Genomic DNA, 72,089 nt, shown 5'->3' with positions numbered 1-72,089 from the left:
CAGCATGTTCTCTTCATTGGGGATAAAAATATTTAAATTCAGTCAGTTTTATTTTTAACACATAATTCACTTGCGTAATTCAGAGGACTCTCGTTTTCTACAGAAATATCTCTGGACACGAGTTCAGAGGTCGGATTACCAGTGGTTCCTCTTCCAGAGAAACATGAGTAAATTAGTGTTAATAGGTTTGTTCCATTGAATCTTTAGGGAAGCAGCACTAGTCACCTGCTATGTGACACATCGCTGTGAGGAAGCGAAAAGTGAATGAAACTAGAACTGACACTATTCACCCAGTGAATGTCACAGCATTGATGCACGAGGTACAGTACCGCACCTGGCATGCCCCAAAAAACTCTTGCTTTCTCACACTCTCACACAGACAACTATAACTCTCACCTTTTCTCGTCTGAGAACACAAACTTGCGGAGCTTGAGGTCTCCCAAAACGATGCCAACCTGGTGGCAGTGATTCACTGCAGACACCACTTGGTAGAAAAACTTGGAGGCCAGGTCTTCAGGAAGCCTCTTGCTGCTCTTTACATAGGTGTGCATGTCACCAAAATCCTTCTCTTGAAACACATATGCTTTGCTCTCCCCAAGAACTATGTCTTTGATCTGTGCAATGTTCTTATGATTTGACAGCATGCTGTAGGCTCTTATTTTCTCCTGGTAATTACCCATATCAAACACCTGCAGATGGAAAAAACGAAAAAAGAGTACAGTATAGTATTATAAGTCAACCACTGTACAACTCCGACCGGATAAAGTCCGTTCACTGGAGCTGTATGGAGGTGATGCTCTAAGATTGAAGCACAAACTATGAAAAATTCAATGTCTTTTAAAGTAATAATCAAATACAGCCTTTTGTGTGTCATGTCAGCCCCATATTTCTCATGCAGTTGTAGATGCATTTGCAAATACTTGATACAGATCCACAAATTTGATTTGAATTTATAGATATAAATAAGATGGCATCCATGTAATCTGCACATGAATTCTGATATCCCTTCCCTACTGAAAGTCTATGTTTATCAGTTTTGAATGTAAAAATGTATATAGATTTTTTTTTATATCTCTGAGATCACTGTTTTTTTCTGTTTTGTTAGCACATTTCTATATAATATAGGCCTATCCTATTTATACAAGAAATATAAATTATATAAATAAAAATATAATAATCATTTGTTTAAGTTAAGTATTATTATTATTGATGAAACTTTAAAATCACTGCGTTCTATGTTGTGCTGGGTCTCGGAGGCATTAAACGTGTTAGTTGACTGAAGTGGATCATATTTATGTAGGTCATGTACATTATAGTATATGCATTGGTTTACCTTGCAGAGCAGTTCCTCTCCTGTGTCCATGTCCAAAGCGCTGTGTACCCCTGGTCGGTCAGTCAGGGGCACTAGCAGGAACTGGCCGATACGAGCGGGACACTGGTGGGCTGAGGTGTGGATCAGAGGCGCTCCGTTTACCGGGGATCCCGGTGAGGAACCCAGGAGACCCGCATCAGCCGAAGACTCGCTGAGCCGCGGACATCTGATCACGGGCTCGTCTATGTCAAAGCGCTTGTGTCCGTGTCTCCCCGGTACCGGTTTCTGAAGCCACTGAACGCTCATTCTTACAAACTGCAGTAGTTGAAACTGATATAACCGGGCTGATTTCAAGCAAGCATATTCCAGGAGAGCACCTGTGCACTACGCTGCAGAAAGGGGAAAAAATCCTACTTACTTTCTCGTCAATGCATGTGAAATGCAAGTGTCTGTGGTTTGCAGCTTCGCTTATCCATTGATTTCACTTTTTTTTTTTTTTTTTGCATTAGCTAGTCCGTTTGATCTTTTTGAACAACATTGAAGCCCAAGATATAGCCTGCTGTATGAGGCAGCTATGTGGTGTGAAATATTCCCGGTGTAGATCTGAGCCAAAGAGAAGGGCTGTCTGACTCACTGAACTACTGATGCTGTTTTCTGAGCTCTACTTTCAGCTGATATCCGATTCGGACGAATCGGTTCTTTTCAATGATTCGATTGAATCGATTCGGAAGATTCCTTTAACCATTCCACTGAATGGAAGAACATTGGCAGTTTGGTGTTTGAATCCAAAACCAACACGGTCGATACATCCCAAACCAAACACAGCTATAATTGGCTTAACTAAAACGTGGTTTACTTCGTACGTGAGTGACGCACTCAATATCGCGATTGTAGGTATTTTAGCAGAACCCTTGAGTGATGACTCAAAAGAATCATTGAATCGCTTTTATTGAAGCACTTCGCCCGAACGAAGCGATTCGCTAAAATGAATCGGACTTCCCAAAGCTGGAACTCCGCCCGGTTCAGACTCTCTCTAGTGACACATTCATTGCAGTCTCGACGATTGAGCAATCGCCACATGCCATTCACCTTCCAGATGAATAGTAAAGCGCTGGTTTAATCTCTTTTCCTTCCCCCCTAGCAGTCAAATCTGCACGCAATGCATTATAAATAACGCTTATGTAAAACTGCTGCCTTTGTATTATTTTCAAATGTTAACAGTTTACTCCAAATGTTTGTCATTGTGAAATCCAAGGAAGTTGCATTCATATTTTTCATTCTTCATCAAAACACATGGCCCGGCAATGATTAACTTATTTCGACATTCAGGGCTCAGGGGTTTATGTTGTGTTCATTAATTCTGCTGCACTATATGCCTATTTTCTTAGTAAAATGTTTAAGATGTTTAAGATATCATCTTCCTACAAATATGTCAACCACCACAATTACATATTTATTCCCCTTGACATAAAAAAAAAATTCTGTCTAAGGAATAAGTGGGTTTGTACTTCATATTTGCAGTTCATATTTGTTAATGTGCTGATGAGTCATCGCCATAAAGAGAAAGACATGGGAGTGGTGGTGGTGCCCTTTGTAGAATAGCAATAGATCTTACTAGGAAAGAGATGTTTGTTTAATGTAACCAGAAGGGTAATGCACAAAGAGCTGAAAACATATGGCTATGACGCACAAAATAAATTTGTGTCTCACCGTGTCATTCGGCCTATAGTGTATAACAGTATAGCCTGACAGCGACTCCCACATTGTATTTGAAACATCAATTGTGTGACAAAATAAAATCTCCTAATTGGCTGCATATGGCTATCCCACACAGACAGTTAAGTAAGTCGCTATTGAAAACTTTCTCCCTGTTTCATTGGTTGTGACCGCTCTTAATTTGGACGGGTGTAATTAAACGAGCACCTGTTTCGCTAGACAGAAAAAGAGAGCCCTGTTTAGAATAGACTCAAGGGAATGTGAGCTGTTTTTCATGCTTAAAATATCAGAGCTTTATCATGTTGTGCTTTTTGACTGTTAATGAGAAATAAATTAGTGTTTTTGTGGGCTAGTGATCAAAGTCTAAAATATGTGTCGATTAAAAGTATAGTTTCACAAAAGAAGTGTGGAATATTTCAGTATGCTTCATTCCTGTCCTGCGTGCCTGAATCCATGACTGTGTATAAAAGATGGTGCAGCTGCGGCCTGCAGGTTTGGAGTTCAGATGTGGTCGGATTGAGGATTTAACATTAAAGACGGATTACTTTTAGCAGCCACTTTTTCTTTGACTGTAAAATATCTCTCTGATGACTCAGTATCTGATGTGTGTGTTTGTCATGCTGTTAAGCAGGAACAGAACAGGTTTTTTCTTCTTCCTCTCCCTTTAGAGTAAAACACCCTACTCTCCATGGGAAATATCTACTTCTCCTTTGTTATGACATAAACAGGTGTCACTGAGACCACACTGGACGCTATTTGTGTTGTGTTTGCATGTGCATTCAGAGAACATGGCTATTTGAGGTCATTCTTGTTTGAGAGCCCTAACAGAGCTCTTTTCCACTGTAATTAGCTGACTCATTGCCAGTAGCAAAGACAAAGCCAACTAATCATTCTGTACACAGAACAACTCAGCCAGAAACAGGTATGTTCTCCTTAGACAGTCTGCACATACACCAGCTGCTTTGGAAGAAAATAAAAATACTGGCGAATCTGGCCTTGAGAGGAATGATACATCATAAGTGTGGCTGAATTTTAACTATGAATATGAAATAGGGAAGTTTTGTGTACTATACACAGCCCAAAAGGTGTAAAGTAAGTTATAGGTTTACCACACAAGAAGCATTTCAGTCACAAGGATAAACTATTTCTGGTAGCCCATTTCTGCCTCTGAGTAAAAATGAGAAAAGGTAAAAAATAAGAAATAAAGATAAACTTGTGAGATTTAAAGGGATATCTTTCTGAAAAAGAAAGGAGGTGGGTAACACTGTATTTTAAGGTGTCCTTGTTACACGTTCAAGTTTATTTATTTGAATAGCACTTTACATGTACTAACTATTATAATGAGAATCAGTTACAATGTTACAATGTTACAAATTCAATACATTTAATATGCTAAATTGCAACTTCTTCATTACAGATGTGAAATTATAATATATTTAAATACATGGCAAAAGTTTCATTTGACATGACATTAAAAGTATATTTTAGTTTAACATAAATGTGTAATTTTACATTTGGTAATACATTTCAACTGTATTTCAAAAACAATAATTAATTATGCAATTGCATTTAAAAAAAGATGCACAGTACATAAGTGGGTAAAAAAAAAACTGATTGCATTTTGTGTAAATTTAAATCATAATAAATGTTCATTTACTGCTTATAACATGCAGCTAAGTATCCAAAAGTATAATAACCCACAGAGACATTTCTCAAAACATGTTTGTACAGAAAAACGAAAGATATACAGATTTGGAACAACATTGGAATGACAAATGATCCTTCCTCCTAAGGTTACACTATAGAGAAAGAAAGTAGCATTCGTGAGAAACGAAACTGTAGTAGTAAGACAAAGTCACAATTACCTTTTATTATTATTTCTTGAATGCAGAAACATGTTTATATATGGCATGTCAGGAAGGTCTGGGGCTACCATGAGCAGATTGTGAAACAAACAGCCCCACGGTAATTCAATCAGGAGTCTTTCCTCTTCAGCGGCTGTGGTTTGGTCACAGATGTGTGCAGGGACTTTTGAAGTGTTGCCTAGACATCTACTGCTAGGCTCGTAAAATCTCAAGAGGCAAGATTTTGAAATCCTCACGGTTTACAAGACATAATACATTCAGAACCACTAAAACGCTCTTGTAAACATTCCATGGTTTAACCAGCATCACATTTCAAACAGGCCAAGTTGAACCATTATTAAGCTTCCACGCAGCTTCTGTATTTCTACTGTGAACTTTTCCCATGTGCTGTAGTGATGCCGTCTTTTTTTACGCCATGCTCCTCAGGATCCAGTTACCCAAGAAAATACCAAGTATTTGATGTGGTAAGTGTTATCATCAACAATCAATTGTGATGAGGAAGAGCTCATCCTGTCAGCCTGAGGAAATAAAGTGCGATGTGGTGGCTAAGGGTAGTTCCCCACATCACCCTCCTTCAGTCGAGAAAATAAAAGTACAGTCATTCTGAGACGCTGCTTACAACCGTATGACCTTAAGAAAGAGGTTTGGAATGTGCAGCTGTATTGAGATTCTCATATGACGCCTAAGTGAGAGGTTAAATGGTGAGAGCGACGTCTGCCGCAATATTGCATTGAGTTCTGCTAATAGTTTCTTGCAGGTTCAAAAAGCATTGAGTAGCTGGGTTTAATTCCATTTGGAAAAGAAACAGAGGAGGGGAACCTCTTAAAAATGCATTAATGCCACTCAGCGCAGGCCTACAGTTTACACTCGTCTTGAGTCCGTTAGCGTGAATCCTTCTAAACCTTTCAGTCATCAGGAGTGAGTCAACTGTTCTTAAATTTTCAAAGGGAGGGAGAGCTTAGCATTTCAAAAAGAATTGAATTGCAACACATTAACAGGATTTCAATGGCCTTCAGCATTGTACTGCAACAGTGGAGATTCACACCAATAATACCGTGTATAATAAGGATAAATAAATAATTTCACAGGCATTATGGCAGGATGCCAGGGAAGACCAGGAAGAAAGTGTTGTGGTAGAACAATGTGAGTGTCTATTCGCTGTTTTTAGCCAGATTATCCACAGTAGTGCTTGAGCGAAGGAATAACGCTATTAACGTTTTGCATTTTGATATTAATTGCTGTCTGAGTCATGATTAATCAAATATGCCATGGAAAATGTTTTTATAAATCCACATATTTAAAATGAGGAGGCAAAAATGTCCCCATGAATCCATCCAACAAATGGAGAAATAATAACAATTCTTTTATTCTGTATGGATGTATAAAATTTAACGTGAATCATTTAGTCATTTATAATATTACAAACAATTTCTATACCAAATAAATGCTATTCTTTTAGTTTTATCCATCATAGAATTCTGGGGAAAAAATGTATCACTGTTCAACATTGATGATAATGACTAATGTTTCTGAGCACCAAATGATAAGTATATTAGAGTGTTTTACATAGTAATAATATTTCATAAAATACTGTGTTTAATGTTTTTGATTAAAAAAAATGATGAGCATAAGTTACTTAAAATCTATTATTAATCTATTAATATTATTAATCTATTATATATATATATATATATATATATATATATATATATATATATATATATATATATATATATAAAAAAAATATATATATATATATATATATATAATTATTTTAGAACAGTAGTGTACACTACCAGTCAAAAGTTTTTGAACGGTAAGATTTTTGATTTTTTATATATTTCCTCTTCTCACCAACCCTGCATTTATTTGATCCAAAGTACAGCAAGTAAAATTTTGAAATCTTTGAAATATCAGTTTTCTATTTGACTATCTTTTAAAATGTATTTTAATCCTGTTATTTCAAAGCAGAATTTTTAGATTTATTTTAAACAGTAAAAATATTTCACAATATTTCTGCTTTTGCTGTATTTTGGATCAAATAAATGCAGGCTTGGTGAGCAGAAGAGAAGTATATAGTAGCAATATGCCCAAAGTAAAATGCACTGGAAAATGTTTTCCAGGGTTGGAGTGAATATTGCTCTTAAACATTGATTTCTGACACTGGATCAGTGTCAAGGGATTCCCAACAAACCCTGGAGTCAAGTGTCACTTTAGTAAAGACTTGTTAACATCAGTTCTAAAGTGCATTTACCCCAGCAGCACTTGCTCAACTTGAGTAGAAAAGAAGTGCCCCTATCAGCTTTGTTTAAAGGTGTGCAGGGGTTATGCAACCGCTATTTCCATAAACGTGGACTCGTGAGAGCTCTGTTCGGGATCAGCGACTGGTTCGTACTTGTTGAGGTCATATAGATTGGGTATGAAGTGAGTGCTGAGAGGAAGGTTTTCTGTTAGCATGTAAGTGGAGGTAATTAAGAGCAGGAAACATGCATTATTAATGCTAATGAGTTACAATAATAGACTGCGGCGTGATCTGTCGTGCCCACCACCCTGGGTCGTCGGCATGTTGATGTACCCGCTGTTGTTCCCTGGACCTGTCAGAACTCTCACTCACCAATTCGAGAGCTCTCGATCTCAGCTGAGTCGTGATAAGCTCGGGACACAAGGCTGTACATGCCATATGAGGAGTAAAGACCAAAACGAGCTGCATTTGCTTTGTCTCTACTCCAAAGCTGATGATGAGATTAGTTTTACTATAAACAAGATGACGAAAGCTTTCCGATGGCTCTTGCTGACACAAAAAACAAACTCATTATGTAAATTGCCTCTCTGACTGCAACACGCTTGCTACAGAGTGCCAAAATTTCCCACAATGGGGAAATGAAATGAAATGAGGCTACGAATCAAACCTTTATGGGAACTGAACTAGCCGGGACAAAGGCGAGCATAGCCCTATATGGATAATGAGACTCTCTGTCTCTCCATACTGAGAAGAACAAAACAAACTAGATTGAATATCAGCTGTGCAGTCCAAAGGAGAATTGGCATACAGTATGTGCAGTCTGGAGCTGGGACGAGGCCTGTGTGTTTTTGAACACACTGTACTTGATAGATGGGAACAGAGAAAAGGCTCATCAGGAGCGTCTGTGCGCCAGCACTGCATAGTTTGACAAGTTACTGAACTTAGTATAAACCCTATATTTCTTCTGCGTTCTTAACGATTCAGTATGCCAGTGCAATTTATTTTGTGTGCTCAAAGCAATTCAATGCCTTTTATGAACATATCTCTGTGTTTGTTTTATTATGCATAATCTATTGGTTAAATAATTACTTTTAAATGACTTTAAATAGATCAAACGTGACAGGATTGTAATTTATATTCTCACAATCCCGTCTCTTTTTCAACATTGACGATAACATAATAACAAATGTGTCTTGAGCAGTAAATCAGCATATTGACTTCTGAAGGATCTTTTGATATTGAAGGCTGGAGTAATGGTGACTCAGTGCCTTTTATGAATATCTCAGTGTTTGTATTATTATTATACGCACCATTTCTTGGTAAAGCAAAGCAAACACTGATGTATCAGTGTCATGATGGGTCATTCTGGGTTCAGGAGTTAACTGCGCAGACATTCTTCAGGTTTTGTCTTCACACTCAGTCTGTTCCCACCTCACACAAAAGCTCTTAACACAGTCCAGATGCCTTTGGAACAGAGTCAGAGAAGGAAAATTATCCTCTTGGTTTTCAGGAGTAAATATTTTCATCAGTTTGGAAGGTAAATGGAAACAGCCGGAGCTGGCCGAGGAGGAGAGACATTCCCCTGCTGCTTCTCTGACACTTGCTTGGTGAGAGAAGAAGGCAATGTAACATGCCAGCCAGCTCCTGCAATGCTCGTGATGGAAGAAAGTGAGTTAACGTAATAGACCACCGTGCTCGTGTCTTGGTCTGTATGAGTAACTGCAAACCTTTGGATCATATTCAGAAGACGTAAAGATTTATTGGTTTTACGTTCTGCCTGAACTCTGTAATTAGACTTTCACTCCCTCAAGCAAACTAACCAAAGTTGTGGTGCAACTTATCAACAAGAGCTGTTTAGTGTATTTTCTTGAGTGTATTTAGCTTCTTTTGTTAGTAGCTTGTATTAAATATTGTATTGCTTGGCGAGCTACATTTTAATCACAAGTTTAAACCAATAGAACACTTTTTTTTGGCTATGCTAAAAGACTTTGGGTAAATCCACTGCTAGTTCAGTCAATGATATACAGAGAGTAAGAAAAAGGATAAATCTTTTAACAATTTAGTTTGAGTCAAAGTCCTAAATGTGTGTGTGTGTGTGTTTCATTCTTTCAATTAACCATTTTGTATGCATAATCTTCATAACTTTAATACATTTTATTAGAAAAATTATATGGCTGTCAGCAATCAAATGAAATCTGTATTAAAAAAAAGGCATCTTTGCTCTGGCTAGGTGTGACAGAAGCAGCATCTGAAGTGGCATTGAGATGTTTAATGCTGCACAGAGGTGGCATAGATGCGCTTACTCTGCAATTATAGCTGCATAAACAAGGTCATGAGATTCATGTTTCAAATGATATATTTACAGTAGAATACAATACGAAATGATTAAAAAATGAAATGATACTTTAAATAGGTAACTAAAATCATAAATAGGTGATGAGCCAAATTTAGCTGATTCCTTCAAAAATGCTGATAATTTAGTATGTGCAACATTTCTGCTGTGGCTTAGTTAGAACTATTTTCATTGAAGAAACAAATATGAAAAAAATCATACAGAAGACATTTTTATTTGTCCAAAGCCCTAATTAATTTCTGACCTTGCGGGACAGTTTTATCATCCAGATATTTATCCTTTCGTAGAATTTTTACTTACATACAATTATATTAAAAATGTGTAAATATTAATTTGAATTACATTCTAAAATAATATTTTTTAATAATTCATATTTTTTTTATGAATTAAGATCTGGACAGTAAAATTAACATGTAATTGACCCAGTTATCTCTAAACAGGTTCATGAACTCCAAAGGTTATGCCTGCTCTTTATTGTGAAAGGGTTTGACTAATGGTATTACTAAACCTGGTCTCTTTGATGTCTGGGTCATGCAGTATCCCAAACTGAGGTATCATCTAGACTGGACATATTTGAGCTCGAGCTTATCTAACGTTTGAGCATCAGAGTCAGTGGTGTCTTCTTCGTGACCATCCAAGCAGAAGAAACCCCTAAAGGTCCCGGAGATGGGTATAGCAAACACTGGATTGATTTCCTCCAGATGTCTTTCTACATCCTGTCCTACCCAAACAAACGCTCAGCACAAAGGCTGAGGGACACAAAGCAGGGATCCTGCATGTGCTCCATTCCACTGTGTATCCTCCCTGTTCTCCTGTGTTCTTCAGGTCCGATGCCAAACACACTCAGTTACTGTCTATCTGTTACTAGATGTCTCCTGTTTATGGGATGTGTTTTTCCTCAAATATATGGCCAAAAAATTCTTTAGCTGAGCCTAACTCAGTTGGACAATTGTTCACATGTGAGAAATGTTTCTTTTTTTTCCTTTTTTTTTTGTAATTCAGTTAATCCGTGAACTCTGAAATGCTATAGGTTTAGCATACTAAAATGTAACCCGACATGAAATAAGCAATCATATGTCTATGATGTTTGGACTTGGAAGACATTTGTTCAGTGATTGCTCCCTGATTAAAGCAACATACTGAATAGTTTTTCATGCCCAAAATCCCTTCCTTGACAGCAGTACAAGCTCCACTCTTCACCACAACATAACAGAAACCTGTCTAAATCCCAGCACAACATAACATTAAACATGAACTAGTCTCAACCTCTTCTTCTTCTTTAAAACACAAAATAACAATTAATTTCAACATTTACTCCCTACATGCTTTGCTTTGCATGGAACTGGAAATCCCCTGGCCAGCTGCATTAGCGCCAAAGTAAATTATTAATGTAATTCCAACGCAAATGGTTTAAGCAAACTTTTATTTAGCAAATTTAAAGGAATAATTCATCCAAAAATGAAATGTGAAAATGTACTCACCTTCAAGGCATTCAAGATTTCTTCATCAGGACAGATTTGGAGAAATTTAACCAATGGATCATCTGCAGTGAATGGGTGCCGTCAGAATGATAATAGCTGATAAAGTTTTTTTTTTAATTCGAACTGTTGCTTCCAGCTAAAATTGTCCATGTTGTGGAGACGCTGTGTTTCGTTGTTAAAGTGAAGCTACATTTTTTGGCCTTCCAAAAGAGGACACAACTAAAAAATCAGTGGTTAGGTTGTATTAACAACACTGTTCCAGAACAGTCCAACCCAAATATTCAGGTGTGTGCTGCGCATTTTGTGGAGGACAAGGACTGTTTCTTCTGAGAGTAGCCTACAATGCTGGTTTCTATAAACTGGGGCAATTCAAACCTTGCAAGAGCAGTCTGGCGCTTCTGACTCACAGTCTGTAAGTATGTTTAAATATGTAATGTTTAAATGTAAGTTTTGAGCACTGTTGAGTAACTCTTAGAGCTTGGTGTTTGTCCTTTCTCTGATCACAAATGCAGACATGGTTTTATGTTTAATTAGTGCGATACACAACACAACATGTAAAACTACGCTATAAGTCATTATAATCAGTAATTATATCCCTATACTGGATGCAACAAATGCCTCATTTGTAATGGGTTTTATTGGTTTTGCCTCATCACGCTGGTGTCCTGATATTTTATCCTATACCTATCAGTCACACACGGCATCACAGTGTTTAGGGCCATAACATTTCTGTCACACGCTTGAGGCATTCGGCCAATCACAACGCACTGGTTAGCTTGCCAGTCAGAGTAAACCTTGCTTTCAGAGCAATGAGCTTTGTTAAAATAGATGTGTTTTAGAAAAGCGGGGCATAGAGGAGAAACAATAATATAACTTATGTGGAAAAGAATGTGTTTTTTTAACCATAAACCACATGAACACATTGCACTACACCAAATACACAAAATAGTGTTCTTTTTTAGCAATGTCGTATGACCCCTTTAACACTGTCCTTACTTCCTTTTCTGGGCCTTCTATGTGTCAGTTGTGAGGCTTTCTACGCAGAAATATCTTTATTTGTGTTCTGAAGATGAAAGAAGGTCGTATGGGTTTGTAACAACATGAGGGTGAGTAATTAATGATGAATGAGATAAAGAGGCTTCGACAGCTGTTATACCTGAAGTTACTGGTTTTCCGGTACTGTCTAAATTGACTGATTGAGTTTTGGCCTGCAACACTCTTATACATATGCTAGCTCCAGTAATACCGGAAAGAAAAAATAGTTGCTATGCAATCGCTGTTGGAACTTGGGTTATTATCTCATCACAAATGTTTATGATCACGCAACAGTTGCTGCATCTCCACAATCAATCAACCCCACGGACCCGCCGGAATATGAAGAGATAATTATTAATGTTAAGAAGCTCTTTCATTTTAAATCATTAAAGTTCGAGATTTACGGTCTGTTGACAACACCTCTGTTAGCTTTGAAGAAATGCCTCTGATGTGAAATAACATTAGGCTGGTTGCGTACACAGTTAAACATGAATATGAATGAAACTGCTTGTTATGACCTGAGATGCTCATTAAAAGGAAAAATTCCTTTGCTTGTTCACCCACTGAGTGTGTGGTCTGCTGCATTAATCACAGTGCCGGCTGAAAAGAACATTTTTACATTTCAAATTCGCCGTTTTTCAAAAGCAGCTCTGTTTATGGGAAGTTTTACTGGCTTCTGTCTGTAGTCAGACAAAGGAAGGATGCAGCCTGACTCAAAATGACAAATTAATGAGAGGAATTCCATCCTGTATGGATTGCTTTGTCTCTACAGGCCTTCAAAACATTGTTACAGAAGATTTTTCAAAAGAAGAAATGTTTTTTGTCTAAACCCCCCCCCCCCCCCCCCCAAAAAAAAAAACCATTCACATCCATGATGACCCAAGGACCAGTTTTAATTCAGACTCTCAGCTGGATCTTTATGGAAAGCTGCTTAAGTGGCAACAAGATGAAAATCTGAATTGAAATATTGACCATGATCTGAATCAGAAGATCACTTCTCAATAACACCGCTGGACGGTCAGTAAACACAGATTCCTAGTAGTCCCCGTACATCCCTCTGCCTTTGATAACAGAAAGAGACACTTGTTTATATGAGTGTGTTTGCCCTCAGATATATTGACACAAATGTACCATTTCCCGTCTTTGCTCTGTTGCCCAGTGTTTGTTCTTAATAAAGAAGGGACCCGCTCTATGGAAAGGTCAGGTTTGCTTCTACTTCTAACACCAGCTGTTCCTGTTCTGTCTGTTAGCTATGCTCAATACAGATGATTATTCAGCACCACTGGGCTTTCTGTGGGCTTCTTCCATCATTACATCCAATGTCTGTCATTTTCTATTTCTGGAATAGAAACCACTAGTGGAAATGCTTTTATCTTGCATACATTTTCTCTACAAATCTTCCTGTGTGTTAATCCATTTGAGATTCATTTGAGAATATTCCAAAAAGCATTTTGTGTATCATTGGAAGCAAGAAACATCTGATTGTCTGTATGAAGGTGTTCACATGACCGATGTCACAACATTATTAATTTCATTAGAGACTGCTGAATCTTAAGTATTTATGTGTTTTGTAACCTTTTTAATTAGGCTTCATTTTCAAAACACTAAAACATAAGAAATAATAGTAAAGACAATTATATTTTATTTAATTTAGTATGACCATATTTTACAATTATTTTTACATGTATTAATTATAATATATACACTCTAGTGTTAGTATGATATTTAATGTTTTAAAAAAAGTAACCAAAGCTGATTTTTTGTAATGAAAAGTACAGTGAAAACTGTAATATTTGTAATATTTCTAAAATATTGTTACCATTTAAATGAGCTGTTGTCCATTGTACTAAATTTTTAAATGTAATTTATTCCTCTGATAGGAAAGATGAATTTATACATCACAAAAGTCTTTACTGTCACTTTTGTTTAATTGAATGTATCCTTCATGAATAATAATATTAATTTATTTTGAAAAATATGTAAAAATAAAAATATTTACTAACTCTAAAACATAAACGCAGTGGTAGCATATATACAATATTTTGTTTCAAAATATTGGATCCCACTGTTCGACCAGAATAATGTTTTCAATTAAAACAAACTATTCAAACTAAATGTGTGTGTGTGTGTATGTATCCATCATTTTATTTGGATTATGTACAGTTTGCAGGGATTCCTGCAATGCAATACAATGACCCACACTGTTTCTTATCTGCAGCTCTTAAAGGTGTTCTAGAGATTTTGGAATGTGTAAATGAACTTTGCAGGTCTTTACAAGCCATCATCCAGTTACTCAACATGGCTTGTTGTCCACATTTACACACATTAATTCAAACAGCCGATTGTTGGTGTTGACCTTTAGAAGTTCTCATGCGATGCCTGAGATTATTCATGAAGAGACATTCCATAAATGGGAACGTGATTTTGCATAATTAGATCATAATGGGCACCGTGTGAGTCATGGGCAAACATCGGCTTCATCTGTAATGGTTTCATCTGTAAAACTTTATCAACACATTGCACAATAAGAATTCGAAACGAAATGTGCAGGAGTCAAGGAGATTAAAAGCGATGACACTAGTGGAAAAAAGAGGAGGCTCAGTATGAGGCCTCGCCCCCCTTCACAGAAGGCTGCTATTTGCTCAGGGCAAATGGGCCAGTTGCACAATCTTCTACCAATGCTGTTCAAACGGCTTCTCACAACAACCTGCTGTAAACAAAAGGCACAAAAGCAAGCAGTGCCGGTTTGCAAAATCCACCCCCCAAGCCTTCAAACAGGCCCTTTTTGCCCCTTTCTGCCACACTTACACAAGACCTTTTCAACCCCAGCCACCCTCTGATGCAAATAATAGATTAGAGCTGCAGCCTATGGAAACAGTCAAATTACGAAATAACGAAAGTTCAGTGAAAGCCATATAATTGAACATACCATTGTCTTGCATAAGACAAATCTGTAAATTGTATAAGCTTTTCTTCTGTGGAATAGACTGGATATTGATGGGGTCATTTAGTATGGGTTTACACTGGTTTTAGATGTAATCCTCTACTTCTGTAACTCCTATCCAAAGGCCGGTTTATGGGAACCATGAAACTGACTGTCTTGCGTAGAACACAAATTGAGAAATTAAGCAGAATGTGCAAGCTGCTATTTTTTTTTTAACACAGGATGATTGGGAATAACATCTCTGGAGTAAACGATGAAGAGTTTTTATTTTAGGGTGTACTCACTCTTAAGGCAAATATACACAAATGGCTGTTTTAAACAGCTCATGATGGCACTGCCGCTCTACAGTAGGGTTGCTAAGTTGGAAACATTTGCAGCGGGTATATTTTTTCCCCCTAGGGTTAAAGGTTTGACATTTTGCATAATGATATTTAATATTTTGCTCTACCCGATACCAAAGATAAAACTGTGCTAGATGATGAGATGGCATGAGCTTTTATGTGGCTGTTTCCGTTACCATGGTAACAATTTGGCGGGTCTCTCAAGGATTGTTGCAAATAAATAAAAAAGGATGTCATTTTTTAAACACATTTTCTATTGATTAAATGTATATTTATATATATATATATATATATATATATATATATATATATATATATATATATATATATATATATATATATATATATATATATAATATATATATATGTGTGTGTGTGTGTGTGTGTATACTATATATGAAAACATACTGTGCTTATGATCCCTACAATACAGTGATTTTGGTAACACTTTAAAATAAGATACTATTTGTTATTTAACTGTATTATCTAACAATGAAAAATACCGAAACCATTTATTAATTTTAGTTAATTCCAGCATTTATTAATACATTTATTAAAATCAAAGTTTTTGTCTATTAATATTATTTAATGGCCAGGAGTTAACATAAACTAACAATGAACAGTTATATTTTTATAAACTGACATTAGCAAAAATGAATAAACACTGTAATAAATATATTTCTCATTGTTAGATTAAAATTAGTAACTAATATGGCCTTAAAGTGTCACTTTATGTGATGTTGAAAATATGTGTAAGACATAACTTTAAAAATGTATTTAGGTCCTGAGATTTTACATATTTTACAAGTATTTGGGCTAGATTTGGAGCTAGTATGATTGGTCAGTGTGTTGGACTTGTTCTGCAGATCTGGAAACCCTGCCGTACAGCTATAGAAACAACCATTAAACGTCATTTGTGTGAAAACAAGAGCTTATGTACAACAACAAACATCCCTCCGTTGTGTTTCCTGTGTTGATCACGAGCCGTTTTAAATTCAAGTCAGGCATTGTGGCGACCGTAAGCATAAACAGAGGCACGTTCCTGATGATGAGGCCACCTCGCAGCCAATGGAGAGGATGTTGTGCAATCACTGAACTGAGCTAATTATCATGGGATCAAATAGTGGCTCCATGGAAACCTCTCCACTTTTTCCAAAACAAGGCGCCGTCACTGTCTCTTATCCGTTCCTTTGAAACGGCCACCGCTTGTTCGTCTCTGCCTACTCTGTTTATTTCCAACGACACATGGCCCAGCAGCCCATGTAAGGAGTTTAAGAAGCCGTATGTCACTAGATGAGGAAATCTGGGAGTTTGCTCACATGAAATAGGGCCCTGCTTATCAAACAAACAGTCTTCATGACATAAGCTTCATTAGTTTAATGGAAGTTTAATGAAAGCGCTATTAAGCCATGTGAGAATATAAACACTTCAGTGCGATATATCACATTTTTCTTCAGTGTCTCACCTGTGGAAATACACTGTTTCTGTGGATCCAGCACAAAGTTGGCACGAATGATGGAAACAGAAAATGTGCTTGGCTGATAACATGTGTGGTCATAAAGAGTTGGGACACATTCCTCTGTTGTATAAATCCTATGGGATTTTCCCAATTAGCGTGCTGTTCCCAGACATTAGTAAAACCACTGGCTCCATATTGTGGGTAATGAAGTGCTCTCATATCACAGGCTATAGCTCAATCATGCACCCAGTTTACGTTTTAGCATGTCGTATAATTCAAACAAGGAGGATTTATGCCAATGAGGTCAAGACCTACGATGGTTCTTCAAGGGTTGACAGGCCCCTGCGGGTTTGGCATCCTGCTCTATGACCTTGTGAGAATTCCCTGAACCCCTACACTCTTAAAAATAAGGTTCTTTTTTGCTATTGTTGGTTCCATGAAGAACATTTAATATAAATTGAACCTTTCCATTGGACAAATGGTTCTTTATAGTGGAAGAAGTTTCTTTAGATTATTTAAAATTGAATAAAAATTATTAAAATGTTCCTCACTGTTTTTTTTTTTTTTTTTTTTTTGCAAACCAAAAACTGCTATATGTTCTTTATGGTGGAAAGTTATTGTTTAGATGGTTCTTAAAACATTCCTCAGACTGCAAAAAAAAAAAAAAATTAATAAAAAAAAAAAATCAAGTGCTGTTCACCGAAATGTGATCCTTCTATGGTGTCACTGCGGCAAAAAAACACAACAAAACAAAAAAACAAACAAACACACACACATATATATACACTGTTAAAAATATTCCGTAAAACATAATATAAAAAACCGGCAGCTGTGGTTGCCAGAATTATACCGTAAAAAATACGGTAAAACCGTTTTTAGTTTAGCGGTTTTATATCGTAAAAAATACAGTTACACTGTTGTAGGTTTAACGGGTAACTGATATAATATTAATATACGAACTTATTGAAGCACTGAAATCTGTTTTGTACCTTTGTATTACACTGGTAACCACCAATAGCAGGTGGTGATGAGAGAGTAACGTGGTGAAACAAAGCCCATCATAAGCAGCTTTTAAATAATAAGTTACATAGAAGGTGCACGGTGTCATTCACACAAGCACTAAACACGATGATGGTGAGACTCATTAAACTTAAATATGCAAGAAAAATTAATTTAACAACATTTTATGTAACATAAAAACCTAATAAACATAACAGATGAGAAAAAAATTAAGAAACATAGTTATTTCAAAGAAAAAACATAAAATTCAAACAAAATTTGAAATGCAACGCAGAGAATTCTGGGAACGCAAGTTTACGGTTTTTCCCTGTAAATTTTACAGGAAATTACCGTTAACCAGTAAACAGATTTGTACTGTAGCATTTTCAAAGTTCTTTACTGTTAAAATCCCAGTCATTTTTTACAGTGTATATATTTAAATAAACCCTTTTGGAACCTTTCTTTTTAAGAGTACATGGAACATTTCCTCACAGATCTGCCATTGATCCAGTGGTTGAAACCATCAGAAAAGGTTTTTTATTTAGCTTATGTTTTTGCCCTCCAGACTATCTGAAGCAGTGTAGGTGTGTGTCACGTACTCACCCAGACTCGGCAGTTTCAAGTATCACTTTTAATCAACATTTTTGACTCACGTCTCCAAATTCTGTTCAGGGGGCAAAACCACTCCTTATTTGTGAAACTAGCAGAATGTATGGGTCTGGTGCTTCATACAACATGCTTCTTCAAAGAATCAGTTAGATCTTGACTCTGAACACAGAGGACACTGCTGCAGAGTTGCTGCTGACTTAAACCTGCAGCATATTTGAACACCAATAATGGAATGAACGTAGATATTTCTACAAACACACATATCCAACCATGGGGATTTAAATGTCCTCATTGCACAGCTGAGAGGGTCAGAGCCAGCATAGACAGATGCCTGTTTTCTTTTCCGCCTGCTGTAGCTTATGACCCCAAGGCTTCTCTGGCAGATTGTATCATCCTAGACTCAGATAAGCACTTGCGCAATATTATATGTGGCAGCAGTATGCTTTTGAAGGCGGATGTCGAAACCATTAACAAAAACAAGCACAGAGTGACAGAACAAACCTGGAGTGCAGGTACTTCTACTCAGAACATAGTATATGGTTAACCAGTTTTTTGCTTTCATTTGAATTCTTTTGATGGAGCGACAGTTAAATCTGTCAATAAAGAATCAAGTTCATTCTTTATAAATAAGTCTCGACTTTCAACATTTTTCAACTGTTATTCAGTCCGTTACGCATAATTCCAAAGAATTTTGAAATGGGAAAAGGCGACATAATTTGCCTTTGCTTTCTAGGAATTCAGAAGAAAGACAACAAAAGTTGTTTTTAAGCCATATGACATATGATTTTTCTTACCAAGACCTTGGGTCACTGTCTGAGGGAAACAGATGCTGAAAAGCGTGAAATGAAATCTATTTTTACAATTTATCTTTTTGCAAACAATTCATCTTTAAACTTCCCAAATCAATCTTCCAGTGAAACGTCAGATTTCTCTCTGGTGACATATGCAGGACCTTTCACATCATTTAGTCTGCTTAAACCCCATCCCTCCACAACTGATCTCAAGCTTGCATTGATTTTTAAGTGCAATGCCATCTCAGTATCCAATCAACAACCAATCATCAGAACCATGTCCTCGCCCTACATTTTTCCTTTTTCAACAAACCTCTATGAAACATCTGTCACTTCTGTTTCATTGGACTTGGTACATTACATTAAATGTGCTGAAATAAACTATTTAATTGCAATTTTTAGTTCGAGATGAATTTTTTTTATTTATTAGAAATTTGATTTTTATGGTATGTGTCATATCACGTATTTGTCATTCAAAAATTGAAAAAAGAGAAAGTGAATATTTCAGTCGTGCAGTATTGTAATTCAGAGATGATCCATGTCAAAATCACGCCACTGCAGCAGTCAAAGAGGGTTTTCGTGACAACCAGATCTCTGCATCTGCTTGATGGATGGAGAGAGTATATATACTGGGGAACATTTACCCAGAGCCTGCAGCACCTCTCTCTCTCTCTCTCTCTCTCTCTCTGACTCATGCTGTAGTTATGTTCTTTTTTTTTTTTTTTACCGCTGCGAGGCAACCATCGTGTTAATATTCGGTACAGTCAGGCGCTACAGCTCACACAAACACACACTGGTTCCCATTATGGCCTATATAAAGTATGAGTCATACGGGTGAGGAGGGAATCCTTTCCTCAGATATTGTCATCCTCAATGCCACTGATTGAATGGCCACGTTGTGCAACTGTCACGAAACGCCACGTATCCACAGACAAAGCCCTGCTACGACCATTCAGTTCACAATCCAAAGGTGCAGCCAATTACAATTTTAAATGAATTAAATATTCACAAATACTCAACACTGTGAATATTTTGTATAGATTCTTGAAATGCATGCATTAGATTTTTTGCGGACTTGGTTTTTGGTTCATAAAGTGATTCCATAAACATACATTTCAATAATGTACATAGCGTTTCAGTTTTAATTATGTGTCTTCAACACTTTTGCTTGAAGTCATAAATACACCAGCAGTACTGGTTACTGTTTCTGACTCATTTATGACTGACATAAAAAACTATGAGACACAATGATGCTGAACACAGGGTGGGTCAAATTCCAGGGGTTCACTATTGTTTGTGTGTATAACGTACAGAGAGTGTTTTGGTATGCTCACTCTGTAAACAGAAGAACAAACACACACTCAGACATCTGAGGTCATGAATATTGGCTATTATGTGAAAGCAAGAGCCCGCTTTACTGGTTCACCAAAATGCTCTAAGGCAAATTCAAACCAGACATATTAACCACAGAAACTGCTTGGCACTTTGTACACACACACACACACACACACACACACACAGACACACAGACACACAGACACATACAGAAACATATTGGTTGTTTTCAAATCATTAAAAAAGTAACTCTCTTTGAAGGTGTTTTTCAGTATATATATAATTTTATAGTATATGATTTACAAGAGAGCAAACATCTAACCTCGCACTCACCTTTACCTACCATAACTCAGCTATCATTACATCACATTTATTGATGGTGATGCAAATAGGTTTTATAATATCACTCATCTCCATTCAAATACTCTTAAATACAGTTCAGGAATGTCACGGTCTAAAAATATTTGTTGAAATGGCAAAGAAAATATTTTAATGCTCATCATCAGTCACTTCCTCCAAATCATCCTCATCTTCGTCATCTTCCTCCTCATCCTCATCTTCTTCGTCATCCCTTTTCCTCTGTCTGCTAGACGTTCTTGACTAGAAAAGGAAAAATAATCTCAGTTTTGGGATTCAACACAACTTAAGGGCCTCAAAAATTCAAATATTGTGAAAAAGTTTATTTTCAGTCATTTCAGAAGGTGAAACTTATATATTCTAGATTCATTACAAGTAAAACATTTCAAAAGTTTTTTGGGGTTTAATTCTGATGATAAGAGCTTATAGCTCATGAAAGTCTAAAATCCATATATATCTCAAACTATTTGAATATTTCTGTTTGAGTTTTATTAGATGATCATCACTACATTATAAATTCCAGGTATCTCTTGTTCTTTGAGTCCACAATAATGTGGAAGACTGCTGACTTGGCAATGGTCCAGAAGACAATCAATAGCTGGGTTTCCATCACCCTGCTTTTATGGGCACTTTGAAGTAATCACATCAGAATCGAGTGATGGAAAATCTGAATTTCGAATAAAAATGCCTTCATTTGGAAAAAAGTTTTTACGATTGATTGAGGTGTTCTTTGAATTGTGCGAAAAAGGTTTCATGCAAATAATGGGAGATGGAAATGCATTTTGCAAATATATTTCTCCAAGCGAATCAAAATGTGACTTTGAACTGGGACGGTAAATCCTGACTAACCAGTGGACCGATCTTATTCCACATACAGTCTTGTTCAAAATAATAGCAGTACAATGTGACTAACCAGAATAATCAAGGTTTTTAGTATATTTTTTATTGCTACGTGGCAAACAAGTTACCAGTAGGTTCAGTAGATTGTCAGAAAACAAACAAGACCCAGCATTCATGATATGCATGCTCTTAAGGCTGTGCAATTGGGCAATTAGTTGCAAGGGGTGTGTTCAAAAAAATAGCAGTGTCTACCTTTGACTGTACAAACTCAAAACTATTTTGTACAAACATTTTTTTTTCTGGGATTTAGCAATCCTGTGAATCACTAAACTAATATTTAGTTGTATGACCACAGTTTTTTAAAACTGCTTGACATCTGTGTGGCATGGAGTCAACCAACTTGTGGCACCTCTCAGCTGTTATTCCACTCCATGATTTTTTAACAACATTCCACAATTCATTCACATTTCTTGGTTTTGCTTCAGAAACAGCATTTTTGATATCACCCCACAAGTTCTCAATTGGATTAAGGTCTGGAGATTGGGCTGGCCACTCCATAACATTAATTTTGTTGGTTTGGAACCAAGACTTTGCCCGTTTACTAGTGTGTTTTGGGTCACTGTCTTGTTGAAACAACCATTTCAAGGGCATGTCCTCTTCAGCATAGGGCAACATGACCTCTTCAAGTATTTTAACATATGCAAACTGATCCATGATCCCTGGTATGCGATAAATAGGCCCAACACCATAGTAGGAGAAACATGCCCATATCATGATGCTTGCACCTCCATGCTTCACTGTCTTCCCTGTGTACTGTGGCTTGAATTCAGAGTTTGGGGGTCGTCTCACAAACTGCCTGTGGCCCTTGGACCCAAAAAGAACAATTTTACTCTCATCAGTCCGCAAAATGTTCCTCCATTTCTCTTTAGGCCAGTTGATGTGTTCTTTGGCAAATTGTAACCTCTTCTGCACATGCCTTTTTTTTAACAGAGGGACTTTGCGGGGGATTCTTGAAAATAGATTAGCTTCACACAGACGTCTTCTAACTGTCACAGTACTTACAGGTAACTCCAGACTGTCTTTGATCATCCTGGAGGTGATCATTGGCTGAGCCTTTGCCATTCTGGTTATTCTTCTATCCATTTTGATGGTTGTCTTCCGTTTTCTTCCACGTCTCTCTGGTTTTGCTCTCCATTTTAAGGCATTGGAGATCATTTTAGCTGAACAGCCTATCATTTTTTGCACCTCTTTATAGGTTTTCCCCTCTCTAATCAACTTTTTAATCAAAGTAAGCTGTTCTTCTGAACAATGTCTTGAACGACCCATTTTCCTCAGCTTTCAAATGCATGTTCAACAAGTGTTGGCTTCATCCTTAAATAGGGGCCACCTGATTCACACCTGTTTCTTCACAAAATTGATGACCTCAGTGATTGAATGCCACACTGCTATTTTTTTGAACACACCCCTTTCAACTAATTCAACGAATTGCCCAATTGCACAGCCTTAAGAGCGTGCATATCATGAATGCTGGGTCTCATTTGTTTTCTGAGAATCTACTGAACCTACTGGTAACTTGTTTGCAACGTAGCAATAAAAAAATATACGAAAAACCTTGATTATTCTGGTTAGTCACATTGTACTGCTATTATTTTGAACAAGACTGTATATGGTTCAGCTCATCTGCTGTTTCATGCAGATATTTTTATGTAAAGTTTCACAAAACTGAATTCAAAACATTCTGTTTTTGCTTCAAATTTCACAATTATTTAGTTTCATTTAGATTAAAAACCGCTCATGTTGTATGTATGCAGCATCTTTGTTTGGATCATGATTAAAATGCAGATGTTGCCTCTGATTTTAAATGGAAAGAGCACAGATGAAGCCTTAGTTTGTTTATACAAAGATATTTCTTTTATTTGTGTTACCTATTTATTTGATCTGGGGCTTGTTTTAAAATTTAAATTTAGTTTTGTTAAATTTAGTTTTGTACATACATTTACATTATATTTAAATTTTGTCATTTAGCAGACGATTTTATCCAAAGTGACTTACAAATGAATTGAACCGTGAGTTGAGTGAATCGTAACATCACTAGAGCTAAAGGAGCTGCAAGCTCTAATAATAAAAAAAACAAAACAAAGAAACAAAAAAATTAAAAACATTTGAAATGTTTTACTTTACATGTAATGAACATAGAATACATGAAAGTTCATGTAAGTTATGATTTTTTTTATCATTTACTTGCCATTAAGATGTAAGCTATATGCATTTCTTTCTCATGCTGAACACAAAAAAGAGATTTTGAAGAACGTGGGCAACCAAACAGTTTCTGGTCCTCACTGACTACTTTCATAGTATTTGTTTTTTTTATCATACTACTGAAGTCACTGGGGACCAGCAAATATTTGGCTATCAACAATCTACAAAAATATCTTCTTTAGTGTCACTTTAACATAAAAAAAAAACGATTTCTCCACAAAGAAATATGATATGATAACCGTCTTGAATTGAAACTATGCATTTGATACATATTAAGCCATTTTTAAACTTTAGGTACTGCCAAATAATGAAATAAGTTTTAACATTAATTATCCATCTAACAATAGAAAGTCATTTTATCTAAAATAATACAGCACTAACCTGCATTGTTCCTGATTTACTCATTGATGTACCAGTTCTATTTAGGGACAGTTTAGAATTGGCACGGACTATTTCTAATCCAGACTGGTAATCAGGGGGGTGCAGTGAGTTCCTGAACACCTGTCAAGACAAAAAAAAAAAGGGATCTGTAGACTACTCTACATATGGACCACCAGGAACCTAATGTTATCTCATCACCCCCCACATAATAAAACAATAACAGCCGAGTACAGCCGAGATACATTAAAAAGAGAAATGAGTCAACACAAACTAGTACCACATACTGTGTTGTAGCAACAGAGAACCATGTCATTTAGATTGGGAAAAACATTTACATACTCTGTCCTGCTGAGGATGAGCCAACAAACATTGTCACCTCCACTTTATTAACTCCAGTTAAATATTACAGGAAGAATATTTATGACCTATCTCTATATGCTCTAGCTGTGTCTTCATAAACCCGTCACCATGTGCCAATATATGACTATTACTAGTTTACACATCCAATTACAGGCAAAGTTCAGACAAGAACGAGGAAACGTTTCCCAGAAAATCCCTGATGAAATAATATTCATGCGATTTTCTTCCCCCGGCAAGTCAAGGAAATATGTATTAAAAAAATGTTTTTGCACGCCAAACTATGAATTCATAACTGAATGCATTAGCCAGTCTGAACATTCCACAGCTGACTGAACATGCTTTGCAAGATGCCTCTATGGTTCTTTTAGCATCAGGATAGGAGGAGGCCTTTATACCCCAGCTACCAGAGCTTTCATCATTATGACAGCAGGGGGATCGCAGGAGGAGAAAGAATATAATTTGATTAGACATTAAGACAGACAAGCTCGAACCAGCAGGACTGCCAGAGTAGCGGTGCTGCTGCAGAGCGCTCACCTCAAGGTCTCCTTCCTCATCCACATTCTGAATGTGCTGGTAGGCAGTTGTGTAAATTTCCAAAGCCTTGGCATGGAATGTCATCTCCACTGTTACAAACTCACCGAGAATTTTCTGCATCAGACACATGAGAACCTCAGTCTAAATAGCCATTTCTGTGAAGTAGCTTTGAAAGATTTCCAGCATCATTAGTATTCTTCAGTGTCATATGATCCTTCAGAAATCATTCTAACATGGTGATTTGTTGCTGAAGAGACATCTCAATTCTAATGATCCATATTGAAAACAGCTGCGCTGCTTAATAACTTCATGGAAGAGGTAATAAATAAATAAAATAAATCTTAACTGTCACTTTTAATCAATCGAATGCATCCACGTTGAATAAAACTATAAATCACAATAAAAAAGCTTTTGACATAAATGTGGGTTTCGTTTTAAACACAGTAAAGTTTTCAGGGACTCGAATTTCACATTATGTTAGATTGTGTTTGTATAACAATATATAAATATACTTTATATTATTTTTGTATAATACACAGTACAATATTAAAGCTTGTTTTATCCATTCACAAAAATAAACTGTTATTTCTTTAGTAAATAAGTCATTGTTCAGTCTGAAGGACCTTGATATCACGAATCTTCTGCTTTTCAAAATCATCTATTGTCTCCTCCAGCTGGCGAGTCGTGCGAGTGGCATCCATCGTGGCTCTCTGGAGTTCACTCTCAGCCTTTCGTGACACAGTAGACAAAGAGATGTAAAGTACAAAATGGTCTCAAGAAGCAGACATGCACGATTCGAGCCCAGCAAGACGTTTTGAACTGAGAAAAATAAGAAGACTCACATCGGGTTCAGTATAACTGACATATTAGTGACAGACTGAGTTGGACCTACTTGGTTATAACAAAATTAATTCAAAGTAGTTTCAAGATAAAATTACAGTTCGTTGCACACAAGTCCCACCTGTGACTGAGAGAGGCTGTTAAGGTAAGTATCTTTCAGATTGGTTGACATTAAAACGTCTAGTAGCGCGGTCGATGCTTGTTAAGTGTATTAAAAACTGTTAAAAACTAAACAAATTTAATTCAGAACCTTATGCAAATATGCAGCAATATGCAGACGTTTTGAGATATGCTAGTTAAAAATGTAAAAATGTTTAAAAACATCTTAACATGCAGACGTTTTTATATATCTATTCATTAATGTACTCATCTGGTGCAATAGTGTCTTAAACTATCTCTATTTGGGGGATTTCTCAGCAAAAATTAATATGTGTGGAATTCATTTTGACAAATTAAACAACATATCATGCATTTAATCTATTAATTTGTTTTAATTGATTGATTGACAGCCCTTATCTAAAGGTAAGTTTAAGAACCTGCATCTTGAATATAAAATCTGTCAGACTCTTCTGCTTCACAGCTATGTGTTTTCAGCAAAAGAAGAAACAGTAGCATTGGACTGTAAGATACAATAATCTGTCTGTCTGAGGGGTTTCTCTGCCTCATCCTTTCAAGCTGCTGCATCTGCTTGGCCTCTCTGTTCCGTGCAGTCTGCGTCTGCTTCAAGTCCTCCTGTGCATACATTTGATAAGATCACAAAAGGCTGGTAGAAAAGAGCACTCCAGGTCTTAGGTTTTGACCTATGATAACAGTCACGGTATGTCATGCTTACTCAGAATGTGATGCAATGCTGCCCTCATGAGAACACTGGGAAAAGGTCATTTGTATATTTGAACTATAAAGTATAAATCCTTTTATCTGAGGGGGTTATAGAGAAAAACCTTACCCTTTTCGTTTTGACAATATTCCCATATGCTGTCAAAGGCTCTATAACTTTCACTTCCAGCCTCTCCACCTGTGAACAACAGTATGTGTTTGTAGATTAGTAGGAAACACAAATATGCTGAAGTACGTTTTCATGGTGGTTTAAACACACTTCTGCTTGTCGATAGTCCTGAATCTTGGCCAGCTGATCTGCAAAGTTCTTCAGTCCAAGTTTCAGGTTCGGTGTCTCTGTGTCAGCATAAAGGCCGACTTCTTTAACCAGAAGGTCGGCTTTGTCCCGCAGTCGTGCAGTTTTACGGACGTAAGCAGAAAACAGTTGGCAGAGATCTCCGAAGTGCTTCTCAACATTGGTGATGTTCTCTTGGATCTGCTTGGTCTGGGTGTCTCTGTAATGTGCAAAAATAAATAAATAAATAAATAAGTTAAGATGATCTGACTGAGGTTATGTTGTTCATACAAATTAGACTACAGGTTTTGTCTTCTGTCAGAATTTTAAAAGGGTTATATGTCAGAATAATTGTGCAAGAGAGGAACAGACAGTTATAACAAGAATATCATGAAGTATATTCCTAAGTAAGAGTTCTTTTAAAAATGCTGTTTTCTGTCGCAGGTTGTTCTTGTCTAAAAATTCGACCAACGTTTATCTGGCATGAGAAAACAAAAATGTAAATGTTGTAAAACAAAACTAAGCAGACTTGTCTTAATAATACACTGAGGACGCTTCACGTGTAGCATCTTTTATCCTCTTGTATCTTGGAAATGTCCAAACATGCTACACTGTAAGCAATTTCACATTTCGGTTACATAATTATGCAGTTTCTGTTTTAGTATATTGATAGAAGATCTGCTTATGTATTTACTGTCAATGATATTATAAAACACGCACTAGCTGGTGAACTAACGTTACTGCTTGTATAATTTAGCTTAGCGTTAAGTTAGCTGGCTAGCTAGCTTCCCAGCCGTGGACAACTATTACCTCGCTCTTGCATCAGGAGTGCGGCTCATGATTACTAGTAACCAATATCTATATATATATGTATTAGTTAAAAATAAAATCTCAAGAGATCTCTTGATGTATTTAAAAAGCTAAAAGCTGTTTTGTGTCTCTGTGCTGAAGCTTCAACAGGAAATCTGAAAGAACGCCGTCCTGTTACCATGGAGCTAAAGATGCGCCCTCTACAGGCAAATAAAGGAAAAAACAAAACAAAAATATTAAATTATACTTGAAAATATTGCTCGAGTCAATGTAATTAAACGGTGTAAATTATGTTAAGATAAAATGTTTGCAAATATAATATAATATAATATAATATAATATAATATAATATAATATAATATAATATAATATAATATAATGAAAAAAAAAAAAAATCATTCCTTACGTCAAATTCAGGTTTTAGAAATGTGCTTATGAATGTAAAATTACCAGAGATTTTATTTGTTTCATAATACAATATTTTAATGTTCACTTAGCCTATATACATCCCAAGATGTGACAATGTTTATTCTTTAGGGTTTTAGAATTTTAACCTGAAAAGTCCATTTGAAAATGACCATCCATTGTCATTTCCCCCTCCTTGCTTATATGTTTAATGTATTGCCCTCTGTAAATTAATTTGATCATTATGTCAACAGCATGAAAGCACAAAATCATCTGCTGGATTTGCATTCCTTTTTACTTATTTTTACAACAATTAGACTTTAATTCCCTTCTTAACATACACATATGGCATACTTTAGTGATTTTATTGGGCTTGTAACATTGCCAAAAGCAGACTTCATGATCATTGAAAGTAATGGGAATTCAATGTGATGCGCTCATGAATGTCACCAGCTGCTGTGTCTGCGCCTCCGTGGAGAATGTCCAAAAACCTTCATTATCATGCTTAATCATCCATGGAATTGATCCCACTGTAACAGATTGCCTGTGTAAAACACATTGCGGTTAGATGTCCAATTTAAGAAGTCTAAAGCCCTAAAATGGTCACTTACATTGTTTTTGCACAAACAATAATTTTAGTGCTTTGGTCAAATTCTGACTCTAAATGTCATGTAAACACATTAACCTGACTGTCTAGAGATAATATTCTGGTTTTAAGAAATCTGAATCTAACAGATGAAATATGATGCTTGTATTAGTATGATTTTTTTGGGCATGTAAATACATGTGTCCAAGGTACAACCATTATAGCTTGTCACAATAAAGGAATGTGTTGATTCCGTTTCAGAATAACTGTATGCTACTTGTAGAATGTGCTGAATACGTGTATACAAAAATATTTGAATAAGTGTAAGCCTGTACATTTTTCCTCCATAAAAAGGAATCAATCAGAATGAAAAATACATTTTAGAAAGGGATGCTAATTTAAACAGGTTTGTTGTATGATAATCCTTTATATAACGATACAATTTTCGTCATAATAGCTGACCCATATGTGCCATTTTAAGTAACAATGCAGATGACAAACCACTTATAAAAATATTTGGCGACTAATATAGCATAATAGTAGTTTTAGTCTACGTGGTTGAGTGCAGTAACATTTATTTTCCACTAGATGGCAGCCAATATCTTTCTTACCGCACTGACAATTCTGTTGGTATAATCTTGCTTTTTCCCTTAAAGTTGTCTTTTCTGTAAAATAGATGCTTGTAGGTTATAGATGAGGTATACTGTGATACATATGTGATTATTTCTGTATTGGTGCATGGAATAAATGAAATGGGATTAGATTGTAGTCAGTGTTGGTAGATTTCAAGTGTAGCTATACTACTGGTTTCATATTCATATGAAGTGAGGAACGAACAGATGTTTAGAGCACAGCTTTCTTCTTCTTCTTTCCCCTTAGATCTTCAGTCTTCACCTTGTGGAAGTTGCCCTCAGCCCAAAAAATCCTGCATTGTTTGCCTGGTGAATTCATTTGTTCTGGAAGATTGTGTCCTCTTAGAGACAGAGTCTGACTGACTTAAGGAACAGATGGTGTTATTACAAAAACACCAATTAGCGGGAAGTGGGTTGCATCAACACAACTCTCTGAGCTTCGAGTTGGTGGCCGTCTGTGCTGTGCTGACAGGTTATGTCAGAAAGAAGTGTTCCTGCCGAACAGATTGGGAATGACATATGTCAGGAGTCTTGGCTGTCTAGGGCCCAGTGAGAGAGGTATCGGGGCCTTTGAGCATTGCTCCTGCTGCCTGCAGGTGAGACCTCATCAGTGTTGTGCTCTCTAAGGGTGTCAAGTCATCTCTACGGTCCCTGCACCCCACCAATCACCGGCAGCAGTGTGTCCGCACGGCTGCCTGCTTCTGTCATTATGTGCTCTGTGGAGTCTGTCAGCAGCTACATGAAATTAGAGTAAAGCCTTCTGCTGATTACCACTTCATTCTGCTCTCATTTAAAATGCACGGCCCACCTTATGCTGACGCCTTTCGTCCTGCGTGATGTCAATTCATCTAGAAGAATGCAAGAGTTTCATTAACATGCAAACAATACCCTCTGAGAAATCATTTCATCAATGTGTATATTTGAATCTGGCTCATATTATGATTGCATATCGGTCCCAAGATATCTTCTTTCACGTCTTTAAATGTGGTGTGTGTCTTTAAAGTCTGTGTGGCATACTTAGATCTGAGAAGGGTTTACATGTTGAGGCTTCTGCACAAACTAAAAGGGGGAGACCTAGTTATCACACGTTTAACTCATAGACTGTATAAAAACATGGATGTTGTGTCAGTGACGTCACCCGTAGGTTTCTGAAGAGCTTTTAAGAAGCTCATAGTGAGCGGAGGCGGCCGTCGCCATCTTGGCAGCACGTCACTCCCGGACAATCAAAAATTGGGGAAAAACTGGCGGTTGCCAGAACCACGCCCATCTTGCTCAACGACAGTGTCATCTGCGGCAATCTAATTGTCACTCAAGTGGCCACGCCCTTAATTATGCAGAACTTTAAGGCTTAATATAATTTAAAAGGATGAGTTCTAAAACAAAATTCACAGTTGTCATGAAGGGCAATATTAGCCATACAGACCAACATAATTTTTTTGAACTAGGCTGTAAACTAGGGCATTTTAACATGGGGAGTCTATGGGATTGACTTCCTTTTGCGGCCAGTGAATTACAGTTTGTCACTTCGGTGAGTGACGTGACATACAGCCAAGTATGGTGACCCATACTCAGAATTTGTGCTCTGCATATTACCCATCCAAGTGCACAAACACACAGCAACGAACACACACCTGGAGCAGTGGGCAGTAATGATGAAATTGGCTTCATGAGAGAGAGCGGGAGGTGGTTGCTTGGTTTTACACACCATTTTTGAAAATTACATTTACAGACATGCCTATAAAAAATGTTATTGGACATTTTTCATCATTACTGGCCAGCAAAAAAAAATAAATAAAAATAATTTCAACCAACACAGGTTGAGCCTTTGTGGCAAGTTGATGCAATATGTGACCATGTACTAAAAAACCAGTCATAAGGGTACATTTAAAAAAAAAAACATAATCTGCAAGCTGAAAAAATAAGCTTTACATTGATGTATGGTTTGTTAGGACAGGACAATATTTGGCCGAGATACAACTATTAGAAAATCTGGAATCTGAGGGTGCAAAAAAAAAAAAAAAAAAAAAAAAAAAAATCTAAATATTGTGAAAATCGCCTTTAAAGTTGTTCAAATTAAAGCTGCAGCAGGTAACTTTTGTAAAAATTTATTTTTTACATATTTGTTAAAACTGTCATTATCTCCTGACAGTAGAATATGAGACAGATAATCAGTGAAAAAATCAAGCTCCTCTGGCTCCTCCCAGTGGTCCTATTGCCATTTGCAGAAATACACCGCTCCCGGTAGAAAAACAACCAATCAGAGCTGCGGTCCGTAACTTTCTTTTGTGTTCAAAATGTATATAATAAGCGAGTACACCATGAATCCATTTTCCAAACCGTGTTTTTAGCTTGTCCTGAATCACTAGAGTGCACCTATAATAAGTGTTTATATTCGGACTATTTAAGATTGCTTCGGGGGTACCGCGGCGGAGTAACCCAGTACCTTTGTGTTTCTTCATAAACATAAACAGAGAGAAGTAGCTCTGGCTAAAATGTTCTTCCGCAAGACGCAAGCAGTTGTGTTTATTAACCGCTAGAGCGTCAAAAGTTACCGACTGCAGCTTTAAGTCCTTAGCAATGCATATTACTAATCAAAAATTAAGTTTTGATATATTTACAGTAGGAAATGTACAAAATATCTCCATGGGACATGGTTTTAAATTAATAAACTAATGATTTTTGCCATAAAAGAAAAATCGATAATTTTGACCCGTACAAATTATTGTTGTCCATTGCTACAAATATACCCATGCTACTTATGACTGATTTTGTGGTCCAGGCTTGCATATGTGGTGTACGTGGTGTACTGTGAATAGAGATCACCAAAATATAAATCCCACACATGGATTATGAAAATAGGAAAAATTATATTTCAGTTCATGCTTTTTTTGTTCATGTCGTCCTACCATCTTCGCATTAGCATGCAAAACATTTGCAATCCCTGACAATATTGTGTTCAAGCACAAAAACACTGAACTATACTTTCCCCTTTATATTTATATTTATATATACTTTTTATATTATTTCGAACAATTGTTTGTTCGCTTGAGAAACTTTGGGATTGTTTGCAAAACGTAAAAAATTTCCCTGAGGTATTTGTATTGATGTATTTTGTTCACTTGTGAAAACAGAAATGTAAGTTGTTATATAGTCTAATAGCTTATGGATTTTATGTCCACTCACAAAAACAATATATCCTAGTTATTTTCCTCCGATATCATATTATTTTTCATTTGCTCATATACATACATCTTGTGAGAGAGAATGCAGAAGTTTTATATGTGAACGCAAAGTTTCTTTGGGGAACCAAAACTTTGCTGGGGACTGGAGGATTAAAATCAATTACTATAGAAATATAAACACATTTCTCTTCTATACTTATGAATGAGAGAGACAGTGCAGCATGCGATATGGGGTGGTGGAGGGTGAGTGGGGTGGGGGGTCGGGGTTGACTGCATCAGTTGCTTCCCACTAAGGATGGACCTGGCAGGATAGTGCCGCCTTCAAAATGAAAGAGCCTATCGTTGATTGGTAAAGTCATTGCATCACTGCAACAGCCATTAGAAGCTCCGGTTCCCACAGAAACCTGAGGCTGGACCATAGACTGTATAAAAACATGGACGTATTGTCCGTAACGTCGCCCGTAGTTTTCTGAAGAGCGTTTTTTAAGCTCAAAGTGGGTGGAGCGGGGCGTTGCTATCTTGGCAGCGCATCTCCGCATGTCACTTCTGGATAATCAAAAATGGACTAAGACGCTGGAGCTGGTTGCTGAAGCCACGCCCCCCTAGCTCAATGGCAGTGTCAGCAGCAGCAATACACCTGTCACTCAAGTGGCCACTCCCCTAAATTATGCAGAACTTTAAGGCTAATATAATTTACAGGTGCATCTAAAAAAATTGAATATCTTGGAAAAGTGCTTTATTTTGGGGTAAAAAAAAATTTGAATATTCCATTTTGAGCTTCATTAGTTTGATTAATTTCGAGCATAAATACTGGGTTCCTCTTGGGCTAGAACATGCAACCACAATTATGGGATTTTTGTTTTAATTTTGATGGTTATGACTTACAGCTTAGGAAATCTGAATTTTTTTTATATTTTCTCAAAGATCAATCAAAACTATATTTACAAAACAGAAATGTTCAAGATATCTGAAACAGGTTTAATTATGCACTCAATACTTTGTTGGGGCTCCTTTTGTATGAATTACTGCTTTAATGCGGCGTGGCGTGGAGGCGATCAGCCCGTGGCACTGCTGAGGCATTACTGAAGCCCAGGTTGCTTTAATAGCTGCCTTCAGCTCCTCTGTAATGTTTGTCAGATGTTACTGTACTTATCTAACTCTTCACAATACCCTATAGATTCTCTGTGAGGTTCCGGTCAGGTGAGTTGGCTGGCCAGTCAAGAACAGTAATATCATGGTCAGCAAACCACTTGGAAGTGGTTTTGGCACTGTGGGCAGGTGCTAAAGTCCTTCTGCAAACAATGACAATCTTCCCAAGGCTGTGGTCATCCCTGTTGCTTGTGCACTTTTTCCTACCACACTTTTTCCTTCCAGTCAAATTTCTGTGAATATATTCAACCAACACCTTGGGCACTGTGCAGCCCTGATGTGCCCACCTGGACATAGCACTCTCTTTAACATCAATGAACCCACCCTTAAGGAAGTCAAAGAGGTCATTAAATCTGCCAGAACATCATCAGCACCGGGCCCAAGTGGAGTTCCATACAAGGTCTTCTAACATTGCCCCAGGCTTCTGGAATGTCTTTGGAAGATTCTAAGAATCATCTGGAGAAGAAGAAGAATACCTCAGCAGTGGAGATATGCAGAAGGGGTGTGGGTTCCCACGGAGGAGAATGCAAATACCATCGAGCAGTTTAGGATAATCTCCCTCCTTAGTGTTGAGTGCAAAACCTTCTTCAAGATTGTTTCCCATCGTTTGATTGGATATCTCCTTAAGAACTAAGAACTATATAGACACCTTGGTGCAGACGAGAGGGGTCCCAGGGTGTATTGAACACACATGGGTGGTGACACAGCTAATCAGGGAGGCACAAGAGGGCAAAGGACTTGGCAGAGCTTGCCAATGCTTATGGATCAAAACCACATAGTGACGTGACATACAGCCAAGTATGGTGACCCATACTCAGAATTCGTGCTCTGCTTTTAACCCATCCAAAGTGCACACACACAGCAGTGAACACACACAAACCATGAACACACACCCAGAGCAGTGAGCAGCCATTTATGCTGGGGTGCCCGGGAAGCAGTTGGGGGTTCGGTGCCTTGCTCAAGGGCACCTAAGTCGTGATATTGCCAGCCCGAGACTCGAACCCACAACCCTAGGGTTAGGCCATGACCCCCCCCCCCCCCCCCATAGATTGGTGGATTTGGTACTGATCAGACACCACATCCCAGAGAAGATTAGAAATCTTCGGAAATCTGTTCCAGCCAAATTGGCAATCTCCCTGTATTTTGTTCTACTAATTTTGCCCTTTATGACAACTGTGAGGGGGTACATTTTTTATAACTCATCCATTTACAGGTGCATCTCAAAATGCACAGTCATCAAATAAGAAACAACATTCATGGGGCAGTTCATTTCAAATTTTGTTGCTGGTTTGAAATATATAATTTAATTGCAAGTACAGCGAGCAGTTTTTGAGATTTCAGGATTCCTCCATTCATTTAGATAGAACTTAGTCTTGTTTGAGCTGCCCGCAGGTGTTGCACATATGGCAGTCAAGCGAACAGACTTTCCTTGAAAGTAACTTGGATTGGAATTTAGTTTTTTGTCTTCCATTTTATATTTTTAGCATCGCTATACTTTTAGTGGCTCCATCCAAAGGGTTTACTAAAAACTTCTGTTTGTTGTCACTGATTTGAGAAAAATACCCCATCATAGCATGGCATATACAGTATCATGTGCCCTTGTTGACACTTGTGTGATGCGTGTAATTTAGTTAAATTTCACTGTAAGTAGCTTAGGTAAGAAAGTGCCTGCAAGTACATAAATGTGCAGATAAATTAAGAAGTTCCATGTAATTTTCCTCCATACCCTTAAAATTGATCGTACCTTTAAGCCCACTTTATTTATCCCACATTTAATATTAATATAAATCTTTATTGTGCTTCGCCATTCTTTGAGCCAGATTCCCCACCCTGTATTTTTACCTTAATGCATCTCAGAGCCGGTGATGCTGCCAGACTGCGGCCATCACACACACTCAAACAGCTGAGTACATCTTTACTGCACGTTAACCTCTTAGCTGTAATAGACTGCCCCCCCTAAACACACAATATCTATCACTTCCCTCGAGAGGCCGTTTTTGGAGTGCTTCCAGAACTTTTTGCTTTACCGGCTAATTGAGGATGACTTCAGACTCCAGAAACACTGCACAGTCCTCTGAGGTTTAATGTGTGTGTGTGTGTGTGTGTGAGGTACAGTGGCATGAGCAATAGATCGAAGGTGTTTTTAAGTCATCTTGAGGCACATAATTTTCGCTGTATTTATGCTGTATTTATGTCATCAATATGCAAATGGATAAAATCGCCAAGAGTGCAGCTTTGTTTCCCTGAAGTGCATTCGTTAGAATCTTTTAGCATAATTGATTCTCAGCACTGCAATAAAACTGGTCATTTTGTGAGGCTTCTATGCCCCATGGGTATGCAGTTGGAGTTCATGGAGTTACTTTCAGCATTAATCATTAAGAAGTGTCCATGCCTGATAGACAGTGTTTGGCCTCCTGAGACGCACAGTCAGGCTACTACTCCAATAATTGATATCTGTATAATAACAGGGCGACATTGGTTCGATTAACTGTCGTCCTTTCCAAATGTTTTTCGATAAAGACTGATTTCTGTGGTTGGTCACTTCTGTTATTTAACCTTTTTTTTCAGAATTTGATAAATTTGAGCCATCAGTTTAAATGCATGCCTGTAGTTACAACATTCAGAATAATTATTTAAGATTAACAATATATTGGCATCATATCTGTTATCAGTGAATTATAGATTTTATTTAAATGATATTGGATGTTGAATTGTTCATGCTATTGAGTTTATTTTTACATTTAGATCATATGCTCGTCTTTGAAAACATTCATTAGTTAATATGATTGTTAGTTTTTACCAAATCTCAAAATGAATATCTTAATATTGTGATGCCTAAATTCACCAGTAACATATTAAATGACTGGTTTTGGTTTTTAGTGTTATATTTATTTAGAGGAAATAGCTAAATAATTGTAATATCGGCCATTTATCATTTATTGAATATCATGCATCCCTAAATATGAGATAAATATTATTTTCATTTTTTTGTGGTGTTGTTTTATGTATTGAAATTTTTACTTTAAGAATTAAAAGTGGATTTTAAGCTATATCATCCATCCATTCTCCAAACTGCTTATCCTCTGGTGGATTGCAGGACATTGTTTCATTTTATCTTATATTTCATTACTGCTTGATAATTAGAGTAATTGAAATCAAGTAAAAATTAAGATTCTTTAATAAAACCAATAAAAGCAGATGTGATTCTCTATATCTTCATGTGGGGGTATGTTTGCATTTTATGCCGTTCTCATCAGAAAGACTGGAGGGAGATGGGGGTCCCAATGAAACCCATCTTTTATTTTCTAATTAAAATCCTCCACATTTTGCTCAGGCACTCCACAACACTTCGACGGAGAAGGGATTTCATGATGTATTGCTGCCTTGCAAATAAAAACGGATCCATCACCTCCACCAGCCGTAACCCAGATGGCCAGAAAATTGGCTTTGTGTAGAGATGTGGATTCAGGCATGAATATTAATAGAAGACAGATGTAAACGCATATTAATATCCTTTCACATTTAGGACAGCCTGAAAATTATAGTGCACTCAGTTGGGGGAGAAGAAAGGTTGCATCTGGAAAAAAGTGTTTTTTTCCTCCTTTTCTTTTTTCTAATCTGATGCCAGTCTTTTGCTGGGCATGTTTGTGTATGCAGGTCCAAGTGTGATATTTTGTCATCTGCTGTCATACTGTACATAACATATCTGAACACAAAAGATTAGAGTTATCAGAAAATGTATAATTAACTTGACTTTTGTGTACTATACATGCAATATTTCTCATGTTTGCAGTCTCCTCCTGTGTGAACTGAATGAAGAGAAGCGTCACAGCCAGACACAAAGGCAGATGGTAAGGTAATGTGATACTGTTTTTTTGGAAACAAAGTTATTGCTACATTATGAACGTACTATTTGCAAGTGTTTTTCTCCAAAGAAAAGACAGTACCGTACTTAAATGATTTTGATACACGATATGGCCAAAAGTATGAACAATTAATTATAGCTTCCACTCTTCTGGGAATGCTTTGTTAGAACGTCTGTTCACCTTTGGCATTTTAATATTAGTATCCGAGTGTGAAAACAACAATATGAAATAGACAGACAAATAAAATTAGTTTGATATTAATGTGTGGATGAAGTGTTTTAAGGCCGAGTTGAGTTTTACATCACCATTAGATGGCAGTAGTGCTCCTCCGGAAACAGCTTATGGCCACTGTGAGGTCTGCCTTTTTGTGCTTTTCTTTATGCTGTATTTAAAGAGTAAGTTCACTCAAAAATCATATCATATCATCATATATCCACCCTCACATTGCTCTAAACCTGTGCTCTCTTCTATAAAACATAAATGTTTTTATCAGTGTCATTATTTGGAGAATAGCAGCTTGAGCATTCAGCTTTGAAGATTTGGTTGTCTATCCCATTTAAAATCACCATGAAATTAAGTCCCGTCCTAAATTTTTTTCCTTGTTCAATAAGCCTCTTCCATTCAGACATACACCACAAATGGAATGAAAAGTCAGTTCAAAATCATTAATGTGTATTCAAAATGTGTTCTCCTTGTGTTAAATGAATACCCATGTTACAAATGTGAAGTCAAAGGTGTGAAGACAATAAATAGTGTTAAATGGACATTAATGTAACGTAATGACGGAGTGTGAATATTGACTGGTGGCAGAGTGAACATGGCAGGTCTGAGGTATCAAGACAATTTAACTCCCACCTTAAGATGAACCAGAAGGCTCAATAAAACCCAATTAAGCAACTAGCCTCTCATTTCCTCGGCAGTTTTACGAGCACATTTACATCATGGTGCCCATGAGACTGAGGGCGCAGTGAGAGGCTACTTCAGGAAAGCTCTTATGGTCAGTGTGCTGTATCATAAACATAAGGAATTACTATTTCTTTTTGTGTGTGTTTGTGTGTGTGTATGTGTGGTCATGACATTGTTTTAGCTTTAATGCAAATCAATGTGCTTAAAAATAGATGCAGATTCTGATTTCAGATAATGCTTGGTTGTTGTTGTTTTTTTTTTTAGTTCAGATAATTGTGTAGCCATGAGAGGTTTCATAGATAAAGTATCCAAAAATTATAGTAACTAGTCCTTTAAGACAGTGTAATGTGAACATGAAGCTCAGTATAAACAGGCTGAATGATCATCTTATGTAGATAAAATGATATTAACTTGAAGTGTCTTTTTAACATTTATATGTGTGCCCGGAAGTAATAAATGATTTAATTTCTAAATCACATATTTTGTAAAATTGGCCCTTTTTAAAAATGGTTGTATGTGCATAAATTAGTAGGGTTTGGCATCAATACAGATTCACAGGCTCTTGATTTGATTTGATTCGAATTCAGTTTGATTTACAGTTAGAATGGCAATTTTTTACTTCACTTTTCTGAAATAAATTATGCTGAAATAAAACCAGCACCCTCCTTTCGTTCATAGCACCTCCCTAAAATCATCAAGTAAATATTTACACTTGTTTCTCAGTTCAATCCACTGATAAAAATATATATTTTTAATGTAAATTAATGCATTATATTTTCAAAGTCAGTGAGTAAACCTGTTAAATAATGTGATCTCAGCATTGACCAAAATAATCGTTACTTTTGATTTTTGCTATAATTAAGAAGCCATATTTCAGACTAAGTTAAACCTGGTCTTTTTGAAATCTTCAAAAACAGATGCATTTTGCATGTGAATCAGGCTCCACTGGTCACACTCTTGTGTTTGTTTTTGTATCGCACATAAGCATTAAATGAATTATTCAACTGAAGTCCTCAATTAATCATAAAAATCTATATTTGAACCTGGCAAGACTAGTATGGAATTATAATTGAACTACATTATAATTGCAAAGTGTACATTACACTGTTGTGACATTGATATGCTGGCTCATCAGTAAACCTCTCGATCAATGACCCAATCAATTTAATCAGAGAAGATTTTAAGAGAAGAGTTTAAGACATAATTAGGGATGATCTTTGTGCTTCCATTTCTTTGGAAAATGTTTTGGGCTTGAGGCTTTTTTGAAACTTTTTCAGTTTGAATATGATAATTCAGAAGTAAAGGTAGCATGTTTTTGTATCTATGCAGGAAAAAGGACAAAATAATGCATCTATCACAATTTTCGTAAATCTCTATCCCATTTTTGGACTACTAAACCTGTTTGGAAGCCAGGAAGTTTACCTCCAGTGGCCCTATTGTTGTAGTGAAACACAATTCATCTTTCATGGCTTGGCGTTTGTGAAATATGTATGTGCTGTAGCACAAAGACATGTTTGCTGAAGTGCCCATCTAATATGCATTACATACAATTTGACAAATAGCTCTTAGGGTGCGATTGCATCCCGGTCCTCCCGCTAGCTAACAGAGCCCACAGCTGGACAATGTCTGGATAAATTACACGAGTGAATAGCTTAGTGACCCACATTTTCGTATGATTTTTGGCAGAGGAAATGTAAAGGAATATAGTGGAGCACAGTGGCAGCGGTTGAATGATCATCAAAACAATTTACAGTGAAAACCTTGAATTGGCCAAGTGCTTGCTGACAAATCCCTAACAGAAGAAAAACGTAACTCTAAGTGTTACAAGCAGGTCTTTCTTCCATATTTACAGACCCTTTTACTGCTGGCAGAAAGGCAGAGAAAGAAAGGAGGTGTGGTGTGCGCCTGATTGTAGATCTTAATGACAGAATGGCACACCATGCCTTTGCCCCAGTGCTGGGCACACACAGTACGATTGCTAGTCATACGCCTGGCACAGACGGCAGCAGAGATGGCTGGCTTGTGAGCCACTCTCATAAAGGCAATCTGTCTCAGGCTCCCATAATCACCATCTGTCATTCCCCTGAATCAATAGAAATGACAAACGAGCACCAGAAGCCCTGCTGACAGGCACAGAGGGCAGAGTGCTGGCCAGAGCTCTCTGGATCTTCAGGGGTGGATCTCATGTTAGAGGAGGTCAACATCACTGCATTCCTCCTGGGTCTGCAGACCTGCTGAACTCTGGGGGGCCTTTATGACTCCGTTCGTTTAGTAATTAGTTTAGTGTTGATGATGTGGAATAATTCAGGGTCAAAGCAAATCAAGTTGTTGTTGACTGTGTTTGACTTCAGCTACTGCACTTTGGTGTCCTAAGGATTAGTTTTCATTAAAACTAACAGATTGCCAAGTTTTTATTTTTACAGTAGAGAGCATTGTGCCAGCAACACCAAGGTCATGGGACTGATTCCCAGGGAAAGAAAAAACCGAAAGAATATGCATCTTGTATGCAATGTCGCTTTGGATAAAAGCATCTATCAAATGTACACTTCCAAATGAAAATGCAATTATGAGGGTCACGTTGATGAGTTGTTGTTTTTTAATGTAAACATTTATTAGCAAACATTATTAATAGGAATATCTCATGTAAATGTTTTAAAAATTATTAGTATAGATTTTTACACTAATTATGACCATCACTTGTCACAGATGTGCCACAAATTAAGATTTATTAAAAGTTAATGTGCCAAGGAGACACAAATGTCAGTGAACATCATACTTGAGATGGAATTTGAGATAGCTGAAGTTGTATAAAATACAAGGAATGCAATTTTATTTACCATTTAATTTCAAAGTCCTGTGTTAAAATGTCTTTATCAATACATAATGATATCAAACTGATTTAATTTTCTTTAAAGTCCATATGGCCAAAAATTAAGAATTAAAGACAAGTTGAAGAGACAAACTTGGTAACCTTTGTTCTTCGAATTTTATATTTATGTTTGCACCAGTGCATTAGCATTAAAAAGGTAAAAACTTTTTTTAAAGACTTAATTAAATATTTATTGGTAATACTATACAATAAGGTCCCATTAGATAACATTAAATAAGTAATGCATCAACTAACATTAACTAACAATAAGCAATACATTTATTACAGTATTCATTTTTGTTAATGTTAGTTCATTGGTCATTGTCAGTCCATGTTGCTCAAATCCATAAATAATACAGACAACTTTTAATTGTAATGATTAGAAAAAAGTGTTAATTATTTAATCAACCAAATAATGTAGCATAAGTGTTGTTACATCTCAAGATAAAATGTAACTAATCTGTTGAAGGCCAAACTAGACGTAATCTCAAATGTGAAAAACAAGTTTCTGTGTTTTATGTGTTTAGAAAAAAGCGTAATAATGCATACAAATGCATCAGCTGTTTACTTTTTTAAAGTCATTATTTGCATCTGTTATTGAGAGACCCAGAAAGCAGGGAAAACTTCATATAGATAGTTTCGAAATGTTTATAGAATCAATACAGTATTGGGTTATCTTTTATAGCTGGAATCAGTTGCTTTAGTTGTACAGCTCCATCATGTGTGCAGTCTCCAGGGAATAACCAAATTACATTCCAGTCTTCTCATCACAGCCAGATTTGTCTGCGCAGGCCTCCGCAAAGCCGCGTGCCATGACAGAGCCCCTAATACCCCCGAAGGTGCGCTGCATTGATGAGGAGCTTTACTCCTATACATCAAAGCGATTGTGATTGACAAAATAGTGTTAAAGCGCCCATCATGGTGCAGGCTTGTGGGCTTACAAAGCCTCAAAAACCTCCAGATTGAATCTGAACTGGGAATAAAGGACACCAACGGATGATATATGGGGCGAGCTTATCACAGCTCAGACCACTAACAATATCTAAGCGTCCAAGGACTTGGATCCACGTGAGCACGTTCACCTTCACCGTGGGAACGAAGACGCTCACACCGGCATTCGGATTGCTTGAAAACAGCACCTGCTCCTCCATTTGAAAACTATTTAGGGAGGCATCAAACTCTATCAGAGCAGGTCTGATTGCGGTCGCCTCTTCACAGTCCTCCAATCACTCAGTGAGTCAATTAGCCCCCGCCCTCTGCAGCAGCCCTCCTCAGCTGTGTGCTTCCAGCCTGAGAGGGAATCCATTCAGTGCCACCGAGCAACACCTGAGGCCCCCCCGGCCCTCTTCTCGGTCGCCTGCCCCTTCCACTGGCTAATAGTTTGGCTCCAAGGGCAAACAGCGCACAATGGCGTTCAATTCACCCCATTGTCCTCCTTCACTCCCATTGAGGAGGCCCACCAGTCACTGTTCCAAAAAAGCCATTTAGTCAAAAACATCGCAAGGAACCGAAGGTAAACGCACTCTGCGACTCTTGCGGCGGCGTTTTAACGCAGCCATCTGGTCGTTTGCGGTGCTTTATTGTGAGAAAGCAAGCGGCGGCCACGTTTCGCCATCGCTTCAGGTTAGCCCATGCTCACAATTGGTTATTTATTCAGGGCTCTTTTGAAATAATCGAGTTGACACATCTGTCAGATGGCGAGGGAAGGAATGCTAAAAGGTCATGGGGAAAGATACCAGCTGCTCCAGACGAACCTTTCCTGCCTTCAAATAGCACAGTCATTACACTGGAACAGATGGGGTCCCTGAGCTTTCATTTCAGTCTTCAGGTACAACGACACGAATGCAAGGTCAGTTTAAGCTGTCTGGCGGTAAAACTCACCATCCCCCCCTTAAAAAACACAGAACTCCGCCACGTCTAGACAACACTTGCGAGTAACAAGCCTGCCTGGATCTGTTTTCATCAATGCTATGGCATCAAACAGAAGAGATGATGGTAATTGGTTACTGCTTCATTCATAATTTACACAGGGCTTTTGACGTGATATGTCATCCAGCGAGAGTGTGTAAAAGCAAGCTTGGTGCCTGAGGCTGAGCTCTGCAGGCGCCCTTTGATGATCATACAACATATTAAAGACCTGTACAAACAAAGGGATCTTTGATATTGGTACTGGCATCATCGCTCTTCTGAGAAATTAGGGTAGTTTTAATCACTTTGAGGGGCTGTTTTGGTGATCGACTTGTGGACGTGCTGTTCTGGTATCATCAAGAGTATGAGGAATGTTTACATTTGATCATTAAAGGATAATATGGTATAACAAAAATGGCTCAGAGACACGATGGAGTGTGAACACAATCGCACAAATGAATATGAATCATTTGAATAAGCATGTAAATATGTGTGTGCACATGTGCATTAGACTTCACATACTGAACTGCTCCTCCACGTCTTTGTTCTGCAAATACTACACTGCAGATGCAATCTCAAGTAATGTTTACAAGAGATAATGCATGTAGTAGTGATAACGGGATTTTGTTGTTTGTTTAATGTATATTTTAATGGATTAAAAAAGGTAAACACAGCTGTAGATTACCAGGCTTTAGAAAATGAAGAGGTTGGGAAGATAATGTAATCAGAACACTAACAATAGTAAAAAAAAAAGTTAATCAAGTTTGATTGACAGCTAATATTGTGGGTGGTACCTACAACATACAGTCAGTATTGTGAATTTAGCATAATGTGAAAAGATTATTTGCTCTTTGTTCACACTATTTTGGGAAATTAATATTTTTATTCAGTGAGGCAGTAAAGTGACAGTAAACTAATTAATAATGTTAAAAAGATTTATATTTCAATTAAATCCACAAAAAAACAAAAAAAAACCCACAAAAAAAAAACAAAGGAGCACAACTGTTTTCAGCATTGATAAAAAATGTTTCTTGATTTCTAAAGAATAATGTGACACTGAAGACTACACTGTAAAAAAGAATTTGTTGAGTCAACTAAAAATATTTTGTTACCCCGCTGCCTAAAATTTTTTTGTTATCTTGACAAAAAAAATCTTGTTGAAACAACTTCAAACTAGAGTGGAGTTAGTCCAGGTAACAAATTTCTTTAAGTTGACTTGACTATTATTTTCTAGTCCAGTCAACTAAATCATGTTGTGTCAACAGGGATTTTTTTTTACTTCGATCAATAATCATAAACAAATGTTACTCCACTGCCTTAAATGTTTAAATAAAGATGACAAAATACTTTTTTTAATGTAATTTATTTAATGATAGAGACAACACTTTCATTCACATTTAAATTGAACAAGCAATTTGCTGTCAACACATCAACTGATAATTGATAAACAAAACAAAAAATGCAAAATACAAACACGTCTAAAGATCTGAACCGACACTTGAAAGTGTGATGTATAATAAATAACATTGGCATGGGATTGAGAAACAAATAGTTGCATTTCAATTCATCAGATCAAAACCACAGGGATTGTTTTTAATTTCATAACTCAATATGAAAATCAGAAGGTTGAACTCTGCATATTAACCCTGCACAAGTTCACATGCACTCCCCCCACCATAATGCAAGTCATGGTCAAAATGAGAAACCAAGATATATGTAATATAATATCACAATTAGTTACAAAAAATGAGTGTACTGTACTTCTGTATAAGATATAAATGGAATGAATGCACATGGAAGCACAAAGATCTAAAGTCAGATTCTAAATTTCACAGCACAACATGACCAGACAGAGGTGTTAACATCAGAAGGATCTTGAAAGTTTCCAAACTCGTCCCCAATCATAATGCTACATACTGAAAATGTGTACATACTGTTTAAGAAAATGAGAGGTGAAAAAACATTTGTTTACATGAGAACATGCATATTCCAAGTCATGACATGTAAACTTAATGTACATTCTATATAGTGAAAGGCACAAAAGAACCTTTCCTTATAAAAAAAAAACACTACTTTTTAAGAAAGAGTGCGGTGGAGCCGATGGACACATCATGAACACTGAAAAGTGAAAGTGACATGACATACATTTGTGCTCTTCATTTAACCCATCCAAAGTGCACACACACAGCAGTGAACACACACCGTGAACACACACCCAGAGCAGTGGGCAGCCATTTATGCTGCAGTACCCGGGGAGAAGTTGTGCCTTGCTCAAGGACACCTTATTTGTGGTGTTGAGGGTGGAGAGAGCGCTGGACATTCACTCCCCCACACCTACAGTTCCTGCCGCTGTAGCGAGCACATGGTGGGAGCAGCTGGTCTTCACAAGTTTTTGCAGAGCCTCAATGGTGTATTTAATGCGCTGGAGGTAGTGGATGTTCACTGCATACAGACCCATTAGGAGTCCATTTGCCTTGGGGACATGGGAGATGTCAGTGATGACAGGATGTCCAAATGAGACCAATGTTGGTTATTCCTTGGGAAGCACATCACATTGCTGTTCCTCAGTTACAATCAGAATGCCCTCTTCAATTTCTTTCTCAACATCCTTAATGTCACTGGATGGCTGGGAAAAGAAAAAAAATATTACATTACTTAATAAATTTATAAACGAACACACATATGTACATACACTATTAAAGTTGTGTATTTTGTTAAAAGCACAGCTACCAATTAATGCAAAGTGTAATTCACCTTCAAGTGGAAGATATTTAGAAAAATGTAACCAAAAATGAAAGTCAAAATTAAATGGTGCTCCTCAACGGTTTCGTTTAGAAACATTCAAAATAACTTCCTGTATTAAACTGTACTAAATTCTTTGTTCTGCTGAACACAAAGAGTTTAAAATCCCATGGGAAGATAAGTGTAAAATACACCCCCAGAACCAACTATTCTAAAAATGGGGGAAATTATTTTCTTCACTGGTATTCTACATGATTTCTGAATGACATAAAATGTGACAAACCAATACAACATTCAGGTTTTTTTTCTTAATCTGATTCTAAGTGTCTAATCTGTCACACCATTTATACAATGATCAGAAAATATATTGGTGTAAATAGGTATTCCTTTTAAATAATAGTCTGTTGCACTGCATGTTCAGAGTAAAGCATGACTCCTAAGGGCCGTTTCATAGTCAATGCGGGAAACGCGAGCAAGAAACGCGAGCGACGCACTCCTTTTCATAGTCTAAACAGTGAACGCAAGCGTCGCGGTTGATGCGTGTATGCAATACACGGCTCACGCAACAGGGGGTAGTAGAGTCGGGTGATATTAGTAGAGTCGGGTCGCGTGATATTCAGATTACAATGGCAACTGAAGAGGAGTGTATTCTGTTGCTGATGAACTATGGTATAAATGTGGATGAATATGTATAAGTTCGTATAATTTTTCCTCTTCGCCCGCCATTGTATTCAATTCATTGTATACCTTCTTCTTTTGTAAACACAATATACTTGAATTAATGTACAATACTTGCAATGTCGCCCCCACCGACAACGCATAGTATTGCGTGAATCGGCACGTCGCGTATCAAAAACTAGGACCACACATTTGGCCACGCACCGACGCATAATGGCGGCCGAAGCATAACGATGCGTAGCCTCGGGGACACGTATGCCTACAGATGAGTTGACTATGAAATGGCCCTAAAGGGTTGGTTAACCCATGTATGTTTTATTCACCCTCATGGCATCGTAGGTGTGTATGACTTCTTCTTTCAGACAAATCCAGTCGGATTATATAAAAAAATATTTATGGCAATAGGTGGGTGTTTTTTTCAACAGTCCAAAAGTAGTCAAATAATGTGCATCAATTCATAATAAAAAGTACCTCACATGGCTCTGAGAGGTGAATAATGTCCTCCTGTAGCGAATCCATGTGTTTTTGTAATAAAAAAAAATACATATTTAAAATGTTATTCAAAACATATTTAAACCCTTTTCTCTCACTTTCGTAAGAGCCATTCCGGGTGGATGAAAATAGGACATAGGGGTCATGCATGCACCGGTGATTAGTGACGAACACGGAAGAGCGGAGGAGACAACAATACGCCAATCACGAAGTAGAATCACAAAATTAGGCTTGCACGTATGATAGTCAGTGGAAGAGAAAAAAAAGTGTTTACAACTTTTTAAATATGGATATTTTTCTTACAAAAAGTGCATCGATTTGCGACAGGAAGCCTTTATTCACCCCCCAGAGCCACGTGAGACACGTTTTATTGATGGATGGGTGCATTTTATTTGACTATTTTTGGACTGCTGAGAAAAAAAACACACCTGTCTGCTGCCATTAAATAACTTTGAAGAGCCAGGACAATTTTAAATTCAACTCAGATCAGATTCGTCTGAAAGAAGAAAATCACATAGGGTGCCTTGAGAATGAGTAAAACATGGCCTAATTTAATTTTTTTGGTGAAATAATCCTTTAAGCAAAGTTGCTAATGGCCAATATACTAGCACTGAACATTTTTCAGGATTCAAAACAGTATTCAGCAAAATAATAAAGAATGGCTATGTCCATAAACAGGGTTTCTGGTGGTTTTATGAAGATAAATTCAACACTTTATAAAGACATTTTAAATACCAATTATAGAAAATTCACGGAATAAAACTGGGGAAAATAATGTCAAATTATGTTCTCTAACTTTTGAAGCTGTTTTCCAATGCAAATATCTACATTTTCGTAAAGGGTTCACCCAAAAAAGAAAAAGAAAGAAAATTGTCATTTACTAAACCTCAAGTTGTTTTAAACCTGAATTAGTTTATTTCTGTTAGTCCCAGTCCCAGATCGTCTAACAACGAGTTACAACCCCAGATCACCCAGATTTCTTCTTCTTCTTTTACCTGGATCACATCACTGCAGACTGATGGTGCTCAGTTTGGTCATCCACAAGTGTAATCCCAGCAGTCATGTCCTTGATGAATTCCTGCGCAGAGCCTGTGTGCTTTAATAAAAACAAAGGGATGCATTAAACAGGGCCTTACAATTGTAAAGCACATAGACTCCAATAAATGTGCATTTATAAATAAATTAATTTACTTACAACTTCGTCCAAGCTCTACAATGTAAATGCCATTTCCATTATGTCTGCATATCTTTTTGATGGATAACTGCAAAAGGACTCGCTGTGGTCCATCCACAGGATTATTGAATTCTGCGCTGAATCTTCAGTCATTCAAAAATATCATAAACATGAAAAATACAAAAACATGTTAAAACACTGTAAAATAATAAACATACATATAAATAAATCTTTACAGAGAAAAACAAATGTATTGACAAGTTTGTATTAAATGCCAAAGACAAACTATACCATCCAGACAATGCTTTTAAATGACACAACACATAATTATAACACAATAAAAGGAAATTTAACACATTTGTGTCGATCGTTATTGTATCTCTATTTATACAAGATATATGATATTATTACTTTTATTCTAAAATATATAGATTTAAACGTACGCAATTTACTTATGACCGTATATTCACCATAGACTATATAAAAACAGATATTCACGCAATATTACACTGGGTTCTAGGTTCTAGCGAGGCACTTGAATGACTAACGTTACTTCAGAAAACTGAAAGAAGAGTTTGTAACGCTACCTTCAGAACTTCATCTGAACCGTAGACTGTAAAAAAAATCATCAGAACTAAGTTTCTGTCAGCGATATCAAATGTAACGTTAAGATACGCGCTCCAGAAGAACTCTGAGGGAGGTGCTCATCTATGGTGCTCATTCGTTTCCCTTATAACATGCAGAAAAGACACAGTTCGAGTAGGAATCTTCTTTTTTCTCCTAATGTTTCATCGATGTATATTCTGACGAATGTCTTACGCTGTCAGGTTTAGAGCAGTTCCTTTTTTTTTTATTCCCGCCGTTCTTAATCCATACAGTGATCCGCGTTGAGCTCTCGCGCTCTGTTTGAACGGTCTCTAACGCAGCTCTGGGCTCAAATAATACATACAAACTGTATTTTTATCGTGCTCCACATAAGTTTAGCTCCGCTGTCCCGCATGGGAGAATATCTGTTTTAATATTTATAAGGAGAATACTGTGGAACCGCCTGTATTTTGAGGCTTCAGAGTGCCGCGAAACGAACATTTACATACAGTAACTTACATACAGAATATACGACTCTTTAAACAATACTTACTCTTCTGAGACAACAAATGTAATTTTACACATTAAGCCAATAAATACGAATATTTTACTTACCAAAGTTGTAATCTAGTCAAATGTCCAAACTTTGAGGAGAAACTGACTAGAATGGCTGACGACCTTCTTCTCTCTTCAACAGCATTCAGGAGAATGACGAGATCTCGCGACAAGTGATGTTGTGAACGTGATATTGCTATCGAATTGAGTCAACAAATTTTTTTAAGTTATGAGGACAAATTACCTAGTTCAGTCAACTTTCAAACTAGTTGAGACACTGAAAACTTAAAATTTTTAGTTGAATGAACAAATTCAGTAACTGCAAGTACTATAAATATAATTTATGCAAAAGCAACATTTTCAGCAGCCTTTACTGTATACAGTAAAGGCTGCTGAAAATGTTGCTTTTGCATAAATTATATTTTAAAATAAATTAAAATAATAAACAGTTCTTTTAAAATGCAATAATATTTCATAATGTTACAGTTTTTACTATTTTGATTAAATAAATGCATCCTACAAGACGTCTTTCGACATTATGAACCGTTGTGTATTTTTTTCATTCGTCTTTTTTCTTTATTCTATATTTAAGTTTACTTACTACTTTCTGTAGAAGTATGTATATGAATACATTGTGAATAATGTGTCATTTTAAATTCAACATAACCATCAGTCTAAAATAACCTTAATGGTGGGTAATAATACATTTTAAATTATTCATAACTACAGTAAAACTGGAATCTGCCTCAAGTGATGATTAGAAGAACGTAAAAGGTTATCATCGCAGATCCGAGCTTAGGTCATCCATCACAGTATGTGAGACAGTCTGACAATAACGGTGGAGAGTAAACAGATAAATATTACAAACTGACTGAACAAATGACAGTGGAAACTGTACAACCACACCAATGATAATCTCACAGATTTACTTATCAGTATCTTCATTAATTAGCAAAGACTTGCTTTATTTTGAGCTCAGTGGTTACTTCAATCACGATGCTATTGATTTCTTAATAGATATCCTTAGAGACTGTGTATTAGTGTGAAATTGTTAGTTACTTAACTGATGACCACACAAATACTGTCTTTCTTTAATGACCTTATATTTAGCAACTGAGGTTCATTAGTAATTTAATGAGTAAACAAATATGTGACTTCATTGATCACATCACGTTTTGCTTCATTGGTGGGCTCATTATGTAGCTGATCATTTAAAGAGGCTAATAAGGCAATTAAGGGGAGCTAATTGTGTGAAGTGTACTTTTCATTGTCATAATTACTTTTCAAGGTATTACCTCATTATTGACCTCATCCATGGGCTTGCTAATTAGCTATTAAGGTCAAGGAGTGGCTTCACTGGCTAGATTTAATTAGTGCATTCTATTGAGTTAATCACTGACTTCACCAATGGACTTTATTTTAAATGAATGCATTTTTGTATTGCTGGCTATGTCTCTGTCTGGATCTTTGATGTGTTAGATAGAAGCATGTGTACTTGGCATAAATATCACCAAACACCTTGTCTGAAACGGGAGTAGCCTCATCTAGATCCCCTTGAGTAATGAGCATAAAGCAGCATGTTTTAATGATAAGCTTGGGTGCGTAACGGCCAGTCTACAGATTTCCATCACAGTGCAAGTTAGCTGCATGGAAGTAGCTGTGATGATGAAGACAGCGGGCAAGCAGCTGGGAACGTAGAGAGTAAAGCGCTGCGTATGCAACATTAACAGAATTAACAGAGCAGAAAATGTTCATCGGAGTCAATTAACGGCCATTCGCTAGGCTAGGATTTTTACTATCACCTTGCGTGAATGCATCAGGAGCTACATTATTCAAAGCCACATCCTGCAGGAGAACATGCTGGAGTCTGTATGCAGAATCACTTCAGAATATTCCAGAAACACAAACAAAATAGTTGCAAACCCGAAATCATATTCTCTCTGAGTAGGAGCTTCCTTTGAATAATTACATGTGGCCATTAAAAAGTGTGTTCTATACATGAATGTAATCCACATGACTACATTCATAATGTTATTGTTGTTGTAACCTAAAAGCAACAGTAGCAGCACTTCACTGCCATTCACAAATCATGGCCTCATGAGATAGTAAAGTGCTTAAGAATGTTGTACTTTTCAGTATTCTTTTGCCAGCTTTTTATGAATATTGTGAAATCAGACATACTACTCTTTTTACATATTATTTCTTTGCTAATATATAGGCATATATGACTATTAGGATGCAGCCAATATCTGACAACAGCTCTTTTTCAAAACCAAGTGAGCTATGTAGACAGCTGTCTTCTAAGAAAGTACACTAACCGTCATAGTATCTCATAAAGTTACCAATTTTGACTCGATGTAACACATAAATAGATTGATTTCAATAATTTAATGTTAGCATGTAACAAAGCTATGGGAATTTTAAGTAACTCTATTAATTTTCAGTATTGAATGATTTTTAAAGTTATTAATGATAAAGATTTTTTTAGACTCCTCCAACACACTGAATTATTTTTTTTCAATGCACTCATTGTGGTGCATTCTGGGATTGCCTTGAGAAAATAGTTTTTTTTTCCCTGTTAAACTGTATATAGTTGATATTTTGATCAAGAGAAAATACTCTTTTGCAAAACCTAGTGAGTTGCCTTGCTGCCTGCTGCTTACATAGGCAGCTGCCTTCGAAGAAATCATACTAACCATGATTACACATCATAAGTGATTGATTTGGAACAATCTACTGTACATACAGGTAAGCAGCAACAACTGCTGTGGTATGTACTTCCTTACTATATAGTAGACAAATTAACCTTGGTGAGTTACTGCGTCCGTTGACTTTCTGAAGTGCACATCCCATGAGGCCACGGGAGAGCAGCTGTTAATGGCAGTGAAGCAATGCAACTGATGCTAGTAGGTCACATGACAATGACAACATGACGAATCTGGATTTCTGAATGGATTTCATTCCTACATTCACTCATGCTGTAGAACTACTTTTTAAAAAGTTGTAAAGTAGGCCTGTTTATTTAAAAGAGGTACTGAAGTTTTGTGATTTTGGACTCAGCTTACAATATGGATGATGCACAAGTCTCTCTCTACATTGAAACTCCACTTAGAAGTTAGCATGTTGCTAATCTCACAGTACAGTGATAAGGATAGATACATAGGACACAATTATTGGGTAAAACAATACATTTTTTATTTGTTTTTTAAAATACTGCTTTTTGGAACAGCCTTTATGTCTTTAGAGTACATATGGTGCCTCAAAATTCTGCATCTGTTGGCTTCTCACCAGTTTTGGAACAGACCAAACGAAACGTAGCATAATTAACAATGACAGTCCTTTTGATTGAGGTTCCCAGTGAAGTAAGGGACATGCAGACCTCCTTTTCTTCATGCCACTCAAAGTGTTTTCTCCTCCAGTGAGTAAATGCTCTTTGGCAGGGGTTAGATGGCTGTGCCCGTGGTCATAGTCGGTGATCACTACTGTTTAAAGTTTATTTGCAGCAGTCTTGAGTCTGTCATACTTTGAGTCCCCTAAATCACTCTGATCAGTCCGTTTCTTCTCAAGCGTTCTGCTGTCTAGCTTTCAGATTAAGGCACTGCTCTGATCTGCTCTAATCGTATGTGACAGTTCCACACAACTTGTGACATGCACTTTAGAGCTGTGGGCTTTTACAGTTACACACAGATAAGTGAGGCTACCGAAGCTGTCATGGGTCAGCTGGCTAGCGTGTCAATTTGAGAGTCTTTCTAGGTGTGTGGGTGTAAAAGGTGTCAGAGTGAACAAGGAAGAAACAAAGAGAAGTTTTCTTTTTGAATCGAGTGATCTACCTACCTCAATCATTTTAAGGCATCATCCTGCTTTCTGTGTAGAAGCTGAACCATACAGTATGTAGCAACATGATGTTGCTTTCCCTGGTGGCAATAAACTTAAATGCCGCGTTTCCACCGAAATTACCCGGAACATTTGTACCAGGAACTTTTTTTCCCAGGAACTTTTTTCCCCCCAGACCTGTTGCTTTCTGCGTTTCCACCGCGGTGTAAAGTACCGGGTAGATTAGGCAAATAGACTGGTGACGTAGGTCTGCGCGCGTTTCTCAATACAAAGTACCGCTGATAAAAATTTTTTTTTTAAAAAGTACGCTGATTTTGGACGTGCATCCTCGGTAGTTGATTCAGACTTTGTGCATTCCTCTCGGGAGTGTGATGTCCGCGACGACGCAAGTCCGGTAAATCTATAAACAGCAGCGTACTTGATAACTTCAGTCTGCTCGTCATGGCTACTGCAATTTTCCCCTCAGTATATTTACAATAAAACGAAATAGGATATAAAATACCACTGCCTCCTTTCATTTTCATTTAAACATAATAACAGCTGTAGAAATGTACTTAGTTCAGGGATAAGTGTAAAGTTATATACAGCCATTACAATGAAAGAAATATTATATAGACTTGCCTTTTTATTTTCATTTTAACATATAGATAAATTGAATACAGACCAAAGAACACCTGTTAGATTTACCCCGCAGCTGAATTATATTTTATGTTTAACCATTAAAGACACATCAGAGCCAGCGGCACATATCAGAAAGTCTATCCCAGGAGAGGCTGCTCTCTGCGGTTACATGAGGACTGAGCTCCCGCTGATCGAGTGGAGCTCACCGTCTACGAGATCGGCGAAACACATTTTTAAATAGGCGCTGTCTTTATAAATAAACAACAGATTTGAGTTTCAAACAACTACATTCTCGCCTGAAATACTTTTAAAATTACATTTCATGACACAATAACAGTAATATTTTGAAAATGTTGATCCGAATAAATGGTGGTTGAACTCAACCAATGCTGCGTGAACTCAACCAATCAGCATGTTTAGCGCCAAAGTCCCGCCCCCGGAAGTTCCTGAACTTTAAAAAAGTACCACCTCGCCAGCAGGGACTTTCTGGGGGGCATTTTTTTACCCGGAACTTTTAATTAGTTCCTGGTTCCTGCGGTGGAAACACACCAAGTACCGGACCAAGTCCCTAGTTCCTGGGTAAAGTTCCTGCGGTGGAAACGCGGCTAAATTAGTCTGAGGTGGTTAGCATGTTTCCCATCCTGCTATAGATGGTTCAGGCTGTTTTTTCCAGTCTTAAGGTGTTTTTTAGTGCCAGTCAGCTGGTCAGTTTGAGAGGTAGCCAGCTAAGAGCACCAAAACACCTTGGTTTAGTTTAAGCTGTTTTATGATATTATTAGATGCTGTTTCAACCGCTGTCAGAAATGTATCAGTAGAATGACTTGTAAACTGTATGTCACTTTATGTTACATTTACCTCAAAAGCCATTCAGTGTCTGTAAACTCGATAGAAAAATAGAAAAAAAAAACTATGAAATATGCACTATATTGCACATATACTGTAGGATATTTTCTACTTAACTGTTGTCTTAATATTATATTATATAATATTACAATTTAAAATAAGAGTTTTCTGTTTAAATGTATTTGTAAAGTGTAATTTATTCCTGTGATGATAAAGCTGAATTTTCAGCATCATAACTGCATTCTTGAGCATCACGTGATCCTTGAGAAATCATTCTAATATACAGGTTTGGTGCTAAAGATTTTTATTTTTTATAATTATTTTTATCATTGTTGAAAACAGTTGTACTGCTTCATATTTTTGCAGAAACTGTGATCCTTTTTTTCAGAATTCTTTGAAAGTTTGAAATTGAAGGTTCAAAAGAACAGCATTTGTTTGTCACTTTACTGTCACATTTGATAAATGCAATGCATCTTAGCTGAATACAACTATAACAAATTGTACATTCTGTAGATACAGATGTAAATAGCATAGTGGAACACAGTATTATGTCCTGTGTGAATTGCCTGGAGTCAGAGCTGTAGTCTTTATACGTCTGTGTGTGAGTGAGTGAGTGATTGGGGAGGTCTCTGGCCCTGTCTCACCCTTCATTAGAGGTGGCCCCAGTGGTGTTTATGGCTCCTGTGCTGACTTTTGCCCAGCGGTGGGACTGTGACAGGGATCCACACACAACGCTCACACTCTTGTTCAACACACTCATAAATCTTCAGGTGAAATAGCGGTCTGTGTGCCAGAGAAAATGTTTTGAGTGTGTGTGTGTGTCTTTGTAAAACTAAGCAGATATTTCACTGAAATAAATTCTGAACACACCCTGCAGATGTTAATGTAAGCAATGTGTTTGTGGCAGACCCGAGCACTGAGGGCTGATTGATAGGCTGAACTCTTGCAGTGATGAATCTCTGAGGAAGCTTCCAGTGTTTTTTTGCAACAGTTGTTGTTTTCATTTTACAGAATATGCATATTGCTTTCTATTTGGAATGGAGTAACTGTTCACATTTATATCTCAGGCCCATGTTCTTTCTGTTATTGGCAAAGTAAATTAATAGTACAGACAAAAATTACCATTCTGCCATTATTTACTTTACTTTACTGTCCTTCCAAATCTCCAAGCTGTCAAATCTCATTTACACTTCATCATATTCAAATAAGAATACAGCATTTAATGTGCTTTCATGTGATTTTTTTTCTTGATAGCATCTGTCCACATTCACTTTCAGTGTATGTAAAAGAGCAGCACAAACTTTTTGCCTAAAGCAGTGTTTACTGTGTGTTTTCTCCCTTCTGTTCACTGTTTGTCAGATTGTACATCTTGACCCCCGTGGCATCTTGGAACAAAGCTTAAGACAATCTCTGTAACATCATTTTTAATTGTGTAACACTGTACAATAAAGCATCTTAGCACGATAGGCAGATTTTTACATCATTCATTTAGTCTGGTTCAGTACCACCTAAACCCAATCAAGCCCAAAATTCAGAACTGAGGAATTAGCTCCTTTAAAATTTGGAAGTATTTGAATAGATTTGACCAAAATTGGAATTTTAGTTATTTTAAGTCATCTCTTTGAATTAAAATTTTTAGTTCTGGATTAATTCTGCATGCTGTTTATCCCTGACAGTAATGTCACTGATAACAAGAAACAGTTATTTCAAATGGTTTTTACTGTATCTTTGAAGAAAAATATGTAGCTATTTGTGAGCATAAGAGACTTAGCGTAGCATGATGAGTGAAGAACGCGAAGAAAGAACAAAACAAAATGCAAAAGCAAAAATTTGTGAAGGAAAAAATGTCAGAGAATTTCGATATAAGCTAAGAGGATATTGGTTTTCCTTTGCTAAAATAAGGAAACTTTGCTTCCTTTGCTTCTGTAAACAAACTCAGAAGACTAGAATATCTCAGAGGTGCGCGTGCTGCGCATACTTCCTACATCATCTGCTGGAACGGCTTCCGTGTACGGCAGATAGAGAGAAAAGTGTTTTAATTACCTTTGAAATATGGATGTTTTTTAGGGCTGCCCTTGACTAAAGATTTTTCTGGTCGACTAGTAGTCATTCATTTGAAGCATTAGTTTACTATAATTGCAAGTTTATTAATTAACCATTTAAATCATAATAATGAGCCTGTAATTGCCTACATAGCCTAAAAAGCGCTATTGCCACAGCGCACCAGCAGAAGAAATGATTATGAATGTGTCAGGGAAAAACAGTAAGGAGGCTGCATTAATATTTTAATAATTAATTGATAAACTAGTGCGTTCTTTGTTTTCGGTTTAAGAGATGAAGTCGGCGACACTGACTCTCCACAGTAGTGATGCGTCTGTATGTTTCATACGGATTACATAATCTGAGAATATGTATTCCATTTGAATTGGTTTATTTTAAAGTAGACATATCACTCTCTACTTCTATAAGTATTAGCACAGTGTAATAGTGTTGTTCTACAATAATCAAACATCTTCATATTCTACTTCCTTTGTGCTTCCCTGTACAACCCCCCGTCCAGACTAACAGACCGCCTGTGTGAACCCAGAGGAAAGATAGCAGCATGCTAAGACCTAGAGGCGAAGAGGAAGGGAGGATGGCAGGATGAGGAGAACAGAGGAATGTGAGACAGTGTGGCTCAGGGGGTGAGAGATTTGTCTCTGTGCACCGCGGAGAGGGGCGGGGCTGGGGGAAGGAGGGCAGAAGATACCATATGGCCCCTGCCGGTGCTGGGTTTGGGGTGACAGGAAGGAGGGAAAGTAAAAGGACGAGGCAGCAGGCAGTGGAGACGATGAGATGGAACGCTTCCTTCTATAGTGCAGGGCAGATAGACCGGGGCCGAAGGCCAGACAGGGGCCACTGACTGACACCAGATCTGATTGCATCCAACACAGAGATGCCAAACTGTGACAGGTGCCAGCACTGTTAGAGCAGAGCAGAAAGAGAGGGAGGAAAGACCAGACGATGAGATAAATGCTGTTAGAGATGAGAGAAAATGAGGATGTGGAACTTGTGTTGGCTTAGTGGATGTGGCATACTGTACAGCGGCCTCTAAACATATTCAGCAACTCTTGGAAATGTAATTTTATTGCATTAGGTTTATTGTTTATTATTATTAAAGTTTAAAACAAGAAATAAGACCTCACACTGTGATGTAGAAAGCCACAATTTTGAGGAACAAATTTGTAATTGTGACACTTCAAGATAGAAAGTAGCAGTTATGAAAAAAATATAAGGTCAGTAAATGTTTTTTTTTAATATATATATATATATATATATATATATATATATATATATATATATATATATATATATATATATATATATATATATATATATATATATATATACTTTTGTTCAGCAAGGATGCATTCAATTGGTCAAAAGTGACAATATATACATTTATAATTTTACAAAAGATCTGTATCTTAAATCAACTGAGTTTTTTTTCCAATCATTAAATAATCCAGAAAAAAAAAATCCTGTTATCCAGGACAATTGTTTTCAGCATTGATATTAATAGGAAATGGTGTTTAAACAGCAAATCAACATAGAATGATTTCTAAAGGATCATTTGACACTGGACACTGAATGGACATTGAACACTTTTAAATGTAACAAAAACAAAACATTTATTACAATTTGTAATATTTTACAATACTGTCTTTATTGCCTTTTGTTCATCAAAGCCTTAGTAGGCCTTGAAGAGCATATCTAGAAAAGAAAACATTAAAAAAATAAAAAAAGTTCTTCAAGCACACTGCGTATACGTGCTTATGAGCATGGATGAGGAATTATGTGTGAGTGCAGAAGGGCCCATTGGAGAGCAGGAGTGTGTGCTGTGAGTGTACATGTCTGGGGCTCAGGAGGCCTGCAGCTGTATGACCCAGGTGCCACATGGCACTCTCGCTTTGGCCCTGCTCTCTGCAACCCTGCAGGCAGCCCTAGTCAAGAGGCTCTCACGGATTATCAATACATACACACTAATCATCTGTGGAAATTCAACTTCAATATCTGTTGACCTGACAAGTAATCTGCAGACTGGAAATTCTGTCAGCACAGCGGCATTATATATTTTTTAAATATGCTTCAGGATTTCAGCAGACTTCAGTTGTATTCGATCAGCTGAGATGAGATAATCTATGGATGTGTTGATGGCATGCAAGATTCAATATCATTCAGGTTTGGATCCCAAAGTCATTCTTGATTGAACTTTTAAAGTGCCCTCTGTTCGGCACTTGATTAGAAATCTAGTAAAACTTAGTTTTAACATTAGTTAATGCATCAGCTAAAATAAACTATTAATGGATCTTAGTCAGGGCAGACACCAGAATGAAAGGTACTAGATCACAGAATTCTCAAAACTCACAAATGTCGAAACTGTTTAATGGTGTTTTTATTGATGTTTTCTATAAAAAAAAAAGAAAAGATGTGCAAAACAGAAAAGTTAAAGTTATTTAAAGTATGTTAATTCATGCACTCGATTCTTGGTCTGGCCTCCTTTAGTACATATTCCAACATCAGTGATGTGTGGCATGGAAGCAATCAGCCTGTTGCACTAGTGTTGAACTATTGAGTCTTCAGCTCGTCTGTATTGTTGGATCGACTGTTTCTCATCTTTCTCTTGAACATATCCCATAGATTTCATATGGGATTAAGGTCAGTCATTTTGGCTGGCCAATCAAGAACAGTAATATTGTGGTCAGCAAGCTACTTGGAAGAGGTTTTGGCACTGTGGGCAGCGGCTAAAGTCCAGCTGGACATTAACATTAGAAAAGGACATTAGCATCCTCATGAAGCTTGTTGGAAGCACAAAATGTTCCAAAATCTCCTGGTATATGGCTGCATTGACTTTAAACTTGATAAAGTACAATACACCAACACAATTTCCTGAAGACGTCTGAGCGTGGTGACTCTTGATGCATTGACTCCAGCTTCAGTCCACTCATTGTAAAACTCTCCCAAGCGTTTGACTTTGACAGTATTATTAAGTGGTCATCCCTGTTGCTTGGGCACCTTTTCCTACCCAATTTCTTTCTTCCAGTTAACTTTGCTTGTAATATTCTTTGATACGGCACCTGTGAGGGTGTCAGTGATTGTCCATTGCCAAATCAGCAGTCTTTCACATTATTGTGGTTCCAAAAAAGACGAGATATCCAGAATTTATACTGTAGGGATGGCCATTTAATGAAACTCTTACTAATGTAAATATTGTAATATTTTGAGATACTGGATTTTTTACTTGAATGACCTTTAAGCTCTAATCATCATCATTTTTTAATTTTTTCATCATCAATGTTTTCAGAAATGTTTGTATGCTTATAGTCCACTGCTGGTTATGGTTGGGGGGGACCTTCATGCTTGCTTAAAAAAAAAACACACACAAAAACACACACACACACACACACACACACACACACACACACATACACACACACACACACACACACACACACACACACAAATGACACTGTACAAATGCCTGTGAAATTGCCACCTTGTAAAATATTTGTTTTCTCATAAGATATTGAAATGAAGTGTTAACTATGTGAAATAATTCACAATTTTAAATACATATGGCACATATGTAATTTAGCTATAAATTATCAAACATTTTTTACCTGTTTTTCAGTTAGCTTGCTAGATAACTAGTTAACTTACTAGATTTGCTTACTGCCATCTTAGGAGACTGCTATTATAGCATATTGTAAGCTTAACAGACATTAGCCTTTTAGCCTGCAAGCTTAGGATACATAATCTGAATAGACTGCTACAGAAAAATATATCACAGTTGTTTATGTTTACAAATATGGTACGGTATAGAATACGGTAAAAAAAATGCTTTCAGTTGGTGTTTAACAGGTTTAGAAAAAAAAAGAAAAACCTTTTACCTAGTAATGTACACTATACTGAACAAAGCATTCAGCTTTGCACAAGAAGATACCTGGAAAAAAACCTGCACTGGTAATTACTGCATAAGTAGTTTAATTACTCTAGATTAGCAGACTTTTATGCATGATAACATAACCTAACTTGACTGGATTTGATAATGCGCTTGAGCATCTGCAGCATTCCACCGCACAGCACAGGAGTGATTTACGGTTGTATAGCTACTACGTCAGTGGCTTCTTTGTATCTTTCTTCTTTCATTCTTCTTTCTTATGTGGGGGTTCATTGTAGAGCCATCTAATTCAAAACAGGGATCCTCAATTATGCAATGTGTCATTTACATATGCTAATTAGTATCATATTAATTATCTTTAAATTGGGTAATTAGGCAATCTCAATTAAGACATTGTTCATTACACTAAATGCACAGGAAAGGTGTTTGAAGTCTTTTTTTTGCCCTCCCAGTGCCTCATCTCCCTTCATGAGTGTGTATGTGTATGTGTGTGTGTGTGTGTGTGTGTGTGTGAAGAGACTGGGCTCGCTGCCACATCTGAATCGGGCCTTGCCAGCACGGCGCGTTTAATAATTTAGCCGTCCCACATCATATAAGGGATGCACCCACAGCTTTTATGATTACCAAGCATATGGTTTGGTAATGAAGCTGCTGCTTGTAAAATAGTAATGACAGCGGAGAGAGAGGGAGAGACAGACACAACAGCTTCTTTATTTCATTTTAGCCATGCAGCGAATGCATTATACAGGCTTGTTTGGATTTTGTGTGTAGTGAAGCTGCCATTGAGAAGATCCTGTTTGCCTTGCACTTTATGAGGAAGGCCAACAAAACGCTGGCAGGGATTCAGGGGCACTAGAGCAGCAACAGAAGCTCGGAGGGCTTCTCCACCTCAGCATAGTCTGTCTGGGAAGAACACAGAGACAATAGGATTTCATTGCAAGTTTATGTGCTTTATTATGGGGTTCGTTTTAATAGATAATTTAATGGTGTGTTGCACTTTGTTGAGATTATGCAGTGATACTTTTTGGGATTTTAGTCTGTATACAGTGGCATAGATGGTTACTGTAGACTGACCATTACAGAACCAGCTGTCTTTAACAAACTCTCATGGCATATATAAGAAAAACAACAAAGCACTGTGCATTATAAGCAGTCCCATATGATTATGTTGAGCTTGAATGCGAGGACCAATCAGAGGTGTTCAGATGAGTCACCGCTGAAACACGTTTCGTCACCACATGCGCTGTGGCTAATGGCCAATGGCTAATTCTCTCATCAGAAAACAAACAAACAGAAGATGTACAAATGGTTAAGTAAGCAACAATGTAAACAGCTTTAGAGATTATAATGGGAGTTTTTGAGAGTGCTTGAACTCGCTGGACTGAAGTTAAAATGTTCTTTGATAATGTAAACGTTCTTTGCTCTATTTTTGTACAATGAAAGTGTTGCAGGCTAATTAGTAACTTTCAGTGTTTTTATTAAATTCACATTAAATACAAAGTCAGTCATATTAAAAATATTTTATGATATGACACCCATATCTAAGTAAAAAAAAACGACAGATTTTTATGCAAAGTTAACAGATTAGGCTACTTTACTAGAGACACTGGCTACTTTACTGGATAATTAATATGATCTATAAAGGTGTAAAATGCATTTACTTGCACATATTTGAGCGTTATGATATTTTATGTTATATTTTTGGAATATTTTGAATAAACATAATCTTATCAGTTTGGGGCTGCTGTGTATCACATAACAACCAGGAGAGCATACCCCCCAAAATTGAAAATTCTTATTTTTTTAACGGAATACTGTCGTGTTTATTATAAATAATTTATCCGTGCACTTCATTATTATTATTTTTTTATTCATGTGCCCTCATAATCTTTAATCAAAAACGTTCCTCCCCCTCAAAACGACTCATCTTCTCTTCCAATCATGGGCTAGTGATGCTGGGGGAAAAACCAAAGCTGATGCTTCACTTTATAGAAATCAATGCATTGACCAGTGCTGGCAGTACACCACCCTTAAAAATTGAAAGGATATTAGGAAATTCTCACAACATTACAACTAACTGCAAACCCGGTGTTCAGATCTGCCTTCATTTTGTTAGCAATGCCCCAACTTTCAACTATCCAATCAATTTCCGAAGGACGAAATAAATTCCCGCCCTCTGATTTCAAATGCCTTTTCACTCGAATAGACGTCACAGTAGATAGAAAAAAAAAATCCCTACTTCCGTTTCATGCTGTCTTTAAAGTAGGTTAAGATGAATTTTTTAATTGTTCCCCCTAAAAGCACAAGTGGCCCCTGTCTGCCATCCCCCCCCCCCCAGTTACTGTGGTCATTTTCATATTTCTTTTTCATTGCAACACCCATAATATAATTTTTATTTTTAAATCCCCAGATATCTTGCAGGATCGTTATACTTAAATGTGCAATTACAGACTCAAATATCGACAACAGTATCTAATGTCTCATTCTTTTGGGCTTTTGTTAATGAATTAGTATTAAATAACAAATATAGTAATAATAAGTAACACATATAATTTACAGTTTTTCTTAGGATCAAAGTGAATATAAGCATAATATAACTTTAATGGCAAAACAAATGCATAAATGTAAATTCTCAGACATACCTACCATAACATACGCAAATTGGTAGCACTTTATTTTACAGTCCTGTTCCACGTGTTCATACTTTGTACTGTCCTTTGCACATAATATACCTGTACATACACAATTGTACATTTTTATATTGTTATCCCCTATTTACCTGTTCTATTTTTATTCTTTTATTGTCTGTGTTTTGTCTTGTCACTGTCATTCGGGTGCACTGTGGAAACGTCTGTCATAAAAATTAATTCATCGTATGTGTAAAAATACCTGGCAATAAAGCTCATTCAGATTTTGATCTGATTTATTCAGATTAATTATTGCAATTGCAATAACTGAGCAATAACTAGGTACTAACCCCCGAACCTACCCCTAAATCTAATCTTAACCCAAGTAGTTATATACGTTCTTGGATAAGTACAATGTAAGTACACTGTAAAATATAGTGTAAACCATAAATTTGTTTTAAATATAGAGAAAACCAAGGGATACTTTGTCAATCTCTATTTACAAGGTCACAGATCAGAGTTCAACAAACAATTTTTGGTCCTGTCACGTGGTGCACTAAATGGCCGAGGATTGGTTAATGTGTCCAGTTAGTAGCATAGCATTTCATGAAGGAGGCCAGTAATACATGATTCTCTCAGGCATTTCCGGTCCACCTCCTCCGCTCGGTGAGGAAGATGAGGGCACAGCAGGAGCTCCATCTCTGCCACAAACCTCAGAAACACAGAGAATGTTTCACACACATATTTCTTGCCCTCTTGTGAAATTTTCACACAGCATCACACTGTACAGTATTTGAGACTGCTACTAGCAACCGCATGATCTATGTAGATGCTTAATAATTTAGAGTTTCTGTACACCTTACCTCATGCACATAATGTCTGGAATATATACTCGCCTACTCTGAACCGAGCATGAAACTCAATGGCTGCTCTGTAAGGGAAGGGAAAAATGTAGCTATTGTAAAGTGCAACCTGGAGAAGTCATAATATAAATCCAGGATTTTATTTCCTCTCCATCAGGGAGTGAGAAACAGGGCAGTGAGTGGCACGCGTCTCCATGTGTGCAAGACAATGGGGTTCACAGCTGTACTCACTCCCACTGAATCTGTGGAAAAACTGTTGGGCTGTTCAGTCACACATGAGCTCTGCTACAAAACCCAGTTACTATCGCCTTCAAAGGCAACTGGCTTTTAAGACAGAATCCCAAATGTCATTGTACCTCGTAAATGAGTCATTTGAAATACTCAGCGTAAAGCACACATAGAAAAAAAAAAAAACTCTCCAAAAATGTTATGTTAGCATGTTGCTAAGCTAATGGTACAGTACTTTATTATAATAAAATAAAATATAAAAATATAAAATAAATGACAGAGTTGCACTGTTGAGGGGAAAACACAGATGAAATCAGTGTACAAGTTATATTTTATGATTATATTCTGAAATAATGTGAAACATCTGTGAATGAAACAAAACATTTATAAACATTATAAACATGTATTTTAGTTTCCATCACTCCACAACAAATCCTTTAAATTAGAACAGAACAGCAAAAAGTTTAAAACAAACTGAAATTCTAGTGACATTTATTATAAACATTTATTATAAATGCCAAACCTAAATAAATTTATTAGAAATTTATTTGAAAGTACTAGCGTGGGAAATGCGCTTCACAAATAAACTCAAACTCACATACTGCTCTCATTCAGCTCAAATCCACATAAAAATGTTACAGATTTCATAAAATATGATAGATAAAATAAACAGTTACTATAATGAAAAACATTGACACACACACATACACACACACACACTCACATATATACTATCAAAATAATGTAACCTAGAATGCAGTGCAATTACATTTTCTGACATTTGGATAACAGCCTTTGCATGCATCAGAAGCTTACCCTAAAATCCTCAATAGGGAGCTCACTTGTTTTTGTAACAGTGATAGCCTAAAGACATCTCCACACCAAGAAAGACAGACAAGAAAGAAAAAAGACCTGGATACCTGGCTGAAATGATCTGGAAAGATCTTGAAGGAAAGCAAAGAAAAACAGAGACCGAAGAGGAAGAAAAAGCTTTTGCTTCATTCATGTGGAAATAGATGGAGAAATATGCTGTATAAAAGAAGAGGAGTTCAAATAGACATAAAGTGCACGGGCAAGGTTTTACTGACTTACTTGGTTGCCTAGGTGATTGTAACTAAACATGACTTAAATTATTGGATATTGAATGGGTGCCAATGTCAAGGACAGCAATAGCAGGGGCTTCTATGGTGTCCACTAGGGGGAGCTGTGGTATTCCTTTTAAAGCACATAAAGAACATAGGCATATGTGTGAATGCACATTGTGTGTCTGTAACCAACGCATCAGCATGTGAATTTTACAAACAAACATGGATGGCATGAAACACTTTTGGGAAGTTGCCATGTCCTGCAACGTGATGTGCTATATGATTGGATTGTAATAAATAAAAAAATATAATAATTTGCCATTTTCATGACTTCAAATATTAATTGAATGACTACATGCAGTATTGGAACAAAAAAGGCAATTAAATGTGGTGAAGATGACATGAAAAAAAAATCCATGGACATGTTATTAATCAACTACTCATTTTATGAGAAGATCCTGCCAGTATCAGAACAATAGTCTTGTTTCATTTCTTCTTGCAACATTTTTTTCTGTTAGACAGCACAACCACTGACAGGTTTCCGCTTCTGTTGTCCTCCTGTCATTTGTTTTATGCAGGATCCATTGCCTTCACTCTTCCTCTGAGTAACTGACTTCATACTCTTTTGCTCCATTTGGGAGAAGGTGGAGCAAATCTGATCTTAGATTCCTCATCTCTCGCCTTTTATCTGGTCTCATCTGGTTGGGATCTCAATAAAATTATGCCTTACTGTGAGGTGACCATTATTTCTGCTTGTAGACGTGCTGAGCTGGACTAGTTTTCCTACTATGTGATAATAGCCAGTGAAGAGAGTAAGTCTGTGTGAAAATGAACCACCAGAAAGAGCCGCCTTTGCAAAATTAGAGCTTGTAATAGTGTGATATTGCGAAATATTTTACTGTGACCCTGTAGATATTCATATTAATGGTTATTCTTATATGAGCATAACTGATAGCACCAATTCTGAATATACTGTATAGCTGCAGTATGCTGAGTGAAAGGTTTGAGTTTTGGATCAGCGGCCCTGGCAACTCTGCTGTTGATAATGCAAGATGAGCCAATATTTTACTGCAGCTTTCATCACAGTTTATTCATTTTACACAATACAGAAGGCCAAAATGTGCTCATGGTGATTCAGTCAAACAGGTTTTTATATATCTCACAATTCTTTAATTGTGACCTTGGCCTTTTATTCTCACATCCTTATTGTTGTCTGAATATAAAGAACAGATAATTTGTATGAACAATATGGCTTCACATAGTTTGTCTATAAAAGAAGGAAGTCTGGCTTCAAACAGTATAGGAATACCTTTGGACTCTTTTCTGCAGTGTGTTTCTATTATTTGCTGGCTTTATAATGCTTATTTAATCCATGTTTGCACAGTCTGACCAGGCCACAGATAAAGTTAATCAATTGCATATAATTCCCAAATATATGCAACCACTATTAAATAAGCAACCTACTTCAAAGGATGTGAACAAGTAACTTCTTGCAGTAGTTCATGTAGTGATTACTTAAGTAGTCATCGATGCAAATAATGCATTTATCTTAATTGTGCTATAAATATGATTTTTTGATTTTATTTTTGATTAATTATTTACTGAGTTTGATTGTATTATTGGGACACACTTGAGTACTGTTCATTTGAACAGTATATCAGTTTCACATTTCCCTTGTCATAGTGCATGAATAAATCAGACAGTAAAAATTCAACTAATACAATTACAGAATTCAATGAATAGATAGATAGATCAATATATCAACATTTCTATAAATAAAATACAGAGAAAAGGTGAAGGCAACAGATCTTGTGTACTGTATATGTGGGAGTGTATTACAAAAATGTATATTTGCTTTAAATGTAAAATATATTTATATTTAAACACACACACACACACTACAAGTAATTTAATACATCCATTTTATATCCAGTATCCAAATAGATTTTGGACATATTTTCAGTTGTAAAAATTCCCCAAATCCCCAGCGAACTTCCAATAAAAACAACAGCATTTGTGTCTTCAGCACAATTTGGGGGGAAATATTATTTTTTAGTAAAGTCTTGCCAAATAAAAAGTAAAAAAAAAAAAATCATAATTATAACTAAACCTTGTCGAATCAAATTTACCTAGCTTGTATTCCTGTAGCTCCATGCTCTGTAAGTACTATCTGATGTTCTGGGGCAAATCAAGGAGCTGTTGAGTTTATGACTATCAGCAGGACTTCAGTGATGGCCCATCAAGCTCATTATGATCCACTGACCAACATTATGTTGCAGAAGTGAGTAGAGATTCAAGCTTGTGTGCTGGTAGCCTCCAGGCCATTAAGAAACTAATGACACGTTGCTCTCGCACTCTCGCCATGCATTTTAATGTCAGCATTAGACTTTTTTTGCGCGGCCCATCGTTTTCAGCACACAGGAGCTCCAGCAAAAGCACCAGCTACCCAGTCCAACATGTAATGTGTTCTTCAACATAGCTCAAATCGTAAAAAAAAACATGAATGTGTGTGTGTGTTACTGGTGTCAGCCAGCAGATCCAGTGCCAGTCCCACTGTGTCTGCTCGTCTGTGGACATGGCTTATTTTGCATGGCAACTCACAAGCCACACTTCACAGGGACTTCATAATAACACCCCCTGCCGAGGTGACAGCCTGATTGGATTTCTGAAGGAGTCGCTTGCATGCATTTGCATACTAATTGACGAATGTTTTTTTTTCTTTTCTTTCTGTCTCCACCTTCTTCCTTGACTCTCCCCATTCTTTAACTCTCATTAAATGACGAGAGCGTCATCCACCCATGACACATGAGCTCAGCATTGCTCAAAATAATTCGAGCAAATGTCAGAAAACACTTTTTAGGTTCACAACGCGACGCATTCAAACCACACAGCTGACACCTACGGCAAAAGCATATGGCTGAATTATTATTCTGTTTCAAATCGAGTATATGAAGTGCGTGTGTTTTACGACTCAAAAGAGTAAAAGAGGATTTCTCCCGGAGCTCAAAGATGAGAGCTGCTCCAGCTGAGAACATGTCAAGTCGGCAAAATAAGCCTCCCTGGAGAGTAGACACCAGGCAAGGCAGGAACAGCAGTGGCAGATGTGCCCCACTATAATGCTGTATATATAGGACATGCACACACACACACACACACACTCCCAGATGCCCTCTGCCCTTCATTTCACACTCACACACACACACTCAAACACACCCACGTACCACCACACACAAAACTGAAGCGGATGTCACCAGATGCTGCTCTTACAGCCTGTGTTACTCAGGCGGTTGTTTTTTTTTTTTACTCCTACATGCGTGTAGCTTTGCCACAGTTTTAATTACATGGTATAAAAAGAGCTCATAGTCTCTGCTGGATGCAAGCGATTGGAAGGAGACCACACAGAATCAAACTGCAGGATTGTTTGTGCAAGTGCCAGTGTTATATACAAATGGCTCAGTGCGTCAAGTGGCAGAGAAAAGCAGTGTTGGTGGAGTGCCAATATCGTTCATAGCATTAGGTTATGAAACAAAGCGGTTCTAGTCAGGTGTGCGACAAGGTGAGAAATGAACTCATTTTACCCTAGGCGCAGGGATAAAAAAGGCTTCAGACTAATGATTTGATTTAGACATTTAATTAGTTTAATACATATTGCGCTGGCTTCTGCCCTGCTAATCTCCCTCAGAGCCGAGGTGGAAGGATGTTCTCGCCTCAGCCAGCCGGCCGGGTCGGTAAAAGTTATTTTCCGTAGCTGAGAGAGCCGAGGCTCTGGAATAAGGAATAAAATATGGATACATACATGCCCCTCTGCCTCTAAGAGAACGGTTTCAAAGGCACTGAAGGCTGCTGAAATGTTCATGAGGAGAGCTCACTTCTCTGACAGACCTTGGCTCGACTTTCTCCCAACAAACACAAAATAGCACTCAGGTCAGGTAGCTGCTAACGTACACATAGCATACTTTAAGAACAATGAGTCCAAGCTGGTTGTTTTTTTAAGTGATGTCTGAAAGTGTGTGTGGATGAGCTTTTAAAGTCAACGTGAAATCCATGTTGACACTATTTACTTTCTTTATACATGTTTCTGGTTTTACTGTGAATGATTCAACTGTGCATGTTAGTCCAATAATAATAATAATAATCATCATCATCAGTGTTGTTAATAGTTTTTGGTGTTTGAAATTAAGTTTAATCAATATAAAATATAAATATTGGATGAAAACCAAACAAAATAAAAAAGAAATAAGTAAATTGAAGTACTAAATTACTAAAACTACAATAGAAAATAGAGCTATGTAGCTTTAAAAAATCTTAAAAAGGAAACAAGTATGTAGTAAAAATAATGTAATTAAAATGAAAAGGACTAAAATAAAAAGAAAAGAAAATGAAAAGCTAATTCTAATAATTAATAAATACTAGTATAATGTGTAAATAATACTAATATATTTGGAAGAAATTAAAATCACATTAAAATGAAACATGAAATAGTCTTGAAACATGAAATGTTTATTATATTAAAGAAAAAAGTTCGATAGACCCCTACAGAAGTAAAAAGGAGATGAAAACAGAGGCGGCAGCATTTTTACATCTATCACATAAGTATTTATCCAGGATTAATTGATAAACTATCAAAGCAAAAGAGATAGAATGATGTTTTTATGTAAACTTCCTTGCCCAACACTGTCATTTTGATATTGAGAGTAATTAACAGTTAAATGCAATAAAATTGAATTTATTTAAATCAAAACTGATTTCTCTGTGTAGTCCTGCTCAGCAGCTTTCCATTGACTTCTGATGCTTTTATACTGACATTTCATCTTTTTATACAGTTTTTTTATCTTTTTATTCCGTTGCTTTTATACTGATATCTAAGTATATTTTCTATCTACGTCCCTGCCTCCTACTTTTTTGCATATTTACATTAAGAAATTAATTTGTGTTTATTAAGCCTTTTTCCTGGTAGGGTCTGTTGACTTGTAGGTGATTTCAGGTTCTAATGTCCTTAATGGGTCATTTGGTCCACTAAGTGTAGGCAAATCTGACCGCGCACACATTTTTGCTTTTACATGAACCCAACATACCGAGAAAGGAAGAAAGCTAGAAGAGCACCAAACGAGAGCCTCTGGAGACCGCATGTCTACTGCTGCGCTTGTTGTGTGCTGGGAGAGATGTGACACTGACAGTGATAGCCTCGCTGGTCTCTCTTCTGTAAAGTGGTCGTTGCAGGTGATGGATTCACTTCTAATGGAGAGCTGTTCCCCTTAGAGGGTTAGCGTTTACCCAGTGCTCCGCCACCCACAGAAAGCACCCCTACACTGCTTGCACATGAATAATTGCCCACTAGGGACTGATTTTGCTGTAGAAACCCCAGTGTGTAACCCTCCCTCTCCACCCACCCGCCGCCCCTCTGGGGAAAGGGGAGGGGAGGAGGCGCGTGGGCCCTGTGTCAGCGCGTTAAAGGCACTTTCAGGTCTGTATTTTCTCTTTCTCCACCTCTGATATTCTTTCATACAGCAATTCATAGAAATGCCATTGGTTTCCCCAGTGTGTGTATGTGTTTGTGTGTGAGTTTGTGTGTGGAAAGTGCAATGCCCTTGGCTTTTAACAAGAAGCAATAATGGGAGCTGAGAGCAGCAATGCAGCAGAGAAAGAAAGAAAGCCAGGCCGAGCTCTGTATTGTCCTCTTCTTATTGTCACTGTGTAGCTGCCATGAGAAACCAGTAGAACATACTGTGTGGTATTCATAAGTCTGTTAGTTGTGTATCACGTTATTGTTTTAGTCTAAAGAAAGAGCAGCATTTTCACTACAGTGCATCGTTCTTATTTATGTAAATATAATATCAAAACTGATATAATAAAATGTTATTAACACAAATATTCAATAAACAAATAATTCCTTTATGTCAGTGTTCAAAAGTTTGGGGTCAGTAAAAGTGACAGTAAGAATATTTTATATTTTATTGTGTGTCAAACACACAAATAATGGTCTTGCATTCAAACTTCACCTGCAGGCTCAGATATCTGAGGGAAGTAGTTTGACTGGACATTACATGGACATGTTTCAGCTCTGAATGTTACAAATTTGATAACAGACATGTTTTCCATTTATTAACTCTTCATCTTCAAGGGATCAGAGAAAACGATGAATGTGTGATGTGGCATGTGACGACTGATATGGTGTTGTGCTGCACTGTGAGATGTCCAGTATGTGTGCCATAAAGCGGACACATTTGTGTACTGGCAAAGAATCACATCATAAATATTACATCATCTGATGATGGCTCCCAAGATGGATTGCATTCTCCATCCATAAAACAAGCACGGGACAGATGAATTATTCATTTGGGCTG

General features: G+C 37.0%; 2 protein-coding genes and 1 long non-coding RNA gene across 4 annotated transcripts in view; all 3 read right to left on the bottom strand.

Moving 5' to 3' along the window:
* LOC113119445 (tribbles homolog 1-like) overlaps positions 1 to 1,970 on the bottom strand; it is a 7,139-nt gene extending 5,169 nt beyond the window's left edge. Inside the window, exons 1-2 of the mRNA XM_026288956.1 lie at positions 1,334 to 1,970; positions 397 to 689 (exon numbers count right to left, since the gene is read on the bottom strand). Coding sequence (XP_026144741.1) covers positions 397 to 689; positions 1,334 to 1,618 — 578 coding nt within the window. The 5' untranslated portion in view covers positions 1,619 to 1,970. The remainder of the gene's footprint in view (positions 1 to 396; positions 690 to 1,333) is intronic.
* An 18,446-nt stretch (positions 1,971 to 20,416) lies between these two features.
* Positions 20,417 to 28,163, bottom strand: cibar1 (CBY1 interacting BAR domain containing 1). Of its 2 annotated transcripts, XM_026288954.1 has the most exons (9): positions 27,975 to 28,163; positions 27,150 to 27,384; positions 27,000 to 27,068; positions 26,684 to 26,785; positions 26,175 to 26,180; positions 25,837 to 25,941; positions 25,214 to 25,327; positions 24,320 to 24,439; positions 20,417 to 21,082 (listed from the first exon to the last, which is right to left on the bottom strand). In XM_026288954.1, exons 1-9 carry the CDS (start codon positions 28,001 to 28,003, stop codon positions 20,972 to 20,974), a joined length of 891 nt encoding a protein of 296 aa, XP_026144739.1. In that variant the 5' UTR covers positions 28,004 to 28,163; the 3' UTR covers positions 20,417 to 20,971. The 2 variants fall into 2 exon arrangements, with proteins under 2 accessions (XP_026144739.1, XP_026144740.1); XM_026288955.1 differs by lacking the exons at positions 26,175 to 26,180; positions 26,684 to 26,785 and having other exon boundaries at positions 20,946 to 21,082.
* Positions 28,164 to 46,046: 17,883 nt separating this feature from the next.
* LOC113120266 (uncharacterized) lies at positions 46,047 to 48,643 on the bottom strand. The gene is made up of 3 exons (XR_003294566.1): positions 48,585 to 48,643; positions 48,385 to 48,485; positions 46,047 to 46,103 (listed from the first exon to the last, which is right to left on the bottom strand). It is a non-coding gene; the product is annotated as an uncharacterized LOC113120266 (long non-coding RNA).
* Positions 48,644 to 72,089: the final 23,446 nt, after the last annotated feature.

Source organism: Carassius auratus, chromosome 19, assembly GCF_003368295.1.
Source record: "Carassius auratus strain Wakin chromosome 19, ASM336829v1, whole genome shotgun sequence".
In the NCBI taxonomy this organism is placed as follows: domain Eukaryota; kingdom Metazoa; phylum Chordata; class Actinopteri; order Cypriniformes; family Cyprinidae; genus Carassius; species Carassius auratus.
This window is presented reverse-complemented; position numbering and strand designations above follow the sequence as displayed.

What these genes read in the sequence shown, in the direction of transcription:
- cibar1 (XM_026288954.1), bottom strand. Translation starts at nt 28,003, where the DNA reads ATGAGCCGCACTCCTGATGCAAGAGCGAG. An exon ending in ACTCCTGATGCAAGAGCGAG is followed by an intron (nt 27,385 to 27,974) that starts GTAATAGTTGTC and finishes TGCACATTACAG; the next exon opens with AGACACCCAGACCAAGCAGA. An exon ending in GTAAATCAGGAACAATGCAG is followed by an intron (nt 21,083 to 24,319) that starts GTTAGTGCTGTA and finishes TTCCTTTTCTAG; the next exon opens with TCAAGAACGTCTAGCAGACA.